A 61,837-nucleotide genomic window follows, 5' to 3' on the forward strand; every position below is an offset into this window, starting at 1 on the left:
GCTTTCAAATTTTTTCTCGCAGTGCACTGTGGATCGTTAGATGCTTAGATCATGACTCTTTCTTTCTCCCTGCGTTTGCGCACGCGCTAAATGTCAAAAAATAAATGAAATGAAATAAAATGCCCGTGGAGAAGACGAGGGAAGAACCGCCAGCCGCCTGCTGTTTTTTGCCTCCCCCCCTCGATGAGCCCCCACTGCCACGCCCCCCTCCTCCTCCGCCTTTTGCCAATGACACGCCCTCAGGCAGGACGCCCACTTGGAACATGTCGAATCATTCATTCAACATTCGAAATGTGGGCTGCGAGGTGTTGAAAACTGATGGAGGAAAAAAGGCGAACACAAAAAAATCAACGAAAAACCAAACCGAAATCCAAAAGGCATTTTGTGTGCATTTGTAATTGTTGAGAGCTGCACAGCACAGCACTGAGGCTGTCATTATTTTCTGTAACATTTAGCGAAATCATTAATAATTGTTGCCAGTGGCGGTTGCTCTTGGCCCGCGACACAGATACGCACTTAAAAAATGCTCACAAAAATCGTCAGACGACAACGACAGCGATTTGGTGTTAACTTGATTAGCATTCGCATAAATTTTTTGTTTTGCAGTTGCATCTTGCGATTGCAATTTGCATAGAATGCCCATTTCTAGAGCTCCCCCCTCAGATTATTCCAAACTGCCTAGGAATAGTAGGAATAAACCCATTGCGATGGATAACCATCTTCGAGTTAGATGGAATTTCGATGACGGTGGCCATGTCCCCAATTCCCCCGAGCGGAGATTTCAATTATGCTCGCGCATTATGCAAACAAAAATAAATGTTCAAGGCGATAAGCGGGAAAAGCCAAAGGAAAATTATTATATGAAAATACATTTCCCAGAATGTGTAAGTAGACAAAACATATTGCCGCGTAATCTTTGGGGTTTTTGGAAAAGAAAATAACATCAGGTTGACAATAATAGACACAAATAAATCGGAATCATTATGGGAACTTTGTCTGCGATCCTTTTTGGGAAATACCCTGTAGTTTGAAAGTTATGGGATGTGATGAACATAATACTTCTAAATGGAAAGCATTTAAAAACTGTAGAGAAATGGTTTATTTAGAGATTATTAGAGGCGTTCAAGCAGACTTCAGGGCCTAATCTATCTTTAAAACAGTGGAAAAATTTTATAGACAATATTATAGTAAAATAATCTTCCAATTACTAGTCTTGATTATCTATGAATTTATTTATTTTTAATGTTTTTTTCAATTTATATAGATATATTTCAAGTACAATACCAGGTAACCCCTAGTCGATTCACTCGACCATAACAATCTCACTTGTTACGTGTGTAAAAAGAACTCACTCTCTTCTTTATTTTTATCGGCAAGTGCCGCCAAGTGGAATCAATCAAGTGGATAACCATTTCCTTGGAGACTTCCATGACCATGTTCACCTCATTTTACTCATTTTATTCAGATTCCGAAGCGTGACAATATTTTGGCCACAAATTCAACCGAACTGATCTCAAGGGTCTTCGGTGCGTAATTAATCATGTCGATTTGGACGATAAGTTCTGCTCGATCGAGTGCAGTGAATTTTCGGTTAAGAGAGAGGGAGTCCTCTTCCTTCATCTTCAGTTTTTCGAAGGTTCGAATGTAATACCAGAACAGGTAGTTCAGGTAGGGTAGATCTCTCTTTGTGTGTGGTTTTCATGCAAACCAAAACAGTGGCGCATCCATAAATCTGAGAGATATCGCTTTTGCAGAGCGAAATCAATATGTCTGCGCCAGGACACTCGCTCACTCACCATTTGAATATTTATGAGGAATTATACAGATTTCGACATAAAAGCGCCAAAATTAATACATTTAAAAGGCTCACGAGAAGGTGATATTTAAGGGGAAAAAGTGTGAGTAACAATACAGGAGCACAGGTAAGACTGTAAGTGACTGTAGTGAGGGGTATCTCTTAAGGGAAAGTGAGTAATGATAAGAAAATATATCCCAAGAAAAGAATATAGATTATGGAGAGTAGAGTCAGAGTATGAGAGTAAGAGTATAACTTATAATAAATATGCAAAAGTACCCCACATGCTTCTCAAGTATCTCATTTTCTCCTTAGCAAATAACTCTCCTCTGGCCCAAAAAAGAGTTACAAATTGCCTGACATTTGTCAAGCCCCCAAATGAAGTCAAGTACAGACTTGGAAATGTATCTTTGGCATATAGCTACGGATGCCACGTAAGACTGGCAGCTTGAGAGCAAACAAAAGCGCGAAAATAAACAATGGGATGCGAGAGGGGAAGACGCCACAGTGACAAGATTCAAAAGTGTATCTGCAAATGTATCTTGGCTTGTTTATCTGGCAACGTCTCGTCTGCTGTGTGGCATTAATGGCAAATTTGCACGAAGTCAATACAGAGGGTATTGTCAATTATCAATAGAGTCAAAATGTATCTGCGAAGGTGGGCAACACGCACCATTCCAAGGTATAGATACTTTTGTATCTCAAGTGCAGAGAGAAGGAAAATGTGATGGATTTTAATCGTATTTTAATCTATTTAATTTTATAGGGGTTTTTGGAAACCTTAAAGCTAGAAATTAAGTCTTTAACTATCCATAAACTTTGTTTAAATTTCTTATAGTTAGTTACTCTATTTATTTTGTGTGTATATATATTTCGTGTTATTGCTTATCTGTCTACCACTTCACCTGCCTTGTGGTTGAGGTGCTTTTTGTTTTTCTTAGTAGCTGCCACTGTGCACTGGGCATGCTCTGTCTCTGTTCCTCTGGCTAGTGGCCTCTCTGTCGCTCATTGTATCTTGTATCTGGTATCTCGCGCTCTCCGTCGAGCGTCGCCATTGGCTGGCTTTTGAGTCTGCGCAGTTCGTGTTTTTTTTGTTTTTGTTTTTTGTAGAGAGGCCACACCTCTATTAGCTCTTCGACCCCCCCACTATCTCACCTGGCATAAAAACAAAGCAACGTTTGCGTGATATTTCAGATACTTTTCTACCACATTCTACCTGCCCCCCTTTGAAAACATAAACTTTGGCTCCCTAATGGCCAAAAAAAAGAGCCAGAAAAAACGGCAATGGGATGAGTCAAAATGAAAATGGCTTTTATGTGTGGCGTGCGTTGGGGTAATTTTATGATTCAGGGAATTACACGATGGGAGGTAGCCCCCTGCCCCTGGAATATGTAGATACACAGATATGTTTTAATTGTCGCTTTATTGATTTCCCTCCAAGGAAAGCACCTAAAGCTGGCTTAATTTATGCTTTAATTCTATTTAATTATGCTTTTTTCGCCAGCAAGATACCGATCTAAAACGGCGGGGGGTTTCCCGTAAAATTCGTTTTCGCGTGTTATTTTCTTTTCGTATTTTTCGTTCGGGAACTATCTGAAATGTGTCAAATCTAATGGATGGCATAGTAAAGCCGATTTAAGGGCGGTAGTTTTCGTTCGGATTATGTTTAGTGTTTTCTACTCTGATTTATGACCATTCTAAGGAATAGTTTGGGTTGAGTTTCAAATGGTTGTGCTTTTAAGGTTTTTTGAAAGTGTATAGATTCTTTCAATATATTTAAAAATGTAATATTTGGTTTATTTATATATTGTATCCTTAACTTTTTAGACCTCTTCCTGAAAAGATTCTACATTTTGTATTGTATAATATTATCTATTCGGAGAATAATAAGCTCAAAATGATCTTAGAATGTAAAATCAAATGTTATTCTTTGCGTTTTTATTATTTTAAGATCTATAGATTATTATATTTAAAGGTTCATATTTCTTTTTGAACTTTAATTGCGACACTTTATTGATTCCAACTAGCATTTATCGTTGTGTTTTCTTTCTACAATAAGTAGCTCAATTGGCATTGAAAATTTTACAATAAACCAAGATATATTTACTTGTTACTTTAATAAATATAACTTTTAAACTTTTCTCAAACATTTTTTTGCATTTCTGTATAAAAAACTAAATCTTTCTCTTTAAAAATTTGACTTAAAGTATCCTTAAGTATATTTTTCATAGTCTAATATTTCTCCTATCCTTCAGAATCCTTTTACCTTTCTATTATTATATATTAACTCAACTTAATAACCTCCTCCACCGGTGATCAAATCTAAAATGGCGAATCCCCGACGTTTCATTCAATTAAAATCGATCGCCACTCTTATACCCCAAACACCTCCAATAAGATCAGCTGGCCGAGAGGGTTTGTGTGGGTTTTTATAAGAGCCACCGATCACCTGAGTCTAGCATATAGAGAGGCAACAACAGAGAGAGCGAGGGAGAGCGTAACACCTGGCCGCCAGGTGAGCAAGAGAGAACCGGTGTGGAGAGTACAAAAGTGGCTCGGGGCAGGGGCAGGGGCAGGGGCAAGGGAGGGTTAAACGTAAAGCTGACTGGCTTTTTGAGGTTTTCGAGGCTCGTCTGCGCACAGGCAGCGCTCGTCCAATCAGTACGAACTCGGGTCCCGCCAGCGCAGTGACGACTTTTGCCGACGAGCGCGTGAAAAGCCTAAATAAAAAATTAAATGTAATTTTAAATACAAAAAAAAAAATATATAAAAAAAATACCACCAAAAGTGCCTTAACCATAACGTATATCTTTAGTATATTCCCTCGAATTTACTGCCATCAAAAAATAAAAACACGAGATACAAAAAGTAAATCGAAAGCCAAAACAAGTCACAAGCTGCCGCTCATCGAATGCGGAAGTGTGAGCGAATGCCGGCGGCTTTCGATAATAATTTAATTTGCAATTAACGCAAAGGATTCGTAAAATGCTAAACGATTATTATTATTGTTAAGTATTGTGCAAACAAAAAGGGAAGCAACAAAATCAACAAAAATAAAGAGTGGAAGAAAGTGATTCGAGTGCCTTCATTTGCATATCCTTGCAAATTATTGAAATTTATAAATCGCAAAAGATAAAAAATAATAATTGAATAAGAGAACGTGCAGCAATGCCTGCTGTCGCTGTTCCCAGTGCCATTTCCAGCTAAAATATTCAATATAAAATAACCGAAAATTGATTAATCACTGTGCCTTGAACTGATCGTCGTCGTGACTTGTCGTGAGTCAGAAAGCAAAATAATAAAAGTACACAAATTGCCGGTTTCTGGACTCTTTTTTTGGTATATAAATATATCGGTTGGAGCCTGTAGAATTCTTCTGTAGATCTCCGTAGAATCAGTGCCCGGTTGCCGCGAGGCTTTTCCCCTGAACCCTTCATGAGATAAACGCCGCTTAAATGCATACGGATATCATAATTGGTGATCAATTTGCCGCCAACAATAATTATTGGGTGATGCAGGTGAGTCCTTGGACTAAGAACTAATAAATTACTCAGTGATTAATACAGAAATACATAGTGAGTAAGCTAAATTAGCAACGGGGTATAATAATAAAAGTTCAAACTAGAAAGTAAATATGTCACCAAAGTTATGGATTTTCAAGGCTTGATAAAGTTTTAAAAATCTAAAAAAATATCTTTATATAATACATAAATAATACAAAAATATTCTATTAAATTTAGTGAAACAAGCTCAACTTTAAGTTCATTTTTTAACCCCTTAAATATAATCAAATTAAGATCCTTTCCGCAATTTTTGCTTCTTCCTCAAACTTAATTTCAAACTCACCAAAAAACGTTGTTAACTGCCCATAGTTATAATAAAAATGCGCTAATTAATCCGTTTTTATTGCAAATTAATTTAAGCCAAATTTGACAAACAATACAACATACTAATGCCAACCAAAAAAACACTTGAAAAATCACCTCAAGATCAGAAACACAACTTCCGCTTATCAAAATGCAAATCTTAAACTGGCCAGATTTTTGTCGAAATTTTCGTGTGTGATTTTGATTTTTTGAGTACGAGTATAAATAAAACGCACGCGGCAATCACAAATTACAATCAAATCCGAAAACAAATTAGCTCCGATTATCGATATCTGACGAGATGAGGAGAAGGTTTTTGTGTGTGTTCCTCGAGTGTGTGTTTTCACAGAGATTAACACCTTGGATTGGCCTCAGGTGTCCCTTTGGGTTTTTATTCTGTCTCTGGTTCCTTTGGTGATCATATTTTTGTATTTACACGGAGGGAAATTGAGAGAAAGGTGGAATTTTTGTACTTTAAATGGAATATATTATAAGAAACGTGAATTAAGTATTTATATTTAAGATATTTTGAGCTACTCTCATCTTTTAGCTTTTGAATTTACTTAATCCACAAGTTCTTCAATAAATTACACCCTAAGTTATATGAATAAATTTCCTTCTGACTATTGAGAAATTATTAAAATTACAAAAGTATTTTTAAAGCAACAAAATATCCGAAAATATATATTTTTTCTCTGAATGCATTTTATATTTGCCAAAAGCGGCAATCGATTTGTAAATCTCGTTATCACCTGCAGGAACTCTTGTATCTTTAAGCCGTTTTTAAACACGGTCGGTTAACTCTTTTGAACTTGTTTCGAACGCACTTTTCACGCGTTCCTTTTTCCGCAGGGAAACTGTAGCGATCCTCACTCCCCTCTCTCTCTATGTTTTTCCCTGCTTTTTTCTCTCTTTAGTTTTTGGCTGGCAAATGTTTGCCAGGCTGTTTTCCTGTCCTCCGTCGCCGGTTGGGTTTTTGTTTGCCTCAATTGTTTGACTCGCGCTTACTTGCGAAGCTCTGTGTCAATATTTGTGCACAACACTTTGCCAATGTGCCAAGTGTCGTCTTGTTTCGTTACGTTTCGTCTCGTCCCAGCTGGGATATGAGGTGACTTTCGTCACCAGTGCGACCTACCTGCCACACACTGTCTTGCGTATGAAGTACATACATCTCTGAGGGATAGTGTCCATTGGATACTATAAATACGCATGAGTAACATGACATTCTAGGGAATATATCGATGTTTATCCTGGGTATTAATATGTGGCTAAAAGTCAACAATCGAACTCAGAGAGGAGTGTCGCCCTTTATTTCTTGGTAAATTTAACCTTGATGGGTAAAAGGGTTGATCACATTTATATTCCAGAGATGAATATGTAAGAGTTAATTATCAAATTAGTAATGATATAAAGATTGTGATAAAATACATCTACAGTTAATACGAGATTTGTAATGCAATATCCCATCTCTATAATTATATTCCATCATTAACTTAATCTTCTGAAAACTTTCCTATTACTCCTTATCACTTAAAGTTTATGTTTTTATACCAAGAAGGCTTCTAGTCTTACGTCCATTGATAAGTACCTCCCCCAGGTTCCTACAAGAAGTCTAGCCTTACTCAACAAAGGTCTTTGGAAGAAATACTTCCTTTCAAGCACGAGATAAGAGCACTTCTAGACCCAAAGACATACAGAGTGGGACGTGGAATATGAGGAAACTTGGGCGACATTGGCGATTCCGGGGAAAAGGCATCGTAAAAGACAAGTGTTGTTGTGCTTGTTCCGCCTGTCACCATCAATAGCTGCACTAATTAGGCATGTGTTCTCAAATATTTACACACAGTCGCAAAAGTACAAAGCGCTATACACCTCTTTCCCTCTCACTTCTCTTCGTCAACGAAGAGTGTTTGTGGGTAAGAGAGTTTGAAGAGAGGGGGCGGAGCTTCTTCCGTTTTCCACTGATTTAACAGATACGAAGAGATATCTGGTAAGGTGATTCCCACGACTCACCGGCGATTATGACGAAAAACTTTCATATTTTATGGCTCAGAACGAAATTAGTTTACGATCGCTTACAGGGAATTAGCAAGCTAATTGTACAGATGATGACGATATTACGGAAAGTGACTTATCGATTTAAGACGTGACGTTTGAGGTGGTATATCGGAATATGTGGTGTAGATATCGGACGATAAATACTCTATATTAATGCATACTTTTCTTTTTTGATAAGCTCTCATTCAGTTGAGTTTTTTGAACATTTCATCGATTGGATTACTTTTATATAATATCTGAAACATTAAAAATTTATCGATAAATAATAATGAAACTTTTATTATGCACTTTATCAGTTATGATAGTCTATAATTCAGTTAAGATGGTATATTGAAGGTATTTATAAACATGTATATCCGTACGATTACTTTGATATATTATTTCAAAAATGTACAATTTATCAATAAATATTATAAAACTTTTATTGTGCATTGCATCTTTTATTTTTAACTAAAATTCAGTTAAGATGCTTCAATAAAAGCAATTTATAAACATTCATATCACAACTATTACTCCGCTATAGTACTAAAAACATTATATTTATCGATATTTATTACTAAGCTCTTCTAAAATGCTCTAAAACCCGTCCATTTGTATACAGTAATGTGAGTAATGAAACTAATCAAGCACGTAGGCACTCGGTTATAGCCCCGGACTTTTGCAGCTCTGATTAATGGCCCTGAACCATTGTGTTCCAATCGTAAATAATTAAATATAGATAAAAATCGGATAACTCATATGTTTGCGGGGTCTGTCAGCGCACAGTAGAGATTTATGCAAATTATATTATGGGGACTAAACTTGCAGTCGGCTGGAGTGATTTGTCAAGAGCAGATTTTGTATACAAAATGTACGAAATAAATGCTATATGACTGCATATATTTATGTACATAAATGGTCTATCAATTGAAATAGAAAATATTTGCATTTGCAAGCAGACAAAGGCGGCCGCCTTCAAAGACGGAATCGGTGCTGAAACTTAACAAGAATTGCAGATACCAGATACAAATAACTCCTCTGTCAGTCATCTGAGCCATAAAAAATCGTGGCAAATTAGATAGAAAACGGCCAAATAATAATGGGCCGATAAGATAATGATGCGAAATGTTCATGTCCCTCGTTGACTTTCCATTTCGGAATGAGTTCAAGATTGGATCGAACTTTTTTGGGGGTTCGAACTTGGAAACAAAACACCGAATGCCAATTACACACCATCGCCGCCGCCGCCCAGACAATAATTGTTAAATAATAATAATAATAATAACTGGAGTAAGCCATGAAAACAGTTTGGCCAAAATCTCATTAAGGCCCAGTGGGAGATCTTCTGCGAATGAATAAATCTATCGCTGGATCGATCGATGGATCGATCGATTCCTATGCAAATCCCCATTGGTAATTTCGATTTCCTCGATCACAATGACCAGACTTTAGTTTCTAGTTTTTGCCCATATTTCAGTTTTTTGGTTCGATTTTTGGCAATTCATGCAAATGAAAACGAAAACTGGCACACAGACACAATAAAATATAAAAAATGTGCCAAATTTGGCACACAGCTTGGGCAGAGAGTAAAAAATAAAATCATTTATTTGCAGGCAATTTTGATTGATTCGCCGCCTGGCCAACTTGGAGGTCATCACAGGCCACAAGAATCAATCACTCACAATTCAATGAATGCACACACACAGAACTTAAGGAATTGTACCCAAAATAGTCAAAATTTGCCTGATATATTGATCTTCATTTTCATACCTTTTCAATAGAATCCTTTCTAACGAATCATAACATTTCTTTAGCCTGATTTTATGGCACGTGAGTGAACATTTATTGACCAAAGCAAACCCTTTTCTTTTCGGACATTTCTCATCTGAAATTTTTGATAGATTGCCGGGCCTAAAATCGAAAATAAACCGCAAACAAACACGTTTGAGTTCAGCGAATTATTGCGGAAACTAGTTTTGGCGAAATACTCAAAGTCATACAATAAAAAAGAGGCATTTTTTATGGGCCTAAGCTCAAAGAGGTGCTAAAACCCCTCAGACCCCTTTTATTCTCCTTGTTTTTTGCTAAAATAAAATAGAAATAATACGAAATACACAACATTGAAGCGCAATTCGTTTCAAGTTTGATTGGATCAAAAGCTCAGCGGATGACAGCGACACTTGGAATGAAATAAATTTATTTAAAGCTCGGCCCGAGCACTCATTTGATGCCGCATTAAGATCAATTATTTGATTATGAAACAAAATCTGCGTGAAATCTTTCAAATAGTTGACCCAAGCTCTCTCAAAGAGAGGGAAAGATGTCAAATGCCGGCATGCTGTAAATTTCAGCCAAGGTGAGAAATCAGGTAACAGAAAAACACACAACACACAACACATTTGATCTGGGTGCGTTGATAAAGCCATCATCGGATGGTCTGACTGATCGTAAAACCCTAAACAAAAGTTCAAACAAACATCCCCGCTCTTTCGGGGCAGTTCACAAATTGCAAATTTAAATCGAAATTGAAATTGAAACCGAAATGGCATTTCGTAACTAATACGCTGCGATATAATATAAAATGAGTCGCGCATGCGCCTAAAATTATTTCAATTCACATTATTTGCTTATTTAACTTTTATCACCGACCGAGAGATTTCTATCGTTTTTTGGCGGCGCTAATTGCCAGAGTATCGAAAGGTACACGAAATCGGTATAAGACCACAAAACAGGCGCCAGGCACCGAGGCATCAGCATTGAGATCTCTTTTTCTTTTTGACCCACTAATAGAGCCTGTCAATATTCATTCGATTCATATTGTTTTGGCCATTGAACTTTTGGCTCAAGTCAAGTCCGAGGGCTGTACATATTTCCTGCTTCTTTTTTTTTTGTATCCACAAATTAATTGCCCGCAAATCCTGTTGGACCGATCAGCAGGCATTATTCAACAGTTTTCATTTCAAATTTTTATTGATTCAACATGTTGCGCATGCCATTCAGCGACAGAGAGAAAGACACCCCTCGATCGTTGCGCCCGAGCGCTTTTCCAGCTCTGATCGGAAATTGGTTTTGTAGGTTCAGAATTTTCAGGGCACTTCCTGTCTCTCTCCCAGTGTGTGTGAGCCCTTCATTTCACATCATTTCATGGAATTTTATTGGCTTTCATAGCTTCACTGCTCACCCTCGTGATATTAGGTATATATTATGATTGCTTAGCGTGAAATTGTGAGAATATTTCCCATCAATTAATGTTTTATTATGCGTCCTGTAGGATATTCAATATCCCCTTTTTGCCGCAATATGTGTGATATGCAATAGCTGTGCGAATGATTTTATGCAAATGATATGGCAGCGGGGGTGGAAAATTCATTAGGAAAACCTTAGGGAAAGTGCCAAAATGTGGTGGAAATGTGACTGCGATAATGTCATACAAGTCGCTTGGGGAAAAATAAACAACGAGCATTGGGAAACAAATATATTGTAGGCTTAATTTTCATTTGCTTTTGTAACAGGGGAATAGGTTTCATTTTAGGGAAAATCTCAAGGTAACAATTAAAGTAATTTTCACATGAAAAGTAGACCAAGTTCGGGAAGAAATAGAAATTTACAAGTTAATATAATAATTATACAGGAAGTCTTTAACTCTTGGTAAGCTAATTTATAATAGTTGCTCATGTTTCCATTTCTAATATATATAATATAGGCACTCTGTAATTATACTTTTAACTAAACAAAAATACCCTAAATCTTTTCATATAATACCCCAATTTTTTATCTCCCATAACTCTTACCAAAAACCTAACTAAAAGAACCCATTTGAAAACCGCTTACAAAACCCGATCACTATAGTGATCTATAGCAACTACTAAACCAAATCGCTTTTGAATTAGAAAATGGCGCGCCAGACGGGAACAGTAAATAACAACAACAATTACAAATAACCATATCAATAACAGTCAGTCAGTTTCGAGTGACTTGTCATTAGAATAAATAGGCTTTACTATATACTATATCCGATATATATACATATAGATAGAGGCAAAGTCAACGGAGAAATACATTTAAAGGCAGCCAATAATGAAAATAGATATACACATCGATCGATAGTCAACAGATACATCAGTCAGAGGGGGCGGGATGATGAGGGGGGGAGGTATGTAAACTGAAAAGCGAAAATAAAATAGTTAAGAGCTTGGCGGAATAAAAAGAGAAAAAAAACTGTCGCAAATTGCGGTCATTCGTCATGCGCACATGAGCAGAACGGCAGCAGCAACAAATACACTGAAAAACGCTTGGCAAATGGCGTCGCGGTGATCAGAGAGGGGGGAGCAGTGGAGTAATGGGGGGCAGGGGTTAGCAAGCCCCCGCTAGACAGAGATAGCTATAGCTATGCTCTATGTGTGAGAGCAACCGAGCAGCGATGGGCAGCAGCGACATTTAGCGGCTTTTGTTTCTATTATTAAGCCATGTTGTTGTTGTTGTTTGTCGTCTCAGAGTAACAACAAAATAAACAAATAAAAAAAATAGCAACAAAAAATAGCAAACAACAAAAAACGTAAGCTCTTGTTGTTGCTGCTTTTATTTTTTTCCACACTCCACACGCATAAATATGAGCATGCTTAAGTGCTTCAAAAACTGGGGTGTAGTTTTAAAAAGGGGGTACGGAAACAAATAATGGATTTCTACAATTTAAGTTTAAAATTATATATATTTTTAAATAAAAGGAAACTTACTTCAGGAAGCCGATGTTAATATACCATATATCATTTATCATATCGGAAATATGTATATACGCATTCCTTGAAACTATATTTAGTCGATATTTTATATGGCAATTTTTCTGGAAAACCATAGCTTAAAAAATTCATAACTTAGCCAAAATTGCATTAATTTTAATTCGGATAGCTGTTCTGTGTTAGTTTTTATTGGGTTTAAAAATCTGCATACTCAATTTAACTTTTTAAAAAAATTCATTTTTTGTCAGTTTTTCAAAATTTTAATGATGTAACCCCTTGTAAAATTTGGAAAAATTTTTAAAATTTGATTTTTTTACCAGACATAGCCAGATCGATTCTCCTTTTGATTCTGATTAAGAAAAGATATGATTTATAGGGTCGGAAATGATTCCTTTACATTATTAAAAGCTTAGAATACCCTGCAAGGTTATAAAAATGAAGAGAATTTTAAGCGTAAAACTCCTCTTAACTGTTACTGTTTAAATTAGTTTTAAATATATTTTATACACTAATCTTAACCCCTAATGACCCCCCTTTTAACACCACCCTTGGACTACACACTCTCCCAGCTTTTGCTGCTGTTTTTTCTCCCCGCTTGAGTTTTTTTTCCTTTGCTGTCGAGCTATGAAATGTGTTTTGATTTGCTGCGCTTGCGAGGCTTTAGCTTATTGCTCTGCCGACTGCTGGTTGGACGCTTCCAGCGGGTGTTTTTCTGTTTTTTTTTCCTCTCTCTCCATATTGTTATTAGCTTGGAGATGGGGTAGCTAGAGAGCTACGAGGGGGTGGTGGTGTCCCATAGGGTGGAAGGGGAGGAGGAGGAGGGCGGCTGTCTCAACATGGCGACGTTGACTTTTGCTGCTTAATGGTGCTTAACAGCTGCCAAGAGGGGGGAGCGGAGGAGGGCAAGCGGACTGCGTGACACTGCGCAAGTCCCGCTAAACGGGAAGTATATAGTATAGATTGGTGTCTATATAGCATAGAAATAATGTAGTATATATCTCTGTGGGGGCTGTACATAGGAAGGCAATTGCACTGGCCATGCCACAGAGCGGAAAATGTGGGATTTGCTGGACGCCATTTTGACGGAGATGGAAAATTAAAGCTTTGAGATGGTAAATATTAATTAAAATATATAGGAAAAGGGTATTTAAGCGGAAGTGTGATAAGATATATCTGGAAAATAATGCAGGGAAGCATTATTTGTACTAATTTTTACATTAAATACCTAACAAATCAAGCTTATATGTCATATCAAGCACTTAAATGATATTATTTCAATTTGTACTATATGCTTTGTATTATATCTTTAAGTTTAATAAATCATAAACATTACAACCCATTTTTAACTATGCTTAAAATATCAAAAAATAATTATAAATAAAATATAAATAATAATTCTCGGATGCAAATTTTCGATGCACATTCATACATTTCCCCATGTCTCCCCTCTCACATTTCATCCAAACTAAAAACCCCACAAACCATTCCCATATCAATTTCATTCAGCAATTTGTCGACCATTAGTCTAAACTTCTCTTGAAGAAAAATAAATATACAAAAAGAGAGACCCGAAAAACAGCTCTGGCGATGTATCTTTTCCCACCTTTTTTCCCTGCCCCGTCCAGACATCATATCGTTCCATTGTTTGGACTCTGGCCGTTGTTATTATGATGGCTATTAACGCTATTATTATGAAAATTTTCAGCATCATTGATTTTTGTTACCGATTTTCTAATTTAACCAAATTATTGTTTATTCCCTCCTCGTCGTCAGTCCGTTGATTTATTTTATTTGGTGTCTCTCAGACTCCTATTTGGTGATATTTTTGGGAGTTTTGTTTCAACTTTTGACTGTCTTCCACCTCTTGGGGCTAACTTCTACTGGCCATATCCATTTGGGATTCGAGTTTTCTGTTAACTGGTTGCGTAAATATCTCTTGGCCTCAATGAAATGCCTCCACACACACACACTAATACCCCACGATAAACAGCGTCTCATAGATACGAAGACTTTTTCCTCAATGAAATGCCGAAAATTAGCATAATCTTGGGCTGCCTTTCTCGCTGGGCTTACACTAGACAACAAAGTCATAGTTTTATTGTGTATTTAGGAAATTATGAGGGTTATTTAATATATATTTTTAATAATATTCAATTATTTAGAGAAGAAGCTCAAGAATTTTGATAGACTGCAAAGGGTTTGCTTGATTAATTCCCAATGCAAGTTCTTCTTTATCATTTCTCCTATTAAGAGTAAAAGTTTCCCTTGTGGTACAGTGTTCCCTCTATAAGCGGCACTCGCAGTGGAAAAATAAAAGCGAAACCTGTTCGCATTTTAAACGAAAATCTTGTCGGACATGATGTTACCCTCAGGTGGAGTGAATGCTGGGGATGGGAATGGGGCCTCCATGGGTTATTTGTTTGTTGGTGTCAAAGCTGTCACATATATTTTATGCAGCAGCGACAGGCGGTACGGTCAGAAGGGGTCACCATTCCCCCCCACACGCATCCCCCCTCTCAGAGTGTTGCACACAGCATTCAACATATACCACATAGCATATAGCATATACAGCATTTTAATTTCCCAGTTGTTGGTAATTGCCTGGCCCGTCCCCTTGGGCCATCATGCCGCATTTGTCCCGGCGAGAGAGCTATGATTTCTTACCCAGCATTTCTGCCGATCGTGATTGCATTTGGCGGGCAGTTCAACCAGCGAAGGGGTAATGTCCCGATCAGCCAACACAGCCAGACATATGTTAGCCTTATAATTTATGCCTCTGTATTTTGTACGATTTTTTTGTTTATTAATTGTGCAAGCCGATCGTCAAAATATTTGTGCCCTCGGGCTCATGTTACAATGGTTTATTTTTTTTTAAAACACTCACTAAGGAGGCGGAGCTCATATAATACATAAATAGTTGGTTATACATTTAGCTTATACAAATTCCTTAATAAATAGAAGAATTTTTCATATTATCTTAACGATAATCGATACTCTGCTAGCTTAATATCGCTTTATATCGATAATTACCTTTTGCCATCCCTAAGTTCCCTCTCGCTGGCAATTTATTTAATTACATAGAACGCTTCGGATTGCCCAAGGTTACCGATAATTTATATGTCACAGTTAAATTAAATGCATTTAACACGAGAATTAAGCAAATAAAGCGGCAGTCGAATAATTGGGAAGCGAATTTCTTGTTTTTTTTTTATATATATACCTTCGCCGCTGCTTAATTAAACTCATTTGGGTGGATCGTTAAAATAAATCAAATTGAAGGCTCAGAGGTAGGATGCTGTGTAGGGGGGGGATAATAAGTGAAATTAGCTAAATGAGCCATAAACAAAAGCTCACAGTTTAGTTCGGGAGAAGTGTAAATTATAAATCACTGACGAAAATGAAAGTACTTTCAGAGGGGGAGATTGAAGGTTAATAAAAATTAAATTCCTAATTAAACTTTGTGAGATAATAAACTATAAGGTCTCCTTTTTCCACTCCCCAAAACCCTGTCATATTTGCACTCAAAACTCCATCATGCTCTCTATCTTGCCTAATTAAATGCCGCAAAATAAATGCTTAATTGGACAGATAGACTTTTGAATGAGCAGCTGATATAACCGATCGGCAAAAAAAAAAAAACAGAAATCAAGAAATGTTAAACAGTAGCCTGGCCTGGCATTTGAAGCCAATCTGCATACGAGACTCACAGAGACTCCAAATGTGGCACACATTTGATATTTGAATGCTAGTCAAACCGAAATAGATATGTGCCAAAAGATTTTGACAGGCCAACTATCAAATTCATATCGTTAATGTGGCAAACTTCTCTCTCGGATAACCGGCTAATTGAAATGTCGATAAGGCAAACGTTTTGACAGTCAGACAGTTGCCCAAATAAAAGTCTCGAAATGTCATTTGCAGAAGAAGTTACTGGTACTACTTGGCCCACATTGCGTATACGCTACGTTGACTCATTGTCTTCTAAGCAAAATGCGGCTCAATGTGCCGCAATTTGACCCAGTTTTCCTTGGTTCACAATAAGAACCCAGACACACAGAGACCACAACAAAACATGACTCACTTCCACTCCAGTTTTGGATGTCCCAGCTGCTGGAGCTCCTTTGAAGCTTTTGCGAAATTTATGCGCACAATATGCGAAATTTATTGTAATGACAATCGCTTAGTGCATAATTCGTTGCCCGCCCCCTTTGAGAGTACTTTTATTACTTCTCTCGGTTTTTTTTCTCGTTTGTTTGTTTGTTGAGCAGGAAGCGAGCAATCATTGTGGCTTTTTGGGTATTATTTTGAATGTTGTTGTTGTGGATGCAGCTGCTCCAATTGACGCCCACCTGCATAAGGGAGGAGCTGGCTAAGCCTGATGTCAAAAGTGGGCTGAGATGTGCATAAATCACAGAGGGAATTAAGTGTCCAGGTCGAACCCAGTATGCAAAGACATGTACGTAATCATTATCTTTGTTTTTTAACGATTTTAAAATATTTATTATATTATTTAAATATTTAATAACTTTAATAAATATTTTTATACAAATTCCCCTTGCTGAAGCCTTCATTAAGCAGGTGTCAGCCCCTCTCGCCTTGCTTTTGCTTTCATTTTCATTGAACAATGTGCATCATTAACGCAAAATACCATTGTGGCTGCCTTTTTTTCTTTTTTTGCAAACTCGTTAACAAAAGCGCAAATATTTTAAGCTTAAATTTTGTGTTGTGTTGTGTGCTGTTTTGTTATTTTTACAACAAAATATACCGAGAGTCTTAATGAAGTGCGATTCAGATTCGTCGGGCATTTCGGGTTAGGGAGGTTGGCAAATGCAGCAAAAGCAACAGCAGCAGCAGCAGTATTAAGTTTATTTTTGTGGTTGTGCCAAATGCGGAAGTTGAAATGTTTCGGCAAGTGAAGTATCTCCCCCTTTTCCTCCCCTCTTCGGAATGCCCCCTGAAATCCTTAAGAAATCATCTGGGGACTCACGTGCGGCGACTAAAGTTGAAGCTGAAATTTTGTTTCTTGACTTTTGTGGGCTGGTCTCTTGACCATTTTTGGCCTTTTGGCTCTTGCATTGATTAACGCATTTCTTTGGCTGTCCAAGCAGGCATTGTGCTTGTGTTTTTTCCAATTTTTTTTGTAGTTTTCTGGAGTATATAGTAGTATAGGAACCCGATCCTAACCATTGTCGTGGCTTCTGGTTTTGGCAAGTGATTTATGCCACCGTTGGGGCAACTCGAACGAACGTCTGACACATTGCGGCGACACATTTGTAGCTAATAAGTTTAGTGGCATAATGAATGGCATTTGAAAAGGTCCATTGAATCGACAATTGAGAATATATATATATATAGAGTATATATGGTGTTTCACCTGGGGATTGCAGCTTTGGACAGCATTTCCCAATGAATCACGCCGAAAGGAAATCTGGGTCAAGAGTCCAGGAATTTTACAGAGATGCAGAGAAATTTATGCGAAAGCATAATTTTTAATGCAATCTATAGAATTATTGGTACTAAAACACCCTATAATTTAAGTGTATTTTTATTATTTTATACTTTTAATCTTGTAATCAATTTAGTCGTAAAATTATTAAATCCTTATTAAAAAGTTGTTCATGATTTTAATGACAAACTAATTCTTGGTATTAGTCGTTAAATAAAGTGCTAGTAACTGGCAGCCATAAGCTTTATCGATACTTTAATTTAATTGAATTTGATTCATAATTGTTTTATTTATTGCTTTTATCTTAGAGTCAAGAAATCAGTTCAAAGATCATAAAAAAATCTACCTCTAAGAAATCCTGTAAAAGATTTATCTTTATAAATTGTATCATAAACTAAATATTTTGTTGATTTCTTTTTAATATCTTATTGCTGGATTAATTACGTTTAATAACATATATTTTTAATATATGTTTTACAAATAGCTCTTGTATTTTGTATTCATAGAACATCTCTTCATTTATTTATTAACAAAATAGTTGTTAATTAAAGCTGAACAAATAGTTCCTATTAAGTAGTTTAAATTTCCTGTAATTTGTATCATTATTCCCTTTATTTCTTCACCTTCGTCTCGCTGTGAGCACTTAAAAAAGCAAAGAGCAAAAAAATACCCGCAATGTCCGACATTGTGAGTTAATTTTGTTTCATTTTATTTTGTATTTTTGTATTTTTTTTTAAGAGACTCGCACGCGTCGAAGGCAGCACACGCCAATGCCAACGGCGCAGGCGCAAAGGTGTTAAAAAGGGCACCCAAAGGACAAGGGAACGGCGACGGGGTTAAGGTGGTTAATAACCTGAACGCTAATGAAAGGAAAATAAAAACGGAATGACGTCAAAAAGACACACAGAGAGATAGTATTTTTTGTATAAAGATGAACTCTCGCTGAGGGTTTAAGGTCCTTATGATGATATGGGGGCGAAACCTAAACTAAATTTATGATCAAGATGATGACCTAATATTTAAGTTTGGCAGCTGATGAACTATTTGCAGCTGCCCCTATTAACCATGACGGGGCAGCATTTCTGATTTTTTTATTTTTTTTTAATTTTTAATGGACTTTTGAGAAATCGAAAATCGAGAGGAGCGCACAAGGGCGACAAGCGAGATAAACGCTTCATGCTTTTCTTTTAACACCTTTTCAAGAGATTTGTGCCGTTCTTGTTGTTGTTTGCCCAGCCACTTAGCGCCTCTTTTACGATTAGAAAAAAAAAAATAAAATAAAATAGAAAAAGTATAGGAGATATAGAGATAGAGGAGATGTTAGGAGTGAACCTCATTTAATTATGTAAACGACACGAGCGTGGCTCGAGTAGAAGATACGAGAGACCCATTTATGTCAAATTGACACCTTGTGTGTCCGTTTCCCCTTGAACACCACTTTCCCCACCTCAATTACACAAAGGGAAAATGTGGTGAACAACTTACGAAGAAAATTGGGAATTTAATTTAAAGAAATACTGAGTTTTAAGACAGATGTTCTAAGATATATTTAAAGAAATTACTGATATTTTGAACCTATTACTATGTATAAATTACTAGCTAGTTTCTGAAATATTTAATTCTCGTACAGAAATATATATTTTAAGTATTTCCTAGACTTTTCCATTTCTACTAATAATTTCCTGTGCATAGAAAACCTTTATGATTTTCCCAAATTCCTCTCTTTAGGCTCTTAGCTCTTCGTTTTTCCCCACTTTTAAATATTTATGAGCCCCTTCGTCTTGCGCTCTTTTACCTTAATTGATGAGTTCGCCTTAGATAAAGGTGTTAAAGTTGGAGTTTGGCTTGTAGCTACAGCTACATATTTGCCTTTTGCAGGTGCCAACTCCAAAATAGCCAAATATCGATATATAAATAAAGAAAAAGGGGGCTAAGAAGATGCATCCAGCTGTGCCGACAAATTGTGGCTGGCGACAAGCAAATAAACAGAATTAAAACCAGCGCTGCATGAGATGCACAGCAGCAGCAGCATCTGCAGCATCCCCTTGGTCGCGTGTAAATGATTCTCGCCTTCTTGGCACATGTCCATGTAAAGAGCTGCCTGGCCACAGGTAACTGCAGGTAGCCACCTGACTTGTCAATGCCTACACGCCTTTAAGCCATAAGGAAAGAGCCACAAGCAGGGAGTCTAGACTTGAGACTTGAAATCAAAGTAGATTTTCCCAACTCTTGAATCTATTTCAAGTGTAAAATTATCTCAAATTTGTGGTTCCTATATCCCACAGGGCATTAACCATTCGATGCAAATCAATCCTCTAAGCAAATGCAAAATGCATTGCCTTGTAAGCCCCACAAATTCCCAGAAATTGACTCCAAATCGCGCAAGTAGAGAGAAAAAGAAAGAAAGACACACACAAACCTCAAGTTGCAAGTCCCCTGGTGACATTTAGCTAGACGGGAAATCGAGTTTTCTTTTGGGCCCAGGGAGTTGGCCATTTCACAACGAAAAAATAGCAAAACGAAACGATGCAAAACGCATGTCGAGCATGGGCTGCACTTGTCCGCGGCAAGAGAGCGATTCAACTACTGTTCCAAATTTGATTTGCAATGCTGATACTTTTTGGTCAAAGGAAAGCCAAGTGAAAAATGCGGAAAACATATTTGGCATAGTTCGAAAGCGATCTCTTTCGAGTCTCTCCATCTCTCTCCCTCGTCGTTGGCCAAGATTTATGGGCGGTTGGTCCAATAAAATAATTGCCAGCGATTTTTTATGCAAATCGCTTTTCGCTCCTTGCTGCCCCGCCGCTGACTCATGGCCCAAAACAAACCGTCTATATGTGTGGCTCTCTATATACATATATATATATATATATATAAACTAAGCTATTTTTACGATCTTCTAGAGCCGCGTTGTGGTTTAATGGTCCAGCAGCGGTTAGCTTTTATGACGCTCTCCGGTTTTGGTTTAATTTGCGGTTTGAACTTATCTATGAAGAGGGTCAGGCCGTAGGTTTATTTTGACATTGATTTTGAGCCCCCGAAACGAAAGACTCAGGCAACGAACTTGTTCTGGCCGCACACACCACCTTTTTCTCCATTTTTTGCTCCATGAATGTGTCAAGTCAATCGCTTCCTGCCTTAATGGAAACTTTCACTTGAGGCAAGCGAACAAAACACTAGCATTAGCGGTCGTTTCATTAAACAAATTTCAGGAAATATACATTTTTTACACATACATAAACTCTACTCTTTCCTTTTTATTTTGCACTCAATTGAAGTCTGCCCTGGGGGCCAAAGTGGCGATTGGCGATTGGATTTGAAACAATGAGCCAAGTCGAATCTGTCGATTATTTAACGATTTTATATATATAGTGCGCTATCCTCTCCTGAATTTCTTTCATTGGGGCTTCTTTCTCTTTTTTCTTTATATATGTATAAATGTTTTTGTATTGTATCTTGGCCTAGCAATTACTTTACGAAGGCCGCTTCTGCTTATCCCGCAAATACATCTGGCCAGCAGCAGTCGATTGTTAATAAGCGTGTTGGCCTTATCACAAAAGCGTACTTTCATTGTCTTATTTGGGTGTGGGTGTGTGAGTTTTTTGAGGGGGGGAATTACAAACTGATGAATCGATATTCGGCACGTGCCGTTAATGAAGTCAAAGTAGGGGGCAAATCGCTTTAGAAAGCTCACCGCTGAGAAACAGGAAACAAAAGTTGTAAATACCCAAAAAAACCTATTCATTCGTTTCATTGATATTTTCAATATTACAGCACCAATTAGATATATATCTCCTACATAACATAAGAATATCATAAATGTGTGGGCTCTCTTATACTGTTTTATAACCCAATTCTTGTCGAACCATTTAGGCATTTAATTTATTATCTCCCGCAGTTGAAATACCTTTTGTTATTGATATGATTTCTGATTTTTTTTATTTTGGACCCATTTCTTACGAGTTTTATGGAGCAACTTTATGCGCAGCTGTCAAGAGTCGCAAAGATCGAACGCAAAATGGTCAATTTTATGGCTCAATATGGAGAGTCAGGCTCAGCAAAATGCCTGAATTAATAATAGTAAAAAAAATATCAAATAAACAGTTGGCAATTTGACATCTTTTTTATATAGTTATTTTTGGCATATTGATGGTCGTTAATAGATAGAGTCAAATTGAAAAGAAATGTCAATGACGGACAGACGAATGAATGAACGAACGGCTGGCTTTAGCTCCCGAGGCTCTTTCGAGAGACTATCGAGCTCTTTAAAATGCAAAGCGGCTGCCAAAAGCTGGTAGAAGTAACAAAAAGTATAATGGAACATAAAATTTATTAATTTTTATAGGCATTATTTGTAAGTTGTATATATATATATATATAATCATTTCCCTGTTTCTCACAGCTGCGGCAGCAGCAACAAGTGCCAAATTTGGTCTGAGGTTCTTGACCATCAAGCACACACGCACCTGGAGCTTTATTTTGCATATTTTGTTCGATTTTAAATGAAGTCACGTTGCACTCGTAAAGTTGATATTTATGTTTGTCATTATTTTTTATGCTTTCTGCTTGTTTTCCTCTATTTTTTTCAGTCTTTTTCATATAAATATTGTCGTTTTGGTGTGTGTTGTGTGTCTTGTTTGGAGGCCTCCCCCCTGCCCCCTGATACATGTGTTGCTACAACAATGTCTTGTTTTCCTTTTGGTGGTGGCGTTAAACAATAGTTAACAACTTTATTTGTGTGCTTATATGCACTTAACGCTCTTGGCCATTAAGGCAGCAACTCCTCACGTTTCGGCTGCCATTCACCTGAGAATGAGAAATGCCAAAGCGGCATGCTGCCACAGAGCTGCCTTTTTTTTGTCAGCTAATGAAGCAGCAGCAGCAGCAGCAGTTGCAGTTGTGCTGTCGAGGTTGCAATGTTGCAGGTTGCACGTTGCACGTTGCAGGTTTAGCGGCAGAAGCCGCCACCAGTCATCGCACAGCGTCTGTCAGTCCACATAAAAGTCAGAGATGGCTATGAAAAATCACCAAAACGAATCGCTAAACAGCCGCAAAAATGCACTCGAAATGGGGCATGCCGAATTCGAGACGCAAAAATCCATACTCAAATTATTCGGTGAAAATGCAGCCTTTGTTTCTGTTTTTTTCTTAAATTGCCGACAAATACGGTTGCAGGGAAAGTGGAACGGGAAAATGAATTGCAGTCCCAATTGATTTATTTTAAAATGGGAAATACAAATTCAAGGCTTCATCTTCATAAATTAATTAACATCATTTTATTAATAAAGTTTTCTAACAATTTCCGAAGGCTTAGCCAATAAATCATAATTATAGGCACCTCCAAAAGCAGCGGAATGACACCTCTCTAAAAAGTGATTACCTTCAGCAATTGACCCTTTTAATAATTATAATTTTTATGAGAGTGAATAAATCATGCCTTTAAATCTCTGCATTGAATATGAATCACAGTCAGACCCAGCTGCAGTTTTACAGCGCCAAAGCATTAGACCCAATTCATCAACACTCCAAAAAGGGGTCAAATCAATAAACAAAAAACATAAAATAACCCAGAGACAAATGGGTATATAACTCGCATTTAAACTCCCTTTGCAATTTATGTAAATTTTTATATGTACATAATGCCCATTTATTGACTCTCGGCCATCAAGAAGCAATCACCGAACACAGACAGCAACAACATATTAAAAGAATCATAAATAAATAAAAATAACTTGGCGTGCCAGTTTGCGGCTCAAAAAATAAAGAAAAGAAATTGAATATTACAAGTACCTGGACATAATTTCACCAACGAGAACCCCAAAGGCAAACCAAAAGAAGTGTCCGAAAAGAACAACAGGTTCATAATTGAAATTCATGTTTGTGGTTCTTGTCGCTTGTCAAAGAGTTACCGTTCGCAGTCGCTGTCACAGTCACAGTCACAGTCACCGGTCACAGTCTCGGTTTGCCCCAAAGTCCAATCGAAGTCAATGGAGGAAAGAGAGAGAGACCTAAGCCTAAGCCACTTAAAGATTCCGCGAGCCTGCCAAGGCAACGCTCCACGCATTCTTATGAGGTCATTTGCGTGGGGAGCCCACTAAATGCTCCATCAGAACCTTTGCCAAGTTGGAAAACTCGAAAACTTGGTTCGTGGAAAACCAAACAGTGGGACCTAAAAGCCAAAAGTGTTCATTACAATAATACAAAAATATACATAAAGACTTAAAAGCTATAAAAAAAAAACATTGTTAATCGATAGAAAAATATGTCTTCTATGATTAAAAACCTAAGTTACAAGCAATAGTTATCGATTTTTGTCTATTTGGGCCACCATGCTCTGCACATTACTCATACGACCCGTAAGGAAACACACAGAAAATCTATTAAAATTATCACACGCCATGTTGACCTCAGCGGCGAGCAAACATTACTCAAAAACCCAAAAAAATAAACCCCAAAAGTGAAAAAGAAGTATGTAGGTACCGTTTTGTGTATAGATCTGGTAAAAAAAAAATGGAAAATAAAGCGACCGCAGCCAATAAAATGAAAAATGCTGGCGCAAAAATATTGCAGCTAAAATAATTTGCCACGCTCGTAAATTTTCAGCTCATAAAACAGAAACGAGGCAACACACAACACACAACACACACATTTGCTCGGGGGAGTGAGTCAGTGTCGAGCATTTCTCGAATTGAGTCAGATTTTTCGTTTGGTTTCTGCTAGGTTTTATGGCTAAGGCCTTTGCTGATCGACAGTTTGTTTGATATATGGGCCCTTGGCCACCATCATTTGCATGTGAAAGGCACATCGAGAGAGCTGCCCCAGAGACTGGACTCGACTCTGAGTTTTGGATTTGAGTTCATAAAAAAAATTTCACTAATTTGCCAAATGATTATTATGTTTGCCTAAACAACGTTAAGTGTTGCCATAAATTAGCCAAAAGAGCCAGAGTTGTTTCCCCACAAAAAAACAAAAGCCAATCAACAAAAGACAAGAGTTTCAAAACTAAAAATAAACTAAATTCTAAGACGATGAAAATTCTATAAAATTGCAAAGGAAAGGAAGTGAGATTTGATGTGTAAATCATACCCAGAATTAGCAATTCGTAGGCCTCAAAAAGTCTGTCAAATCTAAATCTTTTAGCATGACAAAAGAGTCGTTTTTTAGCGCTTTTCTAAACGTTCTCATTTGTTTCACAGAAATATATATATGTATATTCAAATTCCAGTCAAAACGAATGACTTAGGCAACGAACTTGCATTGGCTCTCGAAAAGCGCATGAGCATTAAGACCCACTCGAAGCTCACAGCTCCTTGGGTAATAAAAATAAAAATCAAAATCGAAATAAAAATAAAAATAAAAATCAGACGACAAATCTACACGGACAACAACAAATTTCAAAGTCAAGCAAAACGAAATTGAAGCAAAGAATGCAATAAAATAAAAAACAAAAGCCAGAGAAGAGAAATGAACGTAAAGATAAAAGGCAAATGCGGTGGGGATTTGATTCGAGATTGCGTTCAAGTGGCAGCCGAAAGTGTTGCAAGGCGATAAAAGTTTAATCAAAATTTATGGTAGGGATAGAGGGGGGCAGAGATAGAGGTAGATGAGGTTCAAGCTGCTAAAGAAGAAGAAGGTCTCAAGCTCAAACTCTGATTGCCCATTGGGTTTTATAAGACCTACTCTCGCTGAAAAGCACACCAGGAAAAAAAGATATCAGTACTATAATGAGTTGAAATAAATTTAAAAATAATTTACTTAACTGTGAAACTGTATTAAGCTTTAGATTTTGTTTAATATATATTCGAAAATGTATATAAAGTAATTTTAAATCCTAAATCAATAAGATATTCATGTTTAGGTTACGTTTATACTTTCCAAAATATTTAGTAAATCCTAAATCTTATATAGAACCTTCATTTCCCATAGAAACCCCCTTTATATTCCCTTGCTTTGCATTTTTCTCAGTGTATGCTTTATCTCTGAAACTCATTGGATTTTTCTCTTTCTTATTACAGTCCCCGGAGTTGGACTATCGGCACGAGCTGATGGGACGTCTGCATAAAATCGAACCCGCCGATGTTGAGTTGGAGGTTCTGGCTGCAGCTGCTGCAGCAGCCAACAACAACAACAACAATTCCAGCAGCAACAATAACAACAACAACAACAACAATAGCAGCAACAACAGCAGCAGCAACAACAGCAGCAACGGCAGCCAGACACCAACCAGCAACAACAACAACAACAGCCTGACAGCCGCCACAGTTGGCAGCCATCAGCAGCATCAGTTCCATCATCACCTGCACCACCATCACTCGCATTCGCATCAGCATCACCACCAGCACCACCACCTGCATCAGCAGCAGCAGCAACACCACCACACCCACAGTCTGCAGAGCGGCGAAAGCGGAGCAGGAGCAACAGGAGCAGGAGCGGTAGAGTCATGGCATCCGCATCCCCAGTACCCCAGTGACCAACAGCAGCAACAGCAACTCCAACCTGCCGGCTCACCCAACTCCAACTCAAACTCCGCGTACGGATGTGCTCCGCTCTATGATGGAGCGCCCTATGAGGTGGCTTTGGCCTATGGAGCGGCCAGTGGAGCCACAACTGCAGGAAGCAGCGATAAGGAGTATCTGTATGGTGAGTTTTGGGGTATAGATTAAAGGATTATATCTTAAAGATATAAAGAAAAATTATAAAGAGATGTATACTATTGAATTTCTTGGGTATTTAGCTGAAAAATTGTGTGTTGTGTGGGCTCCATTTGGGTCCACAAAATTACACGCATGGTGAAATCTCACAAGTCAATAGTAAAATATAGAGAAACACCAGCAAATGGCAGCTTGTTTGAGGTTGGATGCCGAAATGTGAAATTTGAAACTCTACGAAAATTATAAATAAAAAGATGTAGACAAGCTGGAGACGCTTTAGCTTACAAATATTTTTTGAGGCATCAACGAAACAGAAATGAACTGTAATAAAGTGAGTTAATATTAGACAGAAAATAGAAAAGAAATTGGAATAAAGTCTTAAGAGAAGAAATAGCAGCAGGAACAATGATTTATAGCTTTTATTTGCTATTAGTTCCTCAGCGAAATACCCTTTAAAAAACTATACACTCCATCAGCTAATTTAAGCCTCATCTTTTAGCGAATAGTATCTACTTGGTATTGTTAGATCTTCCTCTAAAAATAGTTAAACAAATTGGCAGCTGTTTTGAAATTTCATGCATATGCGAGATTTCATTGTGTACCTATTCATTGATTATTTGCATAATGCGTTAGCAGGCGATTATAATTCGATTTCTGTTTGTTTCTTTTCACTCTCTAGAAACCAAAAACAAAGAGGCTGCTCTGTATGCCGATCCGCTGGACGATCCCTATCAGCGGCCGGTGCTTTGGGATGATATTACTACCTCAATTCAAAATATCGATCCCGAGAATGCGCTCATGCTGAGCAGTCACAGTGGGAATAACAATAATAACAATAATGGCAGTAGCAGCAATAACAGCAGCAGCAGCAGCAACAACAGTGGCAGCAACAACGACACTGCAGCAACATCGCAACTGCCGCAGGTCAAGATGGAGGCAATCGATGAGAGTCTCCTGGAGACCTTCTCCACACCACTGCTCAGTCCCCTGGAGATCAAGACCGAGAAACAGCAGCGACATCAGCAGCAACAGCAACAGCATCAGCAGCACCAGCAACACCAGCAGCAGCAATACCAGCAGCAGCAGCAACACTATCAGCAACATTATCAGCAGCAGCAGCAACAGCAACAGCAGCACTTGTACCAGCATCACCCCAGTCTGGCGCTGTCCGGACTGCCACCCGCCGTCGAGGTGGTGGAGTTGCAACTCCACCAACAGCAGCAGCAGCAGCAGCAACAGCATCTGCAGCACAGTGGCAGCAGCAGCCCCAAGCTGGCGGTAACGACCCCTGGCGACAGTGGCAGCAGCAACACCTCCTCCTCCTATCAGCAACAATACGCATCTCAATTGGTTGCCGGATCCAGCGGTGGCTACCTCAACGGTAGCAGCAGCAACTCCTACGGCTACAGCTGGCACAGCAGTCAGGTGAGTGACTCCTCTCCATCTTAAGATTAACTTGCAACACTGTTCAAAAATATTCACTAAAGCCTAGAGTTCTATTATTCTATTATTACTACTTTTCTAACTCCATTTCTCTATGTGTTTATGCCCCGCAGACCTTTCACACCAAATACCAAATACACCCGCCATCAGTTGCCGCCGCGGTGGCAGCCACCGCCACTGCCACGCCCACAGCTCAAATCGGTGCTCAACAGCAAACGCAGCAACAGCAACAGCAGCAGCAGCAGCATGCGCAGCATCAACAGCTGCAACAGCTGTGCCCCCCGGCGGCGCCCAGCACCCCCTCGGCCTCGCTATCCTCCTCGTCGGTCTCCTCCTCATCGCTCTCCTCCTCCTCCGCCAGTCGCCACATGTTTGTGCCACCACTAACGCCGCCCAGCTCGGATCCCGGCAGTCCAGGATCCTCGATGGTGGCTGCAGCCGCTGCGGCAGCTGCCCAGCGGCGCACCACCCCACCGCCACCGTATCAGCAAGGTCATGTGTTGGGAGGGATTTGTCCCAGTTTGGTTAATCCATCGCCCACGCTGCAACTGTTGGGAGGAGGAAATGGAGGTGTCACGGGGAGTGGCAGCTCCACGGCCACGCTCACCACTCTCACGCCCGCCAGTGCCATTGCTGCAGTGCAACAACAGCAGCAGCAGCAGCAGCAACTTCAAACGCAACAGCAAGTGTCGCAACAGCAGCAGCCGCCACCCGCCACCCCCCGTACGTCTGGGGGCGGTAGGCGTGGTCGGCATTCGCATCATCAGCCGGGAACAGCGGCGCACATTGCAAGTCTGATGAGCGTTCGCACCGTACGTTATAATCGCCGAAATAATCCCGAGCTGGAGAAGCGACGCATTCATCACTGTGATTTTGTTGGTGAGTTTTAAGTGAATATTATGAAAAATATATAGATTTTCAAGATATATCTAAAGGGAGCACATCAAACTGATAAATAGGAATTGATTTCTAAAGGCGTAAGGGGATATTGTTGTCTAGAGATCTTGGACACTGCGTTTCCTCAACTGTCGTTATCATTCGCTGCATGTTTTTCTCTCGTTTATCTTTTCGCACGCTTTGCGACACTTTTCGTAACAAAATAGCCCCCCTTTGAGACCCACTTTTGAAACCCCTTTAAGCCCCTTTTAGACCCCCTTTAAGACGCCCCCTGTGCAGTCCCAAAGCACCTCCACGTGCGATCCTCATTGCGCATGCGTGACGCGTTTTTCCAATCGGCATTTATTTATTCTCTATTTATCTATACATTTATTTATTATCTTTCTGGCTTCGTCTGTATTTTTTTGTTTTGCTATTTTTTTACTGACAGTTCCCAGTTTGCCATTCGCTGGTGTCACTGCCGCTGTTGTGGCGCTTTTTCTATTTTGCCTTCTTTGTAATTCTAATTAGGCAATTGCCATATTTATGTAAGAGCTTCAAAGTCAGCTTCCTTTGTTACAGTTGCAAGCTTTCCTTCTTGGCCATGAGAGGTGATTGATGGTAGAAAATATATGTGATAGGAAGTCAGGGAAGTAATTAACTTGGGTGTAAAGGTTCCTATATCAAATATCCATCAATTAATCTCTCAAATGCCTAACATCATCTCTCGTACATCGAATCTAAATTTAGCTTTCAAATACCATTACAAAGACCAAGTAGCTTAATCTCGTCAAGATCATCCCAAGAATCAATCAGAGATGAGATCACAACACTCTTTGCTTCAAATAGAATTCCCCGCTCTATCGCCACTATACCATCCATTAGCTTGGATCAACTATTAGGGGCTTGAAAGCACTTAAGGCCAAACTGCTGTCTAAGTCAGTCTCTGAAAATTCACGAAAAATCCCAGTATGTCCAAGTGTCCAGAGTGTCCCTTGTTCAACTTCGATTCGGATTCGACTACGTGCGTTGCCACTAATAAATAATTGACAATTGTCTGACACGTTTGCCATGGCCATTTTGAGAGCCAACTATGGCTATTCGATGCCAGCAGAAAAGCCGTCTAAATTAAGTTATTATGCCATAAGCGCACGCATCAGACCCGATACTTGGCAGTGAGTTATGTCTGGAGTTCCTACGATTCGGCTGTGAATTTGGCTTTGTTTTTTTCTTTTTGTATCTATCTCCAACTGTCCAACTATCGATCGTTGCAATTTCAGTTTGCAGGTTTTGCCAGTCAGTGCTGGCTACCTCGATCTAAGAGTCTCTTTTGGTAATAAAATTGTTGAAATTTTATTTACTTACTTAGGTGCATTTCTTGTTGGCTTTTTTTTCTCTGTTAAAGTTGCCAGAACTATCTTCAAGTTGCTAGTTGCAAGTTGCATTGATAGTTGGTTGTCAGCAACATTCTTCACTGGCATTGGGGCATTGTGTTTCGTGGCACGTTGCTTCGAGTACGTGCGGGGATCGCTAGTTTGTAGACCCAATCCTCGGGCATCCTTTTAAGTGCCTCATAAATGTCACCAGCTTTGCGGTGGCGATGTTGCAAGCAACAGCAGGTTGCCCCATTGCAAAGTGAATCTCGTGCAACTTTCACCCGCTAATTAAAGGACCACGCCCGTTGACCCACTTTCTGGCCACTGATGGTCGAGATGGGAGTTGTTACTCTGCAGAGAGGCAGCTCTAATGCTGTTGATAAGGTTTTAGTAACGATATACTGCACACTTTAGAAAGCCATTACACATCTTGTGAATTTATATCCTCCCATTTCCTTTTTTTATGATATATAAATATATTGTTTATTATTTATTTTATTCTAACTTTTATGTCTGCGTTGCTTTCTTTCAGGCTGCTCCAAGGTGTACACAAAGAGCTCACATCTAAAGGCCCATCAAAGGATCCACACGGGTGAGTTTTCCATTAAAATAAGCTGCCCACTCTCAATGACCCCGGGTCTGACCCCCCTGTCACAGTCTGGACCACTGCAATCCCTCAGTACTCGCATGTGGGTTGCACTTTTCGGGAAAAACTAAAGCTACATAAAGTATATATATGTATATTATATAGTGAACCACCGATGAGCCACCGGCAAGCAGCTGCACTCTCGGCTTTACTTTTTTTTGGGACGTTGGGCAACCGTCGCCTTTTGATTAATTCGCGCGCTCATATTTGTAGTTGCCAGCACATAATTTGCCAAGGCCCAGAGAGCTTCGAGCGCCTTTTTTTCTGCGAGTGTCTAGCACTGCGAGAAATTTGTAGATACCAGATGAATATTCAGATAACAGATAAATGAAATTAGAAATAAATATGTCAGGAAACTGAGAAATCTTTTAGAGAAGAAAGGAACCCAGAAGATGTTTCACAATATAATCCAGAAAATATTATTTTCAGTTAAAGTTCATACAAAAAAATAAATGTTCTATTGATATGGCTTCCCCTTAAGTCTCCTCTTAAACTCTAATACTTTCATTTTGATCCTGAAATTGTTTTCTGTGTTACGATTTTCGTTGATTTTCAATTTCTGCGCCACGGAGGCAAAAACCACAGCGAAAATCGTGATTTGTACGGTTTGTTTTTTTGTGGCTGAGGCTCCGTTTTTTCCGCTTCTTTTTTTTACTTATTTTGTGGTCAGTTGCAAGTTGGCCCGTTTGCCAGTTGCAACATCGGAGATCGGCAATCGCCAACGCCATCAGCTGGGCGCACGTTTGGCCTGCATTTCCTCCTTGCTCGGATTACACTTGACGTTCCTGTTGCCCGTTTTGCGCTGATCACCTGTCTTCGTTTTATGGGCCGCACGTTTAATGCCCAGGTTCACAGAGGAGCAACAAAAAAACAAAATAATAATAATCATAAAAGCAAGAATCCCATCTCTCCTCCGCTGTTTTATTAATCGCACATGACCAGCTGATTTATGCGCTACTTAAAACGCTGCCTTAAAAAACATTTTTATTATTATGATTTTGTTTTTTTCTGAGCGCAACTCGCTGATTTTCACTTAACTGATAAAGTTAACGCCCATCAAGGCGGTAAGGTCGCACCGGTATATAACCTTAGTGGATTTGAATTCAGTTACCAAATTCCCTTAAGGTTCTTTAAGGTTATTTGAAGTCCGGGTTTCGATTTATTAGACTTTTCGCTAAGAGATATCTTTGCATTTTGCAATTCCTTGACTCGAGTGCTGCTACCGTTTGATGGCTGTCCGTTTGTTTGGCTTTCAAGTTAGTTGAACGGCGTTCCGCTGGCCCAGCCCAGTTTAGTTCAGTTTAGACCAGGCCCGGCTCATTCATGGTCTTTGTAGATCTTTACAGATCTCCCCCCGTGGCGCCACACACTCACACACACACATTTTTCATGCCATTTTTGAGGCGCCACCAGACTGTTGTCTCTGCTGATTAGCAACGCTCGACTGAGAAGTGTAGAGATATTTGCCAGAGAAAAGAGAGGAAAGACTGCCGACCGATTTCCACCGCAAATATTTGTCGAAGTCATCAAGTTCGTTGCCTAAGTCTTTCGTTTGCTTACGCTCCAAAGAGGCCAAAGGAAAACCATTGCCAGAGATGCTCAGATAAATAGATAAATATTTCCCATATATAAAACTAGACTCTGTTATTTAAGAGATTTCCCGCCCACTTTCCACAGTCTCAATTTGAATCAGACTCCACTTCCTCTCATCTTCAGTTCTCCCTTGTGGCTCGTAAATTTGTCATTTTTATTTGGGCTTTTTGTTTTTATCTGGCTGCGTCGATTAGAAAATCACTTGGTAACTAATCTTTATGCAGCCGGCGAACGCATAAATTTACCATATCGTATCTCGACGGCGACGGCGACGGGACACGGGAAACTGCTCTTGGAACCCTGTCCCTAGGACTCAAACTGGCTTATTTTGTACTGATTTGTTTGCTAATATGTTCGCGCTGCCATAAATTAGTTTGATTTTATGCCCAGCAAACGACTGGAGGAGGTCTGCTGACTGGGTCTAGTCGAGTCTAGCCGCCGGCTCTCTCTCTCTTGTCCAGAGTTTGCGATTGGAGCCTGAATTTATTTATATTGCCGCCGAGTGGCCTTATCGCGGCCGTAAGGAAAATTATGAAGTAATTCCGTTGGTCTTATCGCGTTGCGTTCATCGCACATTACAAAACAACATTTACATAACTTTTGTCCATTGGATTTGTTTGTTTGCCGGCTTTGTGATCATAGCCAAATTTTATTCCCACGGCCAGGGAGGTCTTTTTCACCATTTAAGGCGGATTCTGAGTGTTGGCAAGATTTTTCAATCATTAAAAATAGTTAAAAAATAGGTAAATTAATTCTATACCCAAGAAGCCTTCAGATATAACTATTTCATGTATTTGATATCTATATATCTGATGTATATTTATTAATATTAACTAGAAATTTACCCCAAACCTTTATTTTTCAAGCTGAATAATGCTCAGTCTCTCAAAATTTATAGTATTTTGGCTAAAAAACTAGACATAACTGCTTGTGAGTCACTCATTTGGCAATTTCCAAATGGAAATGCCCCACGTGGCCGTCTAAGCCGAGCGATTATGCTCACAGTCCCGCATCTCGAAGACATCTCGAGGCACTTAAGTTCATTAAAAGAGATCTAAATAAACCAATAAGTCACGCCACGAGTCGAGGGGCATTTGGGTTTCTATTCGAAAATCCCCAGCAAAGTGTCAGCTGAGTGCCACTCGAGATCTCTTGGCTTCGAGGGCCGCCGAAAAAAATATCCCAAATATCCGATCAAAACCAAACAAAATTTGTGCGTTTGTTCGATGTACAAAAAAATAATAATAAACAACCCAGAAAACCTCTTGCTTTGATGTTAACTGAGATTTCGAAAACAAGATGGGTTTGAAATATGTTCGTGGGAGATATGAAAACTGGATGAATGCGAGGGAAAGTTGTCTAATATTAAATACATTCCAAGTTCTCTAAATTCCATTTAAAAATAATTTAAATCAAAGAGTTATGTTGTAAGGTATAATCATAAATCATCTTATAACATCTCCTTCAACCTTCTGAAAACACAAGCAAAACTATTATAAATATGTAATAAAAATCACGTTTGAAAATTTGAAATTAGATTTCCTTAATTTCTTGACCCCTTCGAATCGAATCCAAAAATCCAATTCGAGCTTGTCCACGGATAATCCATTCGATTCGCTCCACAATTCGCTGTCCCCAGCAAACAAACAACAAAAAAAATGTCAAGTTCACTCACAAATCTCCAACCGCAATAATTATTTCATTCAATTTCAATTTAAATTTGAACACAAATGTTTATGTTTATGTCGCATATACGAATTGTTGTTGGGCTTTCGGGTCTGGGTTAGTCATAAAAAGTAATGGAAATAACAAAGAGTTTTGCTCACCGGCCGGTGGAATGTTTGTTGCTGTCGAATTGTACAGAAATACAAATGCCTTTTTGGCTGGCCAAATTCCTTGGCTTGGTAACAACCACAATGGTAATAGAAATCACAAAGTACAAAATGCAGAACATGTAAACTTGTGTAGCAAATGCAGCTGCCATTCTGTTGTCATTTTGCTAAAGTCACCCAAAAACAATAAAGTATCAATTATTTCTCAATTATTTGCTGAAACCATTCAGGTTTGCAAGGCTTGCTGAGGATTTGTAATAGAAATCCCTTATACCCTAATAAATTCTAATCCTGACTTCAATTTCTTTATCAATTTCAGGTGAGAAACCGTACACCTGCCAGTGGCCCGAGTGTGAATGGCGATTTGCCAGATCGGATGAACTGACTCGCCATTACAGGAAGCACACTGGTGCCAAGCCCTTCAAGTGCATCGTCTGCGAGCGGAGTTTTGCGCGAAGCGATCACCTGGCGCTCCATATGAAGCGGCATTTGCCGAAGAATAACAAATGAGGGCGGGCCCCCCAGGGGGAGGTAGCAGCTACAAAATCAACAACACAACAACAACTACAACCACAATCCAAAGGACTTTAGCATAGATACAAAAACAAAAATGAATTCGTTTAGTTGAAAGGTTAACTACTACATGGTACACAATACATACATTCACATAACTATAATTTAGACACGCAGCTAACCAATGTACGACGGATACCATATATAGAGTGCATATGTCCCGCAAACTCAATTAACTCAAATGCAAAAGAAGTAGGCTAAGTAAATGAAATTACCACCTGCTTGCGAAGGACATCCTACTCTAGCAACTAACACGCCTAACCTATACTATATATATGTATATGCATTACTTAGCTCGTTCCGCACCAGAATCCAGACGAAAAAGGGGTTTAGATTTAGTTGTAGGATTAGCTCACATGTATAGAATATATATTAAATCACTTCATATATAATTTACTAGATCTACATAGATGGTAAATCTGAATTTTGGAAAGCTAGTGAGTGTATACTCGTGTAATCTGTATTTATATCAAGATATCTGTAAGTGTCGTATACTGTTTCCAATCACCAAAAAGTGCTGGCACAAAAAAAAAAAGAAAAGAAATGAACATCCAATAAACATTCGTGCAAAAAACCAAGTCCATACATGGTTTTCTTTAGTCGTAGACGATCGGTGCCTCCAGTCCCGGCTTGGCATACAAAGCGGTCCAGGATGTGGCCATTGCATCGTGCTGACTCCGCTGGCGCTTATACATGGTGGCAATGGACGCTTCCAACGGATCATCGGGATTCGGATCAGCCAATAGCGATATTATGGATAGAAGCACCTTGGAGACACTCAGGGCCGGCGACCACTCTCGACGCAATATATCCAGGCAAATGTACCCATTCGAAGAGATATTACAGTGATAGATCTTCGTCAGAAAGTAAATCTTCGGCGGCGAGAAGGGATAGTTCTGGCCAAAGTGCAAATCCAAATGGAACTCTCCACCAGCATATGGTGTATCCGGTGGACCAGTAATTTTGGCCCTCCAATGGAACATGTTATCATCGACGACATCAACGGTGCAACCCTCCACCGGCTCACGTTGAAAGTCCCTCAGCTCGCGTTTGAGACGACCGGACACCACTTGACACTCTGGACCTGTTGGCGGCGGTGGTGGAAGCAAACGTGGTGCGCTCCCCAAGACGGAAAATGATACCGAACCCCAGTCTCCAAGGCCTACCATAGTAAAGGACGGTGTCCGTGGCTGAGACAAGGCAGCGGCAACTTCAATTTCACTTATAGGAGAGCTGGGTCCTGCTCTGCTGATGTTGCTGCTGCTGCTGATAATGTTGCTGCTGCTGCTGATGTTACTGCTATTAATGTTGTTAATGTGGTTGTTGCTGTTGCTCCGATTCTGGCGACTTCCAGTGGGTATGGCGGCTGGTAATACGCCAAGTGCTTCAGCTGCAACCTGACGGACACGGGCCACGTTGGCGTTCGACAAGCGGCGAGTCCGGTTGGCACGAATTCTCGGGGCATTAATGACCCGCGAGTGTGTGGCAACCGTTGACGCATTGGTCGGAGTCGTTTCGTTGGCATCTCTTACAGCCTGAACGGCGGCTGTGGTAGCCGCAGTCTCTCGTTGCACCCGGATACGTTCGCTGCGGCGTGGAGTGTTCTCGCCTGCCGCAACTTGCTGCACACGGCGTGGAGTGTTCTCGCCTGCGACAACTTGCTGCACACGGCGCGGAGTGTTCTCGCCTGCCACAACTTGTTGCGCACGGCGCCGATTGCTAGCGGTAAGTCCACGTGGTGCCGCACGGCGTGGAGCGGTGCCGGTTGCCCCACCTTGCTGTGCACGGCGCGAAGTGCTTGCAACAGCTCGACGTGGCTGCAGACGTCGCAGAGCGGTGCCGGTTGCACCTTCTGGCTGTGCACGGCGCGAAGTGCTAGCGGAAGGTCGTCCTGGTTGCGAACGACGCGAAGGCATGATCTTTGGATAAAATGATAATGGTACCAATTTTTGGAACAACTTTCCGGAAATTTCTTACCGTCTTTTTTTTAGAATTCGTATAAAACACAGGCACTTTTTAAAGTAAAAACTTTTTCGGATGTGTTCCCCAAATGAACACTGTGAGCGAGTGAGTCCGAATGAAAATGGGAAAATTAGTTTTGATAGAGTTGACAGAACCACGCCACGCTTGCTGCGAATTCAACTTTGGAAAACTTTTTCTTAATAGAACAGCGTTGCCACCTGGTAAATTTTAATGAAACCCTCGTTCCAGGGCTGACTTTTAGCTTTTAAAACGCTTGAAAAACCAGCAGAATATCTGGGGATATTAAAAGCAATTTTTGTAAAAACTTTTAATACAAATTATAATACCTTATAAAGGCACACATTTTTAAGTAAGCCAGCGGAAGTCATTAAATTAAAGGACTTACAATTTTACAAACTAAGGTTTATATACATTAGTTTAATGTACGCATCAGTTTTTTTCATAATATTTATAGCTACTTTTTATGGCATTGTTCTGCGAGTGCTAGAAATCAGCGTGACTGTACCTGGCTTAAAAGTTTATTCTATTAGCGATTCACATCTTGATTTGTGTTTGTCACTTATTTATGGCGATTGCCTGGACTTTAAACAATTATTAACATTTCCCCCATACGTGCCTCGAAAGGCAAATAAATAAATACAAAAAATCATTGAAAGTTTCCCCACCACGTCATAAGTTTTCCTACAGACAATAATTTCATTTAGATGAGAATGTGATGTGTCTCCATGGGGCTTGGGGGCACAATTGGGTTTTGTTGTATGGAGCTCGCGAGATCATTATCAAAATATTTTGTACACGAAACAAACATGTCAAGCAAATGTCTTTTTACCCCAACTCCAAAAGAAAAAAATTGTTAAAAATAACAATAATAATTTCAATTGTCTGACTGCATTTCGAATCAAGCGCGTCATGTTGTTTTGATTGGAGCTCGATAAAAAAGTGCCCCTCTTCTGTTCGTTTTTTGGGGAAGAGTATATCATATCTTCTTATTTATAGGGTAGCTATATATATATACATTTTGTAGAGGGGAAAACCTGTCGTACTTATCATAAATTTATGCCACTTTTAAAGCAATTAATAAGGGGATTATATGCTGGCAAAGATGATGTGGAAATTTACATAATGGGTATAAAACACTACCTAATGTTGCGTTTCCACTTTTCACATCCACTTCTAAAATATAATACCATATACTAATAGGACAAAAATACCGAGATATATCGATTATTAATAAAACTTCCTGAAAGTTCCTTCTCTAACTTTTACTTAATTTCTTATTGTTTGTTAAATTTGTAATTGTTTTTGCATAATACTTAATAAAATCAACCTTAAATCATTAAGGGAAGGATTATGGTGAATTATTAAACTCAAAAAGCATAGTTGGACTGTGTCTTTTTCTTGGTGTATTACAGGTCTGTCTGCAAGCACTCGATTTTATGCCCTCTGTACGCACACGTGGGCGTTGAGACATTGGCATGCCCCCATTCATTCATCCCAGCAACCACTGGCACATCCCCAACCACATCTACATCCATCTACATCCATCCAGCAATCCATCCATCCAGATCCAGTGGATCCATTGCCACTCCGGGTCTCCGATTGTGGTGCGTTTTGGCTGGTAAAGGGGCGCTGCTGATTAATCATTTGGCGACTGACAGCTCAACTTTGCGGCCACAACGGGGCAACCCGCTTATTAAATTGGCTTAAGATCGCCGGATAAACTTAATGCAAACGCACACGACCATCAGTACGTGTAGGAATGGGACCCCACAAATGGTTATTATTATTATTATTATTATTATTGTTGTACGAGTATTATGCATACAAGGGCTTTGTCTACAGCACCCACATATGTGTGTGTAAATACATTGTTCAATCGCTTCACAAAATTGATTCGATTTCAGAGTCAGATCGCAGATGCGATATAAATCTTATGATTTCAATTAATTTTGCTGAGGGGAGAGTGTGTGGTGTGTGTGTGCACTCATTATCATTATGCCAACTTGGTTAATGTGTCAGCATGGATTTTATAATGATATACTACACACAGAGAATATGTTTTAATTTGCAGCTAATTAAGCTGGAGCTCTCGATATTGAGACTGAACTGTGATTGATTCCAGTCGAATCGACAGGGAATTGTGAATTGCGAATAACAAATGAATGGAAATGAATGAGATGTTTTTTCCAGCGATATTCGAAAGGTGATTCGATAATTAAGAACTCCACTTCCTTGTGGGTGGATTTCTTCAAGCATGAAATAATAGACAAAACTCAAAGCCAGCTTTATAATTCATTCAGAAATTGTTTTGAAATGATTATGATCAGATTGGTTGTTTTTATTATACTGTATAATAAAAAATTATAATTAAAACAGTAATATATGCCACATACAAAAAGGTAAATAATAAGGTCCTATTTTGTTCCTTTTCCTTCTGCTTGCGTACTGGTTTCCTCGGTGGCTTTATGCGCGGTACTTGAGGTATTTCCTAAATTAATAATTATTATTTAAATATTTTAAAATTTCGAAGCTTAATTTTACGTACATTCTTCGGCATTAAAGCTAGGGTTCTATTTGGGGTTTCCCTCGAGCGGAGCCTATTAGCAATTGGAGCTTCTATGGCCAACAACTCTATAGCCTTGGGGTAACACACATAAAAAAAATATAATAAGAGCCAATTTCCCAAAAGTGGTAATTTGAACAAGTCATACCTCTGCCATTTCCTGGGCAGCTTGTATTCTCCTGGCTTTTTCAGCTAAACGCGCACTTCTTCGTGGCTCCATTGTTTTTCTAGACAAATCTCTTTATATTGAACTATTCAAATATCAATTTGAAATAGACTCACTTTAAATTCTTTTGAGAATAAAACACAAAAAACACTTAGAACCAGTCTTTTTAGTTTTCTCCACCGAAATGACAAAATGACTTGGCAAAAACCTTTATCTGACACTTGCAACGGAGTTGCCATATTATGGGTTTTACAGGATTGCTACCAATTAGGATAGTCACCGAAAAGAGTACGATTTTCCTACCGATATTAATCCGTGACAAAGCATATAAAATCCATTTAAAAAATCTACAAGATGTCCCCGTTTTTATGGTTGTCAGCATTTCCTACTTCCTCTACTGCAGTAACATCAATTTGGAATGAGCACCGAGGCAACACCTTTTACTTTCGTTTGGGCCCCATGTCCAGCTGCTGCCGCTGCTGTTGCTGCAACACCCACGGCAGTGACTCAAAACCCACATTCGGATATATGTAAACTACAACTCCTGAGCTCAGGCTCATCCATTTTAAGCCAGGCCATAACATAAAAGCGCCCATTAGCCAAATGGTGGGGAGGACTCCTCCGCTCCAGGGACGAGCCGAGCACCGGGGAGACGCCATCACTCGTGCCCGTCTGGCAATCGTGACAGACATTTGGCCACAAGGCGGAACAGGGGATTGCCATCCACCAGGCACACCGAGAATAATGTTTATAGGTAAAAACCTGGGATTTGACCATATATTAAATAATATTTAACATATTATTTGTATTTAATTCCATAGATACTTGGTCTAAGTGATATTTTTATCTAACTAGTAGCGGTTAAATATATTTTATATAAGTTAATTTAATGGAAATCATTATGGTATTTATTTTGGTAAATAGTAAGCATAATATCCACCAGGTAATAGATACCACTTATAACATCGATACTATTACGGAAATCATTGAAACTAAATGTCTGGAAATATTTCTTGAGGTATTTCCTCCAATGAGATACGATATTATCGTTTAAGTACTGTCAGCTAATTCTTCTTCAGAAGAATTTTTGTAAAATATCGAAAAGGGTTTTAAGTTAATTTTACAAAATTAAGAACCCAACCAAGTCTTAAGGACCTCTAAAAACCCTTAAAAGTGAAACAAAATTTCCCCATGTGCAATTCCGAAAAACCATTGAAATCGAAAACCCCAAAAAAACTGAAAAAACGGAAAAGCAAGAAACCGCAACGAAACAGGAACCCCGGCTAACTAGTCTGTGGAGATGTGATGTTGGCCTGGTCCATGGTCTATGGACCTGGCTTTTGGGCCAGACGTGCGCCTGCTTTGCATACGACAAAACAATATGCGACATGGCACAAGACAGCCGAACACACAAGACAAGCTGGCTAAAAACGGCGACAACTATAATTAAGCTTAATTGCTGTTTAGAGCGACTGACTGACTGTTTGGGGCAACTTTTTCGTTTACCATTTGTTGTTTTTGTTGGGAGACAGACGCCCACGCACTGCACCGAACTGCACCGCTTCACATATAATTAAATTAAATTTATAATGCGAATCTAGACGCGATAAATAAGCCTAACCAGGTGTCTTTCGGCCACTAGATCTTGGTAATTGAAAACTTAAATCGCACTTATCGCACTCACTCACTCAGTCAGCCGCAGCTTATTGTTTCTCGTGTGTCGGGGAAATTAATTAGCAATTAAAAATGCAGTGCACAGCGATCAATGGATAAATGCTGCTGCAAAGCCCGGCTCTCTTTCTCTCTCTACCTCTAATCTGTTGGAAAATAATTCATATTTATAAATAGACAAACATTATTCAAAGTGTCCGAAGCGAGCCTGTGGCCCGAGAACCGTAAATTAAATCAAAATCAAAATGAAAACGATATGGTCTTATGCCCAGAATTTATAACGAAAATAAAGGCCAGAGTACAGTGAAATCGAAAACACAGAGAAGGGGTCGATAGAGCTTCACATAATCGGGGAGTGATCGAATAGGGAATGCCTATTAATAAACACAACAGAATTTCAACACAAGAATTGAAATTAAAGTACTAGAAAATTATTATCTGAGAGAACTTTATATATTTTATTTTCAATTTAAATCTATAATAGCTTTACTTATTAATTCAACTATCTTATAAATATATTTTCAATCAAATTCTCTTAACAAATAGGTTTTCTAACACTATATTTTATGACCATAAAAATACCCCAAGATGTTCTGTAAAATGATTAATTAAAGACTCAACCAATTTCGTTCGTTAAAAGCCACCCTTAGCTGATAATTCATTACCATTCCAGAGCACCCTTGGTAAAGGGTACTCAAAGCCATTTGGCCAGTGTCCGCCCACAAAAAAATAAAGGTAAAAAATATATATAGAACCGTCGACGGGGTCGCTTTCGATGTTGTTGTTAGCTGGCTTTTTATTTTTGCTGTAGCCGGCGTGTGACTCAATGCAGCTGCAGTTGATCGACCGATCGATCCGTGGCAAGAAACTATACATAAAAAAATAAATAAAAAATAAAAAAAACTTAAACTGAAACTGAAAACGGTTGCTGCATTTGGCAATGAACTTTTCGCCAGGCAAAAAAAGAGACACTAAAGTCTAGACGGCGGAGGGTGAAAAACCGGAGGCAGCGATGGAAATGTGCTGGCAATTTGACTTTGAACTCGGTCAAGTCGAGACACATTTGTGAAACTGTTTGCATATTTAATTGAACACCTACAACAACAATAAATGATCTGCAGCTGTGTTGCAAAATCGCAATAATAAGGCATAAGCATAATACTTAATAATCAGGCGCAAACAGGCTCAATGGGCCGAAATTGGCCAACGGGCGAAACGGCATAAACCCCACTGAAAGCGTTAAGTCGTGCCTGACCAAAACTAATGACCATATTTACCATATTTACCGCCAAGAGCTGGCTGAGATTCAATCCTAGGAAATTGTATTCTATGAGCAGCCTTGGAAGATATCAAAGTATCCGAGTAAGAGGATGTGACAGGCCCAAGAAAAAATATATAGAGAGCTGGTATAAAAACAATTACTTTGACTCTAAGTTTCTCTAGTAATGTTATTTGTTAAATATATATTTCCTTTTTAAATAGGCACAAGTTCCAAAACCATTTGCATCTCATTGCTTACAAAATGAACAATCGTTTCCTGCAAAACCCACTTCCATATCGAAATCACTCTTCATATGTCATTCGGATTGTCGTTTATGAGGCACAGATGATACTTGGCTGTACATGTGGCAGGGATGTGTAGTAGGTATCCGTAAGATACATTTTGATTAATTGTCGGCCACGCGACGATGCGATGCCAATCGGTGGCCCCAAGTGACAAAAATCAATGCAACTGCAAATGTGTGAGATGAGCAAGTGGCCCTGGCAGTCGGTAGACAGAAGACAGCAGCCATAAATCTTCGGGTCGACCCCGGGAGTTCTTTTTTTTTTGGAGAGATGTCACCGAGGGCCCACACAGGGTCCTCACCTTATCGAGGATGGGGATCCTCCAGCTATCATGGATCTCGGGCATTCTTCTGGGGAATGCACAGCGGAACGGAAGTTGCTTGCCATCAATCTCAATTAAACTGATAGCCACTGGGCGGAGGAGTTGTCTCCTCGGGTCTTGTAATGATTGTAACTTTTTAATAAGAAGGATCTTCTGGTTCAGGTTTCCATATACATTTAGCTTGTAATTTATGCCATTTATGGCCCATAAGTTGTGGCCCAAAAGTGTGGCTAGTGCCACCTCTGCTGTACTTCAAGTGACAATCTAACACTCGCAACGAGCTCTTTAAATTGCGCACATCCGCCGCGAAAAAAAGCGGCAAAGGAGCCGCAATAATTTACAATGTTATAGCGCAAATAAACGCAAAAAGGGGGGAGGGGGCGCTGATATTGGCTATAAACTGAGCCAAGAGCACGCGTAATTTGGCCAAAAAACATTTCCATTTCCATGCAAATCGCTGGCAGCCACAGCCCCCTTGCAATGGCAATCGCAATTGTGTTGCGTGTTGCACAATCGTTTGAAGTTGAAATGAGCAGAAAAATCCAAGAGGAACGATAGACAACCTGCTGCCTACACACCACAAAAGCCTCCAAAGAACCAAGAACCAAGAACTGAGAACTGCGAATCGAAAGCCCAGAGAACATGACATCAAACGGCAAACAAAGACCAATTACATGCAAGAAACAAACTTGGAGACAAATAAACAAAGTTGCTAAGCCAAAGACGAATAGGAAAACACACTGAGTTAAGTTAAGGAAGTATTATAAAGTCTATACATATTAATTATACTTTATAACAAAGATATACGTTGCAGAAAGTCATGGCTTTTAAAGTTTTATTTCACTTTTGTAGCCATAAAGGAAATTCGAGTTCTTCTATTAAAAGTGTTCAGACAAACTATGTTATTACATACCTTTCTAAATGTGTTTTTAATCAAATTAATACTAATTATATTTATATTAAATGGACCGAAGCATATCCCCTTAAAAAACCATAGTTCCCCGATACCAAAAAGTGTCGCAAAGAACTTCAAATGGCGCATGGGAGGGCAGGCGGAAAACGTTAGCCAAGAAAATAGAAAAAAGACTCCGAATCACATTTAAGCCCACGAACTGAGTCACCATGGAAGATGCGTTGGACGTTTGAGTCTCGGTTGTTTGGTTTTTCTTTTTCCTTTAGTCGGAAAATCGACTGTTGCATGCTAAACGTTGCTAAATTCAAGAGCGGACAAACATTTATCACACTCCGCCTATCGCTGGGCCCCCTCTTTTGCCGTCGCTAATTAATGATAATGTCAGGAACTAATATGCAGAGAGGGAGGGAGGATGGACCCACCAACCCCCTGGCCAGTTTATCATCAGTTAACGTTTTCATTAACCATATGTCACACGCACGTCCCTCGCATTTTTCCAACCCCTCAGAAGACAGGGGATCCTGGAAAATTAAATTATGCGCTCGAGGTAGCGTGTCCTGCCACGATTTCTGACCAACTTTGGATGACTCAAAAAATAACATAAAAATGCATACATACACTGGTATAAAAATATGAGTAACAGGAATAAAATAAGGGATTTGGATAAATAATATTATGAACAGAAAGGATTATAGAATATTTTTTTATAATATTTGGAAGGTCTTTTTAAAATGTTGAATATAATGAATGATATAAGAAGTAGATATTAATAATATATATAAAAACAACTCGTAATATTATTCATAGTTTTCCCTATATAGATTTTATAAAATTCTGGTTCCATTTTTATTATAATTAACAACTTGTATCTAATATTTTTTTATTGTGTTCTTTGTCCTGAATTTCCATGCATATACCATTCTATTTTTCCCATAAATTTTGTCAAGGATCCTTTTGCCTCATTTACGGACAGTTGGCTTCTCGGCTCGTGTGCCGGTCTCTCAAAAAAGGTGTTAAAATTGTGCCACAAAATTGTTTGACCTCTGGGGTTGTTTTTATGACCGTCTGACTTTCCGATGATGGCACATGGAACCCGGGAACCCCCTAAAAATTCCCTTGTCCGATTTCACTGCCAAAATGATTACACCGCATTTTGTCGACACACACTGAAAGTTTATGTTTTTTTATGAGGCGCGTGCCGGTCAACTTGAAAGGTGGGCAACCTTTTACTCCCTCAGAGCACGCGATATACCAACTAAGGGATACTAAATATATGGATATTCCCTCTGGTTTTTTGAGATACTTTGAAGAACAGAATAATTAAAAGGAAATTAATGGGTAGAGAAAGGGAAAAACATGTGTGATTTGAAGAGGTTTCGGGTTCTGAATCAAACTATTAAATCTTGAGTTTAACATTGTGGCATGTGGTTTCCTGGCTATAAAATATATATGAATATGATTACAATTGTGGAATATAAATATTAAAGAAGAAAGGGAACAAAATACGGAAGGCTGAAGTTTATATGCGCCTGTAATTTGCAACTAAATTAACCTAGCTTAAAAAATTCAATCTTTGAATCGATAATTATCGAAATTTTTATATAGCAATTTTTTCGAGAAATCAATGTTTAAAAAAATTCATAACTTTGCCAATAAAGCTTTATTTTTAATTCGAAAAGCTGCCCTATGTTAGTTTTTAAGAGTTTAATAAATCTGCATACTCATTTTAAATTGTACAAAAATTATCAATTTTTTATTAAATTTTAACGATGATTTTTGAAAAAATTTGTAATTTTTTTTTTCTGTCGAAGATGGCTAGATCGACTCAGCTTTTAAAGCTGATCAAGAATATATATGATTTATAGGGTCGGAAATGACTCCTTCACATCTTTTTAACCTTCTGAATAAAATATAATACCCTGCAAGGGTATAAAAAAAGTAAATATTCCAAAATAGATAAATAACAAATAGATAAAATCCATAAAATTAAAAACTAAGTATTTTTTAATACCTTTTCTAAGGTTATACTCATATGTGTAATGTTTAGCTGATCTCTCAAATGCCAAACAATTGAATTTTGCGCAATCCTAAACAATTTTAGGCCTCCCCACCGAGTCGACCTCTTAACCTCCTACCTCACATTTAACCCACTAAGCTGGTAACCCAATTTCCAACATAAAACTTCCCCAAAATTTGCACATCACGCCGCCGCTTGGTACTTCAATTAGCCAAAAGAAACTCACGCGCCAAAATTGGCAGTCTTGCAGAGTTGCGTAATGGCCGAATTGCCGGATTACCTGATTGATGGATTGCTCCAGAGATCAGCGCGTTATTGGGAGTTATTCACTCATTCGTTTGTAGGCTAATTCAATTGCTTTATAATTGAACTAAGGAGGCGCGACGACGACGGCCCACTTCGATTTGAGTTTTGGGGAATCGCTTTAATGAGTTAACGGCAAGTGGCCGGGGCCAGCTCAGCGGGCTCTCTGGCCAAGTTAATAATCTAATGGACACGTTGTAATTTTTTTCTCCATACTCGAAATTGCCCAATAATCGATTCATCCGATTCGATTTGGACTTGGATTTCAATTTTTCGGCCACAATTGAAAATGAAATTTAATGCCGATTTAATGGAGAGTCTGTGGAGGCAGTCACTCTTTTGTGGCTTATGTTGTGAAGTCTTTTGGGTGGAAGTGATGATGCGGTGTTTTGGCCCGATGATCGATGGCTATGCCGGCCTCCCACACACGCTAATTAGCCAGGGTCCAATCAGAGCTCTCCCGCCCCCTCCAATCAGACAAATTCCAAATTTATTTAAGGTCTCTCTCAGATCTCAGATCTCAGCTGTGTCCTTTGTTTAATTAGTGCACTGAAAAATTAGTCGAATATAAAATGCGAGTCAAACGAAATACTTAAGCGGATTAAGACGGCGATTTATCAAAAGCAATTAAAGATCCCCAAAAAATAAAAAAAAAGCTGGTGAGTTTCGGACTGATTCGCGGAATGCGTTAGCGATGACAAATAGTAGCAAAAATGTTGGGCAACAAAATGTTTATAATGCTGCTAAAAGCATGTTTTGTATCTCACAGATACAAATCGCAGATCGCAAATCGCAAATCGGCAAGTCGAAAGTCGAATGCCGCACCAGGCAACAAGTAAGTGGGCCAAAAACAGGCGCACTGTGGTCCACAAGTACAGTAAACTGTACAATTATTTTCCCTTAATTAATTATTTAAGAGCTTGAAATGATCTCGAAAAGCTTTTAACGATCATCATTCATTGAAATCTTAAGTGTCGCTCTAAAAATAATCAAACAATTTAGCAGTTAAAAGAGGATTAAATAAGCCTGATTAGGTTTAGCTTAAGTAAAGCTCTTCGAGATCCTTCACTCTTGGTTAGTATTACCCCATGAAACACACTTGGCCAAATCAAATCCTTGGCCTTTCGCCCAAAAAAAACACTGCAGATGCTGGCCAAAACAACTTGTCGGCCACAGATCAAAGGCAAACGCTGTAGACTCTCGCCTGGTATCTGTGGCAAGTGGCGGTAAAGTGGGTTCCAGAGAGTGTCCAAGTTGTGGCTACTAATTACCCTGTGGGGAGCAACCACCACCACCACCACCTACCCCTTGCACCACCAGCACCACCACCACCATCGGTGGCGATTTACTGGAGCAGCTAAGCCTCCGTTTTGGAGGCGAGTCGTGAGGTTCGCCTTGCGCGAAGCGTCGTCAATATTTGTCAAGCTGTCAGTTGGCCTGACATTAACGTTTGATCACAGGGGGGAAATATATATGCATGGTGCATGTGCCGAGTGGACACTGTACAGTGGCCACTACTGGAAGCCGCAGCCAGGAGCTGGCAGCCAGTCGGCGTTTTGTGGCAGTTCGCTGCTGACACACACCAAGAGAGATAAAAATATACAAATAGAAAAAAAGAGGCGAAAACTAGTGCATGTCCGATTTTCCACAACGGCGACACAATTCAGAGGTGACACATTAACGAGACAGTCCAAGGTGGATTTCCACTCCTTGGCTGGGAAATTGAAAGGGGGAAAACTAAAGGGGATTTACGAGTAGCAGCCCGTTAGCCAGGCGATTGTTGCCTTCAAGTGCTCTTATTGGGGCGAAAGGCAATTGCAGGCTGGGGAGATATGTATCTCACAGATAAGAGATAGAAATAGATGTTATTTCGTGTTAAATTCCTTTAAAACCTAACTCTATAATATATATACTTTATATACTAATCTCACTTATCTTAAGATATCTCTTTTAGCCAAATACTAGCAATTGCAGCTCACCCAATTGGCTACCAGTTCTGCGGCTTATGATTTATGATAGCAAATGGCAGAGATCATAGAACATAAATCATGGGAATATTTTCAATATCATTATGGTGGCACAGGGAACTGCAACTGTTTGAAACCGAAAGTGCAGCTTCTTTTGGTGTCTGATCCCTGGGCATAACCCCTTGGCACCTGGCTGACTGTCTGGCTGCCTCTGAATTGGTTAAGAAATAAAAAGAAATACCTCTCTTCATTACCAACTGATTGATTGAGCTGACGGAGAGTGCAAAAACTTGGCCTTCGATGGCTTACAAAAAAATGCGGGCAAGTAAACTTCCGTTGACTTGGCCACTTGGCACACTTTTGCTTTTGCTCTTTTCCTGTCATGGGTCTGGGTCTGGGTCTGGAACTCCGACTGAGACCACCAGGTCCCTGGTTCCCCCCAGCTTCAAATGGTGAGTCACACTCTAAAAAAGTTGGCCAAGTTCAGGCCGCAGCTGGAGACGAGGCGGGAATCGAATTCGAGGTGCGTAGAATCGAACTCGAGAGTGGTTCAAAACAGGCCCGTTTAAAATGTGTTTTGTATGCTGAGTTAGAATTTGTTAACGGTCGTGTTTAGATGCTAAGATCTCGAAACAAGCACAAAAAACTAAGAGACACTGAAAGAATATTAATAGCAGATAGTAATTCATACAGAAAACATATAAATTATTATATAAATCAGCTTATACCTGCCTATTAAGTCCTACTCCCATTTCTTCTCTAATTTAATTATATTAGATATATTTAATCATTTACCCATCTTTTCTATCAGTGCATTCCCTTCTCATATATTTTTGTGAATGAACTCAAACCGAAATTCCGAGTTTCACTGGTTACCAATGTAGCATGGCGTGTGGATTTTTATGTTCCCTCAATGAAATGGCATTTAATTAGCATAATTTTTATTGATTGAATCCCCCCGTCGTAGAGAACAGAAAACAAACAGAGAAACAGAGGTCGCCCTGGTGAGTTCTTTCAACCTCAATTTGCATAATGCTGGCACAGATCCGAACCCGAATTGGAATCACAGACCAGAGTTAGTATCTGAATCTGAACAAAAGGTTTTGCGTGGGCCCTAATCGCGCCTTGAGGGAAATACAGAAAAATACACACAAAAATTAAGGAAAAGAATCAAAAACACATAGTCAAGTGTTGTCGGCGAAATTATGATTCGAAATTAAGATAGGGCTCTAGTGCCTCTTATATCTGGCACGATCTTCTTGTCCGGATCACTGCATTATTCATGCCATCTTGGGTTGTCGGCAAGTCGCATGTTAATCGAAGATCGATATGCCACAGATCATTGATCGGTTGGGCCACATAGAGAGAGAGAGAGTGTCACTTAATGTTTGCCCTGAGCCAGAGTGAGAAGTTATAGCTCGGATCGATGAACCTCGGCTTGCCGTCTAATCAATTAACACACTTCAAACATGAGATCACTAAGGGAAATTTTTCGGATTAGAATTGGGTGTAAAAATGGTGGAGACATGATTTTTAAAGAGGTAAACGATGGGTCTAAATGGTTTGGAACAAGGTTCAATACAATTTGTGACTGTGATTGGCTTTGTAAAGTGTTGAAAGAATTATTTTAGATATATATAACTCTGACATTTAGCCTGTAGTTATAGAGCTAATAATTTGCTTAAAATATTTGTTATAACAATTTATTCATTGACAAAATATAGCTTAAAATAAACTATAAACAAGAAAGGAAACAAACTTCAAGAAGATAAAGTTTGTAGAACCTTGCAATTACTTATAGTATCATGGTTTCGAATATCAAATCGATCATAACTAAGCCCAAGATGCATTAATATCAATTTCAAAGGGCACTTACTATCACTACCACTTTCACTTGAGATGTTAACCAGTCGAGAGGCTGCAACAGAATGAGGCAAGAGCGACGGCAGCGGCTGTATTTATACTCTGGGAGTAAAGAGAACAGAGAAATGGAGAGCGAGAGAGTAAGAGATAGTCATAGTGAAATAGAGGGAAAGAGGTTTCTCCAGAGAAACACTTAGAGAGGGAGAAAGAGAGGGAGTTAAACATTTTTCTCTAGATTTAACATTCGATTCGATGGCAGATATATGATATAGTCGTCCGATCTTAACAAAATTAAAACCGAAATTATAAAATAGTAAAAGTATTTAGAAACTATTTGCAAAGATTCTGTTGATGCCGATTAAGAATATATATAACATATGTAGTCGCAAACTTCTAACTAAAATTTTAATACCCTGCAAGGGTATAAAAATACACTGAGCTATATTATTTCATTCATGAATGGATTGTTCTCACAGCAGCCTCTATTATTATCGCCATCTCATCAAAGTGTTTCTCTATTTGCTTGCCAAGTATTTCCCTCTTAACCCCACTCTGCCACATTTGCAATCTATATATTTCTATTTCCATTTTTTCAGTTGCATTTTCGTTTAATATTTTAATTAAAAGGCAAACGTGAGTCGCGCCACAGAGTGCTCCACATGCAGCCACCGCCACAGCCGTCGCCGTCGTGGCTGCTGCAGGTGTCGAAGGTTGTTGTCTACCTGTGGCAGCACCCACCTCCTCCTTCGCCACCCCCTTTGCAAGCACCTCTTACCCAGCTGAGAAACACCTGCCGAAAGCCTCCTATTTTTCTGGTGGCTTTGTACATGCCGTGTTAATCACCAATAATAATTGTTAAACGAGTTGGAAGCGAGTTGGAGCAAAAGGCTCTTGGCGTTTGCATGAGTTATGGGTCTAGGCAGCGAGCAAGGAAGCCCCGAGATCAGGATATATATAACTATGGGAGCCCCTCTTCGATCCCCATGATCGAGGCTCTATGGTCTCCATGCCTTTTGGCCATTTTGGTTATGCGATGAAATAATTTAAATATTTACGGGACAGCAGCGGGAGGCATCGAAGGCTACTACTACAGTGAGCACCCCCGAAGAGAGGCTTATGCAATGGGATTGAGGGAATAATGTTTTCCAAGGAGGTTTCGGGGCATTTTCCTGGGTTTTCCGGGGATCTCTTTCGGGGGCCCAAAACGTTGACAGCCCACGCGTGGCTCTCTCTCTCTATCTCTCTCCTAGCTTTGGCTTATTCCATTTACCATTTTTGGCTATCGACTTCGCCTTCTTCGAACAGCTTCGATTTTTGCTCTCGAGCTGCAACCACTCCTGCCACAACTTTTGCTGCCTCGTCTTCTCCAGCTGCTGATGAGGCAGGCAGTTGGAGGTTTTTTTATTATTATTTTTTAACTTTATTTTTTAGCGGAGGAGACATAGTTGCGCAAGTCGCCAGCAGCAGTTGCGACTCGCCTCGTCTCTCGTCATGGGAGATTCTCGAGATATATTTCATTTTTATGATTGTGTCTATTACCAACAACCACGCACGTTTCGACGTCTTTCGAATTAACTTCAATGACACGGCGGGGCATGTGCATTTGGCAATCGCATTTGATCGGTTAGAGTTTGGATTTTAAAGGAATTAAAGAGTTCCAGAGGAAGTTAACTCCTTTTGGGTGACGCTTAAGCGGGGTATGAACTCGTTTATAAAGGGTATTTGGGGTTCATTTTTCGAGGTTTAGGGATTGCCTGGAGAAGAACACTGGGAGAAGTTTAAAAAATTGCATTAAAATAAATTGTAAGCCTAATAAATCAATTAATATAGAAGTTTAAAATTAAGTATTTGTATCCTTAAATCGATATTATTGATATGAGTTATTTATTATGATTTCTTTGACAAATCATAATTTAAAAATCTCATTACAAAGCCAAAAATTCATTAATTTGAATTCGGAAAGCTGTTCTATGCTTATTTTTATAAGATTAATAAATCTGCATACTCAGTGGTATATTTAAAGAAATTAAAAATTTTTTCAATTTTTTTGTTGTTAATTTTGACGATGTAACCACTAAAAAAATATTGGAAAAATTTTGAAATTTTTTTTTCTGCCGGACATGTCTAGATCGATTCAGCTGTTGATGCTGATCAAGAATATATATGATATATAGGGTCGGAAATGACTCCTTCACTGCATTTTAAGCGTCTGACTACAAATAGTTCAGAATATTAGATTGCATCTTTAGTGTTTTAAATTTCTTAAAAATAATAATATTTTGTTTATCTACAATACTTTCAAAGCTCTTTTAAGATAATATATTAAATATACCAGGTTAAAGTTACTTCTTTGTGTTTATTAAATTAATCTCATAAGCTTGTTTGAGTTTATAATATCAAATAAATGTATAAAAATATGCTACCTTGAGCTATGGTTTTAATTATATAAAAATGTATCAAAAATATATTCTAATTCATAGTTTTAACCCATAATTTCTCTCTGTGCACCATCGCTCTGCTGTTGTCGCCGTTGTTAATGTTTGGCTGCTGTGTCTGCCAACAGCAACAACTTTTTGAGGTGTTGGTAATTGATTTTTGTAATATCTTGGCTGGCACTCTTTTTTGTTGTTTGCCTTTTTACCCCAAAAACAACAACAATATGGGAAAACTTCCGAGATGCAACTGCGACATCCGCCGCACCAAAAAAGTAACAACAACAGCAACAAAAATAGTAACAAAAGTTTGCAAACGAGACGAAAAAAAAAGGCGCGCAAGCGTGCGAATTCAATTGCTCAATTGTGGAGCTAGTCTTAACCCCCTAAAGCCCCCTCGTTTCGCTGTAAACTCAACGCCTGCGCAATATTTTGTAGCTGTTGCTCCCTTTTGGCCGCTTCTTTTATTGATTTCTGTGGTTTTAGTTACTGCCATTGTTGTTGACTCTTTTTTTTTTTGTTTGTCCGGACCAAAAATCCTTTTTTTCGGTGATTTTTTACGGTCTTTACAAGTTATTGTTTTCTGAAAAAATGACTCATATTTTTTATTTTGGTGCCTAGAGATTTGCAAATCGTGGGAATTCATCCACAAATCATATGGCCCAAAGTAAATCTTTGACATACACCCGCACATCCAAGAACGCCAACACCAAACGAGGATGATGGCTGAAACCCAGGCGATTTTAATCGGTTGTCTGTCTGGGCCAGGCCAACCTTTTTGCAATGCCATAATCCATAATTGCCAAAGCAGCATTAGCGTTAGCATTCGATTCTTATTATTAGCCAGCGTTTAATATGCATTACAATATGACATTTCCAGTTGTCAGCTTTGTCTGTAAATCGAGTCGAGGTTCTGTCGATCTGTCTAGGTTTCGCAGAGCAAAAAAAAATATGATCATGATCCAATGATTTATACGAGAAGAAAGGGAATTTATATTGATTGTAATCTCTATATGAAGTTATACTTATTTTAGAATCATTCTCAGATTATTGGTTTGAGTTTGTTAGGAACTCTAAATTAAAGCTTTTAATGAAAGTGGAATAAATGGTTTGAAGTCTTATATATAATATATATTCCTCTTCTCCAGTATACAGTTTATAGTAAAGTATAGTAATCTCTTGGGCTTAAATTCTGCTTATATCACTCTATATATAATATATATTATATATTATTCCTTTTTGAAAAACAAATTCTTATATAGCCAAAACTATGACAGTTTCTACATTCAATTTTGATCTGTATTTGTCAATGAAAAACTTTAATTTTTTTTAGCTTAGTTTCAAAGTTGCTGCAGTGACAGTGACAGTCACATTCGCATTCGCAGTCGCAGTCACATTCACAGCGGTGGCTGTTGTCACCGGCGTGACACTTTACACACACAATAAATCACAGTTGGGCACAATATGAGCATTTGACACTCGAGTCTCCAGCGGGAAGCTGACAAGGCTAAGAGCTGAGATCTTTTAAGATCCGAGATGGATGTGAGTATTGGATGACAATGGGGTAATACGAGAGTAAAACTACCACACGGAGGCACAGCGACTGCCGTGGGGTTAATGGGCCACCAGCTGCGTGGATCCATTCCCGGCTAATTGGAAACGCGAATTGGCCAAGTGGTTAAGTGGCCAAGTGGCCAATCGAATTGCAATCGAACAATTAAACGCGAATTTAACATGCATCGGTTGCATCGCTTCAATTAAGTATATCATAAAAACAAAACGAAACGATCCTGGGGATCCCCGAGGAGGAGGAGGAAAGTGATCCAAGAGATGGTCTTAACGTGGACAATGCAAAGGCAAATAAAATTAGAGAGTGCCTGGCTGATTCCTGTTGAGCTCTCAGCTGAGACGGCATAAAAAGCCAATAAATTCCAAATGCCGACATTTAAAACGCACACTTTAATTAAAGCTACTTTAAGACAGCAGCAGCAAAACAGGCAACAAGCAATTTGTGCAGCATTGCAAGTTGCACAGCAACATGGCACAGTGTGGCCTATTAAAATCGATTGTATTTTCTTTTAAGTTAATAGTTTATTTATTATTCGGAAATAATGCAAGCCATTTCTGGTTGGAGATTACAAAGATTTTTGTGTCTTTAATTTGGGTTTATGATAGTGTTTAAGGCTCGTAATAATGATTGGAAATTATAAAAGTAATACAAATCAAAGCTGAACAAGATACTTATAGTTTGTAATCAAATAATTATTATAATTTCTATATATTTATAAAGCCCAAGGATTTCATTTATGAAATTATATAGAAAAGTTATTAGGGTAAATAAACCCAAGGTATTTTCTATAGAAGCCACTGTGCTCTGGCTCTAAGAGATCGAAGATCGTGGCTAGGTAGTCCGTTAGGGTAAAAGATATATAAACACGGGCATATACATATATAACTCACTTGCTCCGATTTCCTCCGAGAAATCGACGGTGCTCTGTAAATTTATGTACACCAAATTGATCGATTGTGACGGCTGGCCGGTTATATCACTCAGCAATTATAAAGAGACGGCGAATTATCATTGACAAATTAATGGGCACAATGGATGGATGGATGTATGAATGGATGAATGGATGTATGAATGTATGGATGGGGTTCAGATTTCACCCGAAACGATGTCAAGCACTTCCAACGGTAGTCATACCACATATAGGGTTACCTCCGACAATTCGGATAAAGATTCCATTAACGAGGCGCTCATTTTAATATATTTTTCAGAGCCAAGCACAATGAAAAATCAACTGAAAGCCGATTTCCAAAGAAAAGAGTAATAATAAAAAAAAAACACATTCATATATAAATATATATATCCCGTGAATAATCTGTACAGAAATCGGACAACGTCATAAAGCGTGCTGGAATTTCGGTTATGAATATCATCAGTCAACTCACTCGTTTCTCTCGTTTTAATTGAGCCAATAAAAAATAATAAAAATCCCTCTTCATAAAGTCATAAAAAACTCATAAAACCTCATAAAAATCAGTGGAAAATCATAGGTGAACAAACAGCTGACTGTTTGTCTTTTCCACGGTGGCATATTAATGTTTTCCCTATAGGGTTTTCCCGATCGATCGATCGATCGATCGCTGGAACTTTGCTTAACAAGTGTCACACGGCAGCAGGCAGCTGCATTTGGGTAAGTAAGTAAGTGACTGAACAGCTAAAGTGTGTAAAGTGTGTAAATATTTGTTTAATTATGCTCATGTTAGTGCCAGGCATTCAGAGTGCTTGAAAGATGTTTGGCCACTGGAATGTGGAATGTGCAGCGAGCATTCAACCGAATTGGAGACACTTTACGGACAGTCCAAACTCGCTAAGGGGGCAGGGAAAACATCGTGGCTTTCTCTTGGAGGAAAAATACCTTAAAACCTCTTTTATTTACAAGTATTTTGTTCCTATTTTTAATCATGAATTTAAGTCTTTGTCTGACTTCCCAGAAACTCTTTCTTTACATTTCCCAAGCACTCCCCTACAAATATATATAAAATCAAAAACCGCAACTTCTGTGCTCCAAAAAATGGCAATCATTTCATTTACACATTTTCCTAGAAAAATATCTCCATTAAAACGCTGATACCAAACTATCAATTATTTGGCCAAGAGCCAAGCTCTGAAGAACAGATGAGTTATGGCCTGACATTCGGCGAAACTGCACAGTTCACCGACTAAATCCCCGGCCTTTGGGCCTAACAAATGTCTTGGCCATTAGAAATCGCTTTGCGCTAATGTGTTACAAATATTTCATTTCGTGGCAAAGCCTCCGCAATATTCGATATTTGATATTTCGATGGTTGGCATCGAGACAGCCTTACACGTATGGAAAGCACCGTTAATGCTGCCAAACATTGTTGTGATAATATGTTTGGTAAATTACTTGGACATATTTTTGCTACCAGTTTGTTTGGGCTACCTGGCAATCGACGAGTTACAGAGACAACTTCATCGTTGGGGCCATAAATATGTGCCATTATTTTCCAATATTCGCCCGGTAATTATTCATTTTTGTGGTCGCTTTTTGTTCAATGTATTTGCACTGTGAGAAAATGGTAAGCAAATGTTGTATATGTCTATGAAAAGTAGGATTTTTATAAAGATTGAAATACAAAGTATATGGAAAACAATGAAAGCTTGAGAAGCTGTTGTTAGCAGTCTTCATAATCCTTGAAATTTTATTAAATTTACTGATTTTCAATAATATATATTTGATTTTGATTTATTTAAACCCTTCTGATCCATAATCCCAGTGTTCAAGATGCGTTTTGACCCACTAAGCCGTCCCTGCATAGATCTTTAAGTAACTTTGGTGGCTTTTTTGTTGAACATCATATTGTCAAAGAGCCGCAGCAGCAGCAACAGCAACTGCAACAGCAGCAACTACAATGGGAACAACAATATATCTTGCAACACGAGTCAACTGTCGGTTTTTATTGTCGTCCGTTTTGGCAGACCTGGAAAAACATTTCTTTGTTTTCGGCATTTTTGCATTGCAAATTGCCACAGAAATCGCGGCAGTTGGAAATGTTGCGGAAAAACTCATAAAAAAAGAATAAGAGGAAAAACCGATACTGCCAAAGGCTTTTGCAGGCAGCGCTCATTTGAAAGTCAAATAACTTTTGGTTTGGTGGAAGGAAAAAGCTCAACTATTACCCAAAATCAGGGAGTTATTTGGGCACATGAACTAAGGATACTCTATCGCGGTACATCCTTTTCCAAATCTTCACTCTTTTGATGAACTGCAAGTAAGGGTATATCAAAGCGAAATTCTCTCAACAGTATTATAGAAAAAATTGCCTGCTTTGCATTCAACGTTTTTTTCTTTTTGCCGAGTTGATTTCGGCCTCAGAAAATTACTTGACTGAAATTGTTTGACTAAAGTGTTGCGCCAAGAGGCCTAAATGGTCGAAAATGGCAAAGAGGGGAGCCAACTTGTACTTTAAGCAAAAATGTTTTAATTAATTTTAAGCGGTGGGGCAGCTTTTTTGGGTATTCGAAAGAGAAAACAACTTAATAATTCATAAGCTGTGTAGTTTTCTGGTATCTCTTGGGACTGTGGCTGTAATTTTTCAGCCAAAAAATTGTCACGTAAATTGCAGAGAGGGTTTTTTTTGGGGCTGATTTGTATAATGTTTGTTGGGATATCTGATTAAATAAGGAGGTAGAGTGGAGATTAGATTATTTTTTGGTGTATAGCTAAACTCTAAACCTTCTTATAATAGAAAACAGAATCCATTTTAAACCCTGATAGCTACTCACATGTTTCATCACGTAAAAAAAGACAATCACTAATGATTTCTAGGATTTCATAAGTGAGATCTTTCGGCGTGTGATAAAAAAATAAAATGCCATGCCATATGGAGCTGTACGCATTTTATTTCACTTTTCCGTTTTAGTTTTTTTCGGCTATTCGTTTAATTGGCAGCGGACACAAGACGACCAACGAGATTTTCTGTCACATATGTTTTCTGTGTTGTTTATGGTATGGGTTTTGGTTGGATTCTCAAAGACTCGGAGTCTCGAAAAAAATAAGGAAAAAAAAGATATAAAAACGAGTTCCTAATGAATGGTCGGCCCAGCAAGCTCACGTTTTGAGGTTTTCCCCCTCTCCGTCTCAACAAGCAATGTACAAATGTATTTTGATTGTTGTTTGACGCATGTCAGCTGGATCTCAGCTCAGCTGGCGCCACAGAAATGTCAAAAATTGTGCTCTACAAGCGCACCATTTCGTTACCAAAAAGGTTCGAGGTGTAGAAGGGGATTTTCCGCTGGAGCTCCACACACACTTACACACACAAATGATCAGAAAATGAAGTTGTTTCGCTTGTGCGGCACGTGCGTTTGCCTTTGGAGTCTTTGGAGTCTTTTTTGACTCGAATTCGTTTTTCATGTCTCGAGGCACGACAAACGGACCCATTGACATGGGCCAAAACGCAGTTGGGTGCCTTCTCCCCTCGTCCTGCTCCCGGAAAAAATCTCATGTGGAAAGGTTCCCTCCGCTGCCCCGCCCCCTCTCCCTGTGTGTCAGTTGTTGAGTTAACTAAGCCATGACGCTGAAGTTAAGCTTGCAATTAGCTTGATTTTGATGCTGAAGCATTTCAAATATGCTGATAGTTGAAGGCAGTCACTGACATCGATATGCAGAGCAATGATGGATCGCCAGGGAATGACCTACTCTACGTATAAGAAACTTACAGGTATAAAAATAACATAAATAATATATTACATATATTACAAGAGTTCGGGAAATTAATAGAGATTTGAAGGTTAATAATTAAGATACAAGAGAGAGTTTAAGTTAGGAGTAAGGGTACTAAAAGTTAACATATATATGTGATAAAGACCCCAAAAGTTACACTCAATAAAATTATAGCAATTTAATATAAAAAAAATAAGTAGAATTGTTCTTAATTTACTAACATTTCTTGTCCCAATGATTTGTTTAACCAAAATAAGTTTCTTTATAATGAAAAGACTTAGGAAACGAACTTGTTTCCCCTAGGTTTCCCAAATTTTCCAATTCACTTCCCATTTTATATCAAAACTTATAACTTTCTATACTTCCAATTGATCTTTACCTAATAAGAAATATCTTTTAAACCAACTTGATCCTTAAAGTCTCTGCATTCACCCTCCAATCTTGTTGAGATAAACCTCTAATTTGGCCTTTCAATTGCCTCCACTGACTCCGTTTATCTCTGCATTTATTTCAAAGCATCTCGACAGTTTCTGGTCCATATCGGATATCAGAGATCTCTCTCATTGTACGAGATCGAGCTTCATTAGTCGAGCAATTAATTTTTCTATACGGCCATATAAGGGAGCCAACCCGTGGCGGTAAACGATACTTTGGCAAATACTCCTCGATCCTCTCTTCTGGCCAGGAGATCCATGGAACCGCAGAGATTGAGTAATAACCCAACTAACCGGCAAACCGCAATTCACAATTGATTTATTTCTCTCTCTCTCTCTCTCTCTGTCTTCTAGACCGGCGACTAGACTTGGCTTGGAAAGTGAGCCACACTTCGTCATCGCTGGCAGTTGGATTAATTTTGAAATATTGCCGGGCAAGCGTCGTTTATGCGCATGTAAAGTAAACTTTTTAAGAGAGGCAAGGGGTGTAGAGAAAGGTACATATATCTCTAGGGGACACACACAGAGAGACTCTACCAGGGCCACATGTGAGGTGAGTCGTCGTCGTCAGAGCCGCTGAGAGCTGGTGCTTTGATTTATGGCCAAAACGCTAATAAAGACAACAAGCTGCAAGCCGTTCGCGTTCGACTTCGTGCTGGGAACTACGAAAACCTGGTCATAGAGATCTTGGCATCTGGGATCTCTGGACAGGATGTGCCTGCGGCCAATTGACAATCATGCTTGCGGACTGCCAATAAAAAAAACATGGTCAGAAACAAGGGCAGGAGAGTTGTGTTTTAAAAATGTGAGCTATGGGACAGGAAAGTTGTAAAATTAACAGATATCCTAAGGGCACCTCTATTTAAATATAAAAATGTGCTTTAAATAACACATTTTTTATGTGATTTCAGTATAATAAACCCTCTCCTTAAAGAGTATTCTAAAGTCTTCTTTGAGCCTTTGCTTTTTCTTAGCGTATTTCGTTATCCAAGTCTTTTGTGCTAATTAGATGTTCCTTTTTAGAGCTCCTTTTGCCACAACTCCTTCAGCTCCAAACTCCCTTCTTTCAGAATCCCCTTAACCATACATAAAGCCTGACTTAGTGACCCAGTTAAAGGTCTGAAGCCAACTTGTTTTGGCCACAAACATGTTCTAGCTGAGACTGAGACTGGGAGAGAGATGGAGAGCGGAGCAAAGAACTGGTCGCTGCGGCACTTGTTGGTCCAAGACCAAAAGTTGCATCATCATTGCGGAGGAGTTGCGATTAAAGGAGGGGGCTTATCAGGGGGGGAGTGAAGTGGGAGGAGCTGAAAGGGGCCGGAGGTTAGCCAACTATTGTACAACAAGCAAACGCGCGCCTGGCAGCAAATGATGCCATGTTATATATATTTTCCGTCCGTCTTTTTTTCTTATTTTTGCGATCCCAGGCAACGTCGGCACATTCGTGCAGCTCAGATTACTGCGGGGCGATAAAAATGACTTGCCAACTTGCACATTTGGCCAAGAGCTCTCCCCCGGTCTCGGAGGAGCCTCAAAAAAAAAAAAAATTACAAAAAATATGTCGGACAGTCGTCCAAGTCCAGGCCGGTGCTCGTTGCCCACAGCAAATATTTAGATAGATTTGACTTTTCATGTTAATGGCGCGCTTTCAGCTGTTCATAATTAATCGGGCGTCCGCACCGAACAAGTGAGGCATTTTTATTTGCCATTTTAGCCAGGCTAAGCTGAGGCTGTGTGGAGCGAAGCAAAAAGATTACCAAATACCAGAAGACATTTTTCATGGCTAATTAAATGCATTCGAATCGTTGTCTGATACCCGCCAGGTATCGATGTGGGTTTCAAACATAACAAATATGGGAAAAATAACTATTAGAATAAAAGTTTAAAAGCATATTGAATAGTTCTAGAAAAAAAATTGTCTTACACATTAAAACGCTGAAATATATTATGTAAAAATCCATAAACAATAGTTAAAACATAATAAAAATATATTCAATAGAATAATTAAGCAGATTTTTCACTTACCGATTGATTTTCTTCTTTTAATTTCTTCCTTCTTTTTCGTCTTTTTCTTGGCCAATTGGAAATTAAATTACACACAACACACTTCCGGCCATTCGCGATATAGTGTCCCTTTCCTTCCTTTCCCTTATTTTATCTCATTGAATTAATTATTTATATATTAATTAAATACTTCAAAACAAGTCGAAGTTTATATACCCTTGCAGGCCTAATTTGGCTAAACCAGATTTAATGGGGAAAACTTTGCTATGTTTCTTTTTATTAGATTATTAGATCTTCAAACTCAATTTAAAATTAAGAAAAAATTAAAATTTGTGGCAATTTTTTATATCATACCAACCCCTTAAATATTTTGAAAATATTTAGCAACATTTTTCTGCTTCCGAACATGGCTAGATGGACTCGGCTTTTAATGCTGATCAAGAATATATATGGGTTTAAGGGTCTAACATAACCCCTTCACCGCTTTACAAGCTTCTGACTAAGATTTT

The 61,837-nt window shown here is 38.9% G+C and overlaps 2 protein-coding genes across 2 annotated transcripts; one reads left to right on the forward strand and one right to left on the reverse strand.

Moving 5' to 3' along the window:
* The first annotated feature begins 4,410 nt into the window (after window positions 1–4,410).
* Window positions 4,411–35,448, forward strand: dar1 (dendritic arbor reduction 1). Its single transcript, XM_020944425.2, has 6 exons — window positions 4,411–5,313; window positions 25,896–26,520; window positions 27,211–27,956; window positions 28,088–28,853; window positions 30,759–30,818; window positions 34,617–35,448. Exons 1-6 carry the CDS (start codon window positions 5,251–5,253, stop codon window positions 34,805–34,807), a joined length of 2,451 nt encoding a protein of 816 aa, XP_020800084.2. The 5' UTR covers window positions 4,411–5,250; the 3' UTR covers window positions 34,808–35,448.
* On the reverse strand, window positions 35,205–37,002 carry LOC110177621 (uncharacterized). The gene is made up of 2 exons (XM_020944426.2): window positions 36,848–37,002; window positions 35,205–36,789 (listed from the first exon to the last, which is right to left on the reverse strand). Exon 2 carries the CDS (start codon window positions 36,784–36,786, stop codon window positions 35,467–35,469), a length of 1,320 nt encoding a protein of 439 aa, XP_020800085.2. The 5' UTR covers window positions 36,787–36,789; window positions 36,848–37,002; the 3' UTR covers window positions 35,205–35,466.
* Between the last annotated feature and the right edge of the window lie 24,835 nt (window positions 37,003–61,837).

The sequence above is a fragment of the Drosophila serrata genome, unplaced genomic scaffold, assembly GCF_035046125.1.
Source record: "Drosophila serrata isolate PLE 108 unplaced genomic scaffold, ASM3504612v1 contig_2, whole genome shotgun sequence".
Lineage (NCBI taxonomy): Eukaryota > Metazoa > Arthropoda > Insecta > Diptera > Drosophilidae > Drosophila > Drosophila serrata.

Bases quoted from the DNA above. Each gene is read 5' to 3' on its own strand.
- LOC110177621 (XM_020944426.2), bottom strand. From the start codon at position 36,786: ATGCCTTCGCGTCGTTCGCAACCAGGACGACCTTCCGCTAGCACTTCG.
- dar1 (XM_020944425.2), top strand. From the start codon at position 5,251: ATGCATACGGATATCATAATTGGTGATCAATTTGCCGCCAACAATAAT. The intron at 5,314-25,895 runs GTGAGTCCTTGG...TTCTTATTACAG, and splicing joins ATAATTATTGGGTGATGCAG to TCCCCGGAGTTGGACTATCG. The intron at 26,521-27,210 runs GTGAGTTTTGGG...TTCACTCTCTAG, and splicing joins CGATAAGGAGTATCTGTATG to AAACCAAAAACAAAGAGGCT.